General features: G+C 54.8%; 1 protein-coding gene and 1 long non-coding RNA gene across 8 annotated transcripts; both read right to left on the reverse strand.

Annotated features, from left to right (window-relative positions):
• Positions 1–32,303: 32,303 nt before the first annotated feature.
• LOC114109086 (uncharacterized) lies at positions 32,304–37,821 on the reverse strand. The gene is made up of 3 exons (XR_003585798.3): positions 35,208–37,821; positions 34,530–34,742; positions 32,304–34,193 (listed from the first exon to the last, which is right to left on the reverse strand). It is a non-coding gene; the product is annotated as an uncharacterized LOC114109086 (long non-coding RNA).
• Positions 37,822–41,831: 4,010 nt separating this feature from the next.
• Positions 41,832–53,798, reverse strand: LOC121817141 (endogenous retrovirus group K member 9 Env polyprotein). 7 transcript variants are annotated; one of them, XR_009597156.1, is made up of 5 exons: positions 53,664–53,798; positions 52,570–52,634; positions 50,683–51,027; positions 44,786–47,264; positions 41,832–44,163 (listed from the first exon to the last, which is right to left on the reverse strand). XR_009597156.1 is itself a non-coding variant. In XM_060401501.1 (4 exons), the coding sequence occupies exon 4, from the start codon at positions 44,004–44,006 to the stop codon at positions 42,171–42,173; it is 1,836 nt and encodes a 611-aa protein (XP_060257484.1). In that variant the 5' UTR covers position 44,007; positions 50,683–51,027; positions 52,570–52,634; positions 53,664–53,798; the 3' UTR covers positions 41,832–42,170. The 7 variants fall into 7 exon arrangements, 3 of the variants coding, with proteins under 3 accessions (XP_060257484.1, XP_060257482.1, XP_060257483.1); XR_009597157.1 differs by lacking the exon at positions 44,786–47,264; XM_060401501.1 differs by lacking the exon at positions 44,786–47,264 and having other exon boundaries at positions 41,832–44,007.
• Positions 53,799–60,948: the final 7,150 nt, after the last annotated feature.

The raw sequence follows: 60,948 nt of genomic DNA on the forward strand, positions 1-60,948 counted from the left end.
GCCCCAGACAGCCCCTGTTCTTGAGTAAAATGAGTCAGCAAAAAGATTTTGGTACAACCCGCAAGGCCTGTTTAGACTGCCGCAGTTACACACGTGTGGTGTGTGTGTGTGAGAGAGAGAGCTCTGTGCCCCTCCTAACACGTTCCATGCACTTCCGAATGCACCCCAGGCCCTCGTCCACCCACCGCCACAGTCACAGTGCAGAGGCCTCCAGAGGGCTGCCTCGCGCTGCCTTTCTACAGCCCCGCAGCCTCCCCGCCCCAAACCCGAACTCCTGACAGCCACTCCTCTGCCTCCACCGCTGACGGCATCACCCTGCGAGGGGCTCGTCAGTGGAGCCACACTGCAGGCAGCCTTCAGAGGCCGGCTGCTTTCGCAGAGCCCACGCACAGTGCTTCGACGGTCGGTCCCTTTCTCTTGCCAGTGTGCCCACTGAAGGACACTGGAGTTGTTCCTCATTTGGGGACATTATCGATAGAGTTGCTGTGAATATTCACAGACAGGTTTTTGCATGAGCTTAAGTGTATATTCAGAGAAGGAAATGGCAGCCCACTCCAGTGCTCTTGCCTGGAGAATCCCAGGGACGGAGGAACGTGGTGCGCTGCAGTCCATGAGGTCGCTGAGAGTTGGACACAACTCAGCGACTTCACTTTGACTTTTCACCTTCATGCATTGGAGAAGGAAATGGCAGCCCACTCCAGTGCTCTTGCCTGGAGAACCCCAGGGACGGGGGAGCCTGGTGGGCGGCCGTCTGCGGGGTCGCAGAGTCGGACACGACTGGAGCGGCGCCGCCGCCGCCGCAGGTGTGCGTCTGTCTGGTGTAGACGCCGAAGAGCAGCAATTGCTGCACCGTGAGCACACTCCTAGTTTGAAAAGAAACTGTCCCCAAAGCGGATAGAATGGACCTCATTTCATCTACTTTCTCGACCGCATCAAAATTTAAGTCTTTATCTCTGCAAAACCCTGTTAAGAGAATAAGAAAAGCTACAGACTGGAAGTGAATATTGGCAGCCCACACATTTGAGTAAAGGCTTGTGTCTAGAATAGATGCAGAACTCTCCAGCTAAACAGGAAGAAAACGATAATCCAATCAGAAAGCAGGCAGGGCAGCCCTCGTGGTCCAGTGGACAGGAAGCTGACTTCCAGCGCAGGGGACAGGGCTCCATCCCCGGCCCACCTGCCGCAGATTCCACGTGCCTGGGGCCACCTAAGCCCCCGGCCACAGCCGCTGAGCCCCAGCACCCAGAGCCTGCGCTCCCCAACGAGAGAAGCCGCCACAGCGAGAAGCCCGCACACCGCGGCCGAGAGGGCGGCGCCTGCTCGCCGCAGCTAGAGAGAGCCTGCACGCAGCAACCAAGACCCAGTGCGGCCAAATAAGTAAGTCCGAGAAAAAAGAAAACGAGAAAAAGATGCAAGTGGACGTCTCGCCGAAGAAGATACACAGATGGCAAATAAGCACACGAAAAGATGTTCAATATAATGAATAATTAGGAAAATAAGAATTAAAACCACACACATCAAATTGGCTGAAAATAAATGCCGAACACCAAATGCTGCTGACGCTGCAGCGAAACTGGGCCACTCACCCAGACGTTGCCGACGGGGATGCAAAACCGCACAGCCGCGCTGGAAGCTTAGCGGCTTCTTCTAAAAGACGCACTTTTTACAAATGGTGCTGGGACAATTCAGAAGCCATTTGGAAAAAGATGAGTTAGATCATGCCTCGTACCATACCCAACAGTAAACTCCAACCAGACCAGTGCCGAAGGAACTAGGAGCGAGTGCCATCAACTTCGACTCAGGGAAAGAATTTCTACCTGTGACTCAATATCCAGAGGCAATAAGAGAAAAGGGTTATAAACCCAACTAAACAGAAGCTGAAATTTTGCATAGAAAAAGACACTGTGAGCAAAGTCAGAAGAAAACAAACTGACAAGCTAAGGAAAAGTAGGCATAGCACACATCGCCCCGTGGACTGTACAGTCCGTGTGTCTCTCCAGGCCAGAGCCCCAGGGGGGGTCGCCTTTCCCCTCTCCAGGGGTCTCTCCCAACCCAGGGATCGAACCCAGGTCTCCTGCATTGCAGGCGGATTCTTTACCAGCTGAGCTATCAGGGAAGCCCCAGAATACTGGAGTGGGTAGCCGACCCCTTCTCCAGGGGATCTTCCCGACCCAGGAATCGAGCCAGGGTCTCCCGCACTGCAGGCGGATTCTTTACCAGCTGACCCGCCGAGGAAGTCCAGATAAAAGGGTGATATTCCTAATCCGGGCTCCCTGGTGGCTCAGAGAACCCACCTGCCAGGGCAGGAGACGTGGGCTTGGTCCCTGGGTTGGGAAGGTCCCCTGGAGGAGGGACGGCAACCCACTCCAGCGTCCTGGCCTGCAGCATCCCATGGAGGGAGGAGGTCGGTGGGCTGCGGTCCACAGGGTCGCAAAAGAGTCAGACACGACTTAGTGACTAAACAGGAACAACGCTGAAAGCTCTTAAATATTGAAGATGCAGAAACCCACTGGAAACAAACGGAGAAAAACAGGAACAGAAAATCCCCCCAGAAGATGTAAAGTGGCCCTTAGACACACGAAATAGCGCTCAACCTCACACGTGACTAGAGAATGCACGTTAAAACCGCAGCAAGGCATTCAGCCTCAAACGCGAGTAAGCTGGCACAGGCTTCGGCTTGCACAGACCCTGAGGGTATCATACGCACTGAACTAAGCCAGTCACCAGAGGAGAGACCTGCGTGATTCCACTCCCAGGGGGGCCCTGGAGCGTCAGATTCATGGGCCCAAAGTAGATGGAGGGGCAGGGGCTGGGGAGGAGGGGTGAGAGGTCAGTGTTCGGTGGGGACAGGGCTTCTGTTCAGGGAGACGGAGAGTCCCGGAGGAGACGGCGGGGCTGGGTGCACAGCGGTGCCAGCGCGCCCAGCGCCACAGAGCTGCTCGCTTAAAAGTGGGCAAGGGCTTCCCTGGTGGCCCAGTGGTGAAGAGTCCGCCTGCCAACGCAGGGGACGCAGGTTTGATCCCTGGTCCGGGAAGATCCCACATGCTGAGGGGCAACTAAGCCCGTGTGCCCCAACTCCTGGACCAGCACGCCCTAGAGCCTGGCCCCGAGACGAGAAGCCGCTGCGATTAGAAGCCCGCAGGACCTAGGGAAGAGCCCGCGCAGCAACCCAGATCCAGCGCAGCCGAAACACTGAGACAAAACCCACGCGGTTTTTTTAATCGTTACGATTGCAGGTGTTTATTCCTCCACACACACACACCGAAAAAAAACCTGTGCACTCAGACACAATCTCATATTGATGAGACCAGAAGGAGTGACAACTCATTCTGCCAGTGAGGCCGTGGGGGAAGAGGCGCCCTGACACACGCTGGGAGACTGCAGACGAGCAAACACTTGGGACAGGAGCCGGGCAGCGTCTTACGAAACTACTCACATTCTTCCCGTATGACCCAGACGGTCTAGGACGCACCCGGAAAATACCACGGCACAGGGCTGTTCGCTGCAGCCTCTTCGTAGTTGCAAAATGTCAGAAGCAACCCAAATACCCACATCTTTTCCTCCCTCCCCCGCCCTCAGAATTCTCGCTTAGTATTTGCAGACTTGATTAAATCCATTCTGCGCTCTGTTGTGGGAGAATGTGGATGATCCAAGGATTGAGGGCAGGGGCGCAGAGCGTGTGTGGAACGCAGAGACTGTGTGTCTGCGTAGGTTCACCTAGCGCAGAATCATAGTAGTGAGTTTCAGCATTTTAAAATCAGACCCAATATTCTGGAGTGTTAAAATGACGTTCTGCCTCAAAGTATGGTTCCTATTTAGTTGTTAGTGGGGAGGAAACTAGACCAGAAGAAGCAGAGAGCAGAAGCAGCCTTTTCAGCTGCAGTGTTTCAGCACACAGACCCCAGGGCCCGGGGTTTTTATCAGGAGCTGCTCATGCCAGCAGCCTCTATCTATCAGAGGTTCAGTAAAACACACTGTTTGCACAAACACTTTAGCCACAGCAAGTTCTAGAGGTGGCGGGAACTCTCCAGAAACCCACATCCCCAGAGGTCAGCCACAGGTCACCCTTGCAAGGACAGCAGTCTCAGCCCCTCTCTGCAAGCTCTCTTCTGCACAGACAGGGGCTGAGAAGTTTCCAGAATTGATGAAAGGTCTATTCTCAGATCCATGACTCATAAGTTCCAGGCAGAATTTTAAAATCAATTACATACCTAATTATACCACAGTGTAACTGCAGAACTTCATGATAAAGAAAATATATTAAAAGCAAAGAGAGAAAAGCATATGTCTTAGTTTGCTAGGGCTGCCATAAAGAAATATATCAAAGTAGGAGGCTTAAGAAATTATTTTTAAGAAATTTATTTTCTCATATCCTGGAGGCTGGAAGTCCCAGACCTAAGCGTCTCAGGTACGGGGGCTTCCCTGGCGTCTGTGGCTAAGACTCTGTGCTTCCACTGCAGGGGGGTGTGCGTTCTGTCCTCGGTCAGGAAACTAAGATCCCAAAATACCGATTTACACAAAAATGCATAAAACAGATGGGCTCTTCCCCGCTTCGTCCACAAGTTTTGGTAAGCAGTTACTGTTCAGATCTATTTTCTCATTTCCCTATGAACGCCTCTTTGAAGCTGGATTATTTAGAAGCGTTTTTTTTTTTCATTCTGAAACTGTGGGGTTTGCTAATACCATTCACTACTGATTTCTAAGTTGACTACTCTTTCAGCAGAGAGTGCATCTTGCAGGCCCCACGGGTTGGTGTTTCTGAAACGCGGCCAGTGTTTGTAAATCTTCCACCCTTCAGAAGGATGACCTCTAATCAGGGCTGATGTCCACCTGCGTTCATGCAATTACGGAATCGTGTTTCCACACCTTTCCTACCTTTATTCATTTTTATAATTATCAGCTTGTGTGACTACTGAGCATTTGAAATACCACCAATGGGGTCTGAGAAACCGAGTTTTAAATTTTATTTCATGTCAATTTGCTTACATGTAAATGGCACGCGTGGCTCTGGGCTGCCACACTGTACAGCGTAGGCGTGAAAGCAACTTGTCTCACAAGTGGTGCAAGGACACCGCCTTTCCACGGGAGGAGGGTTCGGTTCAGTGCCGGCCTCCCGCCACAGGCACGCGGAGCCGCAGGGGGATGAAAATCGCCTTAAAGACTCTTAAGTTTTTTGAAACGTGAAAAACCAAACCACTGGATGGGCGCAAAAGTTCATTCAGGTTTTCCTGTGAGCCTTTTACAGGGAACAGCAGGCTGCGATACTGGTGGAGCAAAGGGCTTCTTACATGAGGCACAGAACAGACAGAAAATAAGGAGCGGGAACGTGACGTTCCGAGCGCCAGAAGCGTCCCACAAACAGAGTGAAAAGCAAACAGAGACTCGGATAAAAGCGTTGCCGTGCGCGTGCCTAGTGAATTCTTAGAATCCAGAAGATAAAAACAACTCCGACAAAAGACGGTCTGGAAGGGAAAAGGACACGTAATTGAAGAGCAGGCCGAGGGTGCTGCCCGGAGGTGGCACATGGCAGGAAAGCGGGACAGGGCACACCCTGCCGAGTGAGGGGCAGCTCGCAGCCCCGGGCCCCCCCCCCCGAGATCAGCCAGGAGGGCAGGAGGACCAGCACGGGGTGGGGGGTGCCGCGCAGGGGGCACAGGCGCCGGAACAGCGGGCCCCAGGTCCACGTGGGCTGGGGCGAGGACAGCTGCGGCCACACGCGAGTTTCATGCCCTAGCTGGGGCCCACCCGCCCAGCCCTGAGCCCGGCCCACGCCCTCCCCACCCCAAGCTATGGACACAGACATTTCACTTGGTGCTTTGAACTGAATGGTACTCTGAACCTGGGGGACACAGACAGTGTGTGTCCCTGAGCACCAGGCTGAGGCATCACCCACTGCCTCCCCGTGAGAGGCGGCTCCACACGGCAGACACAGGTCCCGTTGCCCCTGCAGAGACGCCCCCTCCGGAAAGGACAAGGGGGAGGCGCAGGCTCTGCTGAAGCCCCTCAGGCCTCCCACCACACCCCGTGCTGCATCCCTGGGTGCCCAGCCTCGTGGGCGCAGCCAACCTGCACCCCCACCTCCCACTTGACTTCTCCGCCCTGCACGGAGAAGTGTGAACCCGCAGGCAGGCTGGTGGGGCAACCCGGCCAAGGGGCAGGAAGCACTAACCAGGGCAGCGTCCTGCAGGGCAGCCTTCCCTGGGGGCCCTGGGCGGCGCTCCCTTCCCCCAGAGCACCTCATCCTCACAGCTGACCCAGGATCACGCCCCCAGTACCCAGTACCCCCGGAGACCGGGCTCTCCACACTCCCTGTGAGAGGCTGGGACAAGCTTGTCCGCAATCGAAGAACAGGAAGGACCACCGTTCACTCACGTGCCTCTGGACAGAATGGGGATGACGAATAGAAGTCTTCGGGGTCCAGCGCCTCCCGCATCTTCCCTGCCATCCTCCCTCCGCCCAAGCTGCAGGGTGTCACATGCCTCCCTGGGGCCAGGCTAGGGGGACGGGGAATCAGAGAGCTCCTTCCTGGAGCCCTGGGGCGGGAGGGGGCGTCTGTACTCCCCAGACCCCAGACCCAGGGCCGCACCTGAGCTCATGTTGATGAGTGGCTTTGGCGGGGGGCTTGACACCAGACAGATCAGGCGTGAGGGGAGGGAGGGGACTGGAGCCTAACTCAGCTGCGAGGCCCGGATCTGGCTGTCACGCCACGTGATAATCACTCTGGTGGGCTTCCGGGCGGGATGCAGGGCTGGGCCAGGAGGGGGCTGTCCTGAGCCTCGAGGAGCCAGGCTAGCAGCTCAGGGCTCACCCAGGGGTCTCCTCGTTCAGCTGGTCCTGGTCTGCGTCCTTTATGATAAAATCAGCAGTGAGCAGAAAGCCTTCTGGGGTCTCTGAGTCGGGCGAGTGACTCAGGGACTCTGAGGAACCCCAGGAACTTGGGTGTGGCCGGGGTGTCAGAGGCCGCTCACAGGGTGGTGTTGGTGGGGACACCCTTCATCACAAGGCTGTGCCACCTGCAGGGGTCCACGCAGAACCACGTCAGTGTGTGCGCAGGGAAGGGGGGTGGGGCGAGACACGGGACAGCTGGGGTCACCAGGGAGCTTCCCATCCCATCAGGGAGGCAGTGTGGCGAAGCCTGGCCATCGGGGCCAAAGCTCAGGACGGCCATCTGAGGAAGGAGCTCGAGTTCCAGCCACCATCTGACCGCTGTCCCGGACGGGTTCTGGAAAGCGTCTGCCACCTTTCCAGAAGCACCAGCATCAAAACCTCCAGCTGCTGAAGCTGGGCACAGCGGGGGTGAATCTTCTCCAGAGCACGGCGTTGCCCACCTTCCCGGGGACCCGGGACCATCTGTGCAGAAAACAGGGGCCTGAAGGCTCAGGGTGGGAAGTGGTCAGGAGCGCCCTTCCTGGCCCAAGCACCCCAGGGCCTCCGAGCCCGTCCGTCTCCGTCGCCTCTCTTCTTACACTTGCACGAGCACGCGCTGTGCAGACCTGCGTCGGAGAGGCCCAGACGTGAATGCGAGCTCGGGCTGTGTGCCGCAGGCACCGGCTCCTGGGCTCACAGGCAGCGCTCTTTCTTCCCAAGAGGTTCATAAAGTAACGGTGCTCCTCGCGATCCATGCCAGTCCACAAGACCTGCTTCAAAATAACACCAACTCCCCGGTCCAGAGGGTCCGGACAGCTCGCCCTCAGATGAGCGGAGTCTCCTGCTATGAGCAAAGGAGGAAAAAAGCCACGTGAGTGACCTCGGCAGACACAGCAAAGGTCAGCACAAAGCTCAGCACCTACTACTCTCTAAAAACTCCTGGAAGGCTTCGAATGCAAGAGAACATTTTTACTGGATAAACTCAATCTTCAAAAACCCCAGGAGACAGCAGACTTAAAGGACAAATCTAAGACTCGTCAAGATCAGAGGTAAGTCAAGAACATCTCCACCACAGCTCTGTTGAACATAATTTTGAAAGACCCAGGAAACATGTGGGACAGAAAAATTGAAGTCAGAGAAGGGAGGGTTGGAGAAGCCCCTCGTGATGCATGGATAATGCGACCGTCTTCGTAGAAAATGTAAGCAGTTCAACACGAGACCCTCGGGCACTAACGGGCCACAAGATAAAGCTCCAGAAATCGTGGTAAGACGCCACACTGCTGCTAACACGCAGGAGGTGAGCCACGGCTCACGGTCCAAACAGCAGCCAAGCCGGGAATTGAGCCCGGCCGAGCATACTGTGCGTGCACATCTTAGGACTCAAAGGAAGGATGCTGACATTGACCGAAGCCAGAAAGAGATGCAGTCAGCACGGCTGGGCTGACTGTCCCCAGGTGAGTGTCCAGACCAGCGTCCTGCAAATCTGAGCCCCAGCAGGCTTTTTTAGGAAACTCCTCCTAAATCTGCCCGCAGAGACTGAGGCCTAGGAATGGGGACACAGACCAGAAAAGAGCAGGAAGACAGCGCTGGCTCCCTGAAAACACAGATGACCCCATGGGGGAACCCCTGGGCACACATGGGCTTCAGAGGGCGCCAGTGACCCACACCTGGCCAGAGAGACCCGGTGCTGGGAACGCAGCTCATCACTGGGGAGAGAAGGCTGGTCTTTATAAAAAGCTGGCTCCAGATGGACCTCAGGCGGGACCGCAAGGGCGAGTGTGAGAGAAGTGTGGGCACGGGCCGCCTGGGGGATGACCGCCCACGGGCACCGCAGGGGAGCCCCAGGGCGTGCCGGGCGACTGAGCCACACGCGTGGAGACCGCAGGGCCGTGGCTCCCGCCCACCGGGCTGGCACACGGAAAGCTGGCGCTGCCCAGGGTGGGCCAGGAAGCGGGAGGCGGTCGCATGCATCACAACTGCAGAAAGCCTGCCGCTCAGGGCAGACAGGAGGGTCCTGGCCCCGAGATTCATCAAAGGCAGGGCACTGCAGGACGCCACCCTGGCAAGTGGAGTCTGGGGTCGGAGCCCAGCAGAGGGCCGCAGAGAGGCCCCCGACCGCCCCGGCCTAGTGCAAGGGTCCCGACCTAGTCAGAGCCCACCCTGCTCTGCCACACACACACGCTCGGAGCGGGAGCTCTGGGCAGGGGCTGAGGACCACCGGTTATCAGCCCTCCACGTCAACACCCGAGGCCCACGGGGCAGGAGACCCCGCCACTGAGGCCTGGAGTCTGCGGGGGCCTCCGGGGCCTCGCCAGCCTGTCTGAGGGGCAGCCCGTCCCCCTTCTGCCAGACCCTCACCCACGGCCCTGCCTCCTAAACCTCACTGCCCTGTGCAGTTGACCTCACTGGTAACTCACCAGCTGGGCAGCCACACAGGAGCCCAGACCTCTGCAGTGTCCTGACTGGTCAGGAGCGGCCCCTCTGCGAGACTCAGCACGCGGGGTGGTGGGGGAGGCGCTGGTCAGGGCCCAGGCACGCAGGGGATCGCCCCACTGCCAGCCCCAGGCCCTGCTCCCCTCCCTGGAGACCCCACGTCCCCTACAGCCACCAGCAGCCCCAGCTTCAAACAGGTTCTTTGAGGGGGAGGAGAAACAATCTCCTTCATATAAATGTTTAATTGGGAATTAATATTTATGAGGCTCTTGAATGGCGGGCCGCGGGTTTAATAAATATTAATAAGGATGCGTCTCCTCCGCCCCAGGAGCCGCGTTAATACCTGTTTGTGCAGCGCCCATTATTCACCCAGAAGCTCAGTTCCAGCCCCAGCAAGCGGGGGGGATCTGCCCCCCAGCTCCGGGGGCTCGTGGGGAGGGGAACATCCTGGTGGAGGGGGAAGGGCCGTGGCGCGACCTCCCGGGCTGCTGAGTCCATGAGACGGACACCTCTCCCCGGGCGGCGTGCGCTCCGACCCAGGAGCCCCTCTCGGCCCCACCCGGGCTGCGGCCAAACGTGCCGCCTCCCCCAGGAAGCCCCCCGCCCCTGGGGCAGAGTCCGCCTCCTCCCTCCTCCTCGCCCCTTCCGCGGGCTGGTGGGGCCAAGCCCAGCGATCGCCGATTCCCTGCTGCTCGGCACCAGAGAGGGCCGCGTTTTCCTATTGGAAGCCGGGTGGTCCCGGAGGCCGCGCCCACCGCCCCCCTGTCTCGGGAGCCAGGGCCGTGGGTGGAGCTCGGGCCCCCTCGCGTGGCCAGTGCCTGCAAGACTCCAGCAGGGACGCGACGGGAACCGGGCCCTGGGCTGGGGGGCAGCCGGACACCCACGAGCGCCAACCCCACCAGCGGCCGGCCGTCCACTCCCGCGACCCAGCGCTGACCGTGTGACCTGCAGCGGCCGCCCGGGCTGCCTCCCACGGCCCTGGTCCTGCAGCCCAGGGAATGTCCGCAGGGAGCGGGGGAGGAGCCCAGAACCTCTGCCCCCTACCCTGCCCCACCTTGGGGGCCTGGCCTTCTGGCCTTCCTCCCCCCCCCCCAGAAACACTCTGGGGTCACCTCTGTGCTGGGGGACCCACTTCCATCCTTGGGGTGCCAGCCTCGCCTAAGTGGCTCTCCCCGAGCCTGGGTCCCTGTGGCCTGGTCCTTGTGCCCCGCCCCCTCCGCACCCCCAGGGCAGGTGGCTGGAGGATTTCAGCGGAAGGCATGGGGAGCCCCAGCGCCCCCTTCGTCCATCCGCCCCTCCTGTGAGGAAGAGGAGGAGGAGGAGGAGGGAAACGTCCTTCCTGAGGTTTGGGAGGTGGGGGCGGCAGACCCCGCAAGCCCCCTCTCACTGCTCTCCCCAGGGTCAGCACCATCCCTGGGCCCCACTCACCCTCCCCCAGCCTGGAATCCACCATCCTCTCTCCCCTGGATGCCTACCCCACACCTGCCCCTCCTGCTCTCCTTAGATAGCAGTGGGTCCCAGCACCACCCTGCTTAGAGACCATCTCTGGCTCTGTGGAGAGAGACCAGGGCCCACCACGCCGCGCCCCGCCAGGCCCTGCCCACCCCCACAGCTCCTCCAGGCAAGCGCTTCTCTCGCCTCGGAGCACCCTGAATTTCTGTTCCCCGTCTGGAACAGCTTCCCGCCCCTCACTTGTGTCTCAGCTGCTTGGGTTTCGGTCTGACTTGCTTCCTTCCCTGCTGTCCCGGATGGGACTGGAGCCTGGAGACTTGGCTGAAGGAGGCCTCTGGGAGGCGGGAGCCATGCCCAGCTGAACAAGGTCATACCCCAGGCCCACAGGCACCCAGGCTGTACAGACGGGGATCCGGCGGCCAACACGCAGGTGTCCACCAAAGTCACGGCTCTGGGGAGGCAGAGAGTTCAGTTCAGTTCAGTCGCTCAGTCGTGTCCGACTCTTTGCAACCTCATGAACCACAGCACGCCAGGCCTCCCTGTCCATACCAACTCCCAGAATTCACTCAGATTCACATCCATCGAATCGGTGATGCCATCCAGCCATCTCATCCTCTGTCGTCCACTTCTCCTCCTGCCCCCAATCCCTCCCAGCATCAGAGTCTTTTCCAATGAGTCAACTCTTCGCATGAGGTGGCCAAAGTACTGGAGCTTCAGCTTTAGCATCATTCCTTCCAAAGAACACCCAGAGCTGATCTCCTTCAGAATGGACTGGTTGGATCTCCTCGCAGTCCAAGGGATTCTCAAGAGTCTTCTCCAACACCACAGTTCAAAAGCATCAATTCTTCAGCGCTCAGCTTTCTTCACAGTCCAACTCTCACATCCATACATGACCACTGGAAAACCATAGCCTTGACTAGACGGACCTTAGTCGGCAAAGTAATGTCTCTGCTTTTTAATATGCTATCTAGGTTGGTCATAACTTTATTTCCAAGGAGTAAGCATCTTTTAATTTCATGGCTGCAGTCACCATCTGCAGTGATTTTGGAGCCCCAAAAAATAAAGTCTGACACTGTTTCCACTGTTTCCCCATCTATTTCCCATGAAGTGATGGGACCGGATGCCATGATCTTCGTTTTCTGAATGTTGAGCTTTAAGCCAACCTTTTCACTCTCCTCTTTCACTTTCATCAAGAGGCTTTATAGTTCCTCTTCACTTTCTGCCATAAGGGTGGTGTCATCTGAGACAGAGAAGACCGCCTTAAAAACAGCCAGATTCGTGACATGTCAGCTGTGCCACTCACGACACGTTGTAATCAGCCTGGTCTTTCATTTACAAATGCAAACACAGAACTAGGAAAGCCCAGAGAACTGAGGGAAAGCAACAGAGGGCAGGCCTCCCTGGTGACTCAATGGTGAAGGACCTGCCGGCCAGCGCGGGAGAGGCAGGAGGCACGGGTCCAGTCCCTGGGTGGAGAAGATCCCCCGGAATAGGAGATGGCAACCCACTCCAGGATTCTCGCCTGAAGAATCCCATGGACAGAGGAGCCTGGCGGGCTCCGTGGGGTCGCAATGGGTCAGACACGACTGAGCGACCGAGGACAAAGTGCAAGGGAAGCGCTAAAATCATAAACAGATCAACTCGTGAGGCGGTGGAGCTGTCACAGGAAACGGGAAAGCTCAGAGAGATCCCGAGATTCCAGAGGGCAAAACGGCCGCCAGGGAAGAGCATCAGAGCTCCTGGCATGAAGTCCATGGGTGAAGATCACGGAAAGGCCAGCAGCTCAGACTGGGCTGAGCACTGGGGGAGGAACCCAGGAAGTGTGGTCACGAAAGTCTGTCTGGACGTGAGACAGAAGCAGAAAGGGGCATTTGCTGTTTGTTCCAGGCACCAGCTTCCCCCCCCCCCCCCTTACCCAGCTCCTAGCCTGCAGTCTGGAAGGAGTCAGCATTTCATGTTCCCAGTCTCCCTTGGAGCGAGTGTTGTCATGCGACGCGCAGCTGGGAGTCTGCTGACGGGTTTCTGGGCAAGAACTTTCTCTCATACAAAAGAAGAAAGGCTCGCATGGAAAGGCATGCCAGCCTGGCCTCCCCTGCTTCCTGCCTTTAAACACTTGTGAAGCTGATGGCTGGAGCGCTGGCAGCCGAACTGTCAGAAAGAGGCAACAAATCTACAGGGGAAGATGACAGAACAGGAGGAGGATGCAGAGCCTCCGGCCTCGCAGACATCCTGGAGCCGCCGGCCCCTCCCTGGACCTCCGTCCTTCAGCTTCCTGACGAGCAAGTGGTAACTGTCCACGGGGCACTGTGGTATACCACCACGTGGTTTAAACCACTTACACCTGGGGCTTGTCACTTGCAGCTGAGTAAACCTTTCTAGGAAAGGATGAGAGAAGGAAGAGAGGGCCCAGAAGCTGTATAGTAGAGGCCCTAGGGGAGGACGGAAAGAAGAAGAAACAGGGAGAGATATTTTTGAAGAAAATATTCCCGGTAGGGTGACTCTAGCATACACAGCACGGTGACTCCAGCTGACTGTGCTGAGCCCTGGCTCCGTGAGATTTCGCGCGCTGTCGTCATGACTAAGTGAGGCGATGAGGTCAGTTAGCTTGACCGCAGGGATCATTTCACTGTGTGTATGTATATCGAACCATCGTGCCTTACACCTTAGATGTTGAATATATGAAATTTCTATTTCAAAAATAAAATAAATTTTTAAATAAAACATTTTTTAAACTTTTTTAAGTAAAGACAATTTTCCTGATCTTGACAAAGACTTGGTCCATTGACTGTCTGGTAGCAATGGTCAGCTAACTATCAGGCAGGAGTAACTTTTTTTCATTTAAAACGTTTTTATTTTATGTTGGAGTACAGTTGTTTAACAATGTTATGTTTGCCGTTTGACGTGTTCAGCAAAGCGATTCAGTTACATACACACATATATTCACTCTTTTTCAAACCCATTTCCTGTTTAGGTTATTACAGAGTGTTGAGCAGAGTAGGTCCTCGCTGGTTTTCGATTTTAAACGCAGCAGTGTGTACAGTCCCAGCCTGCCAGTCTGTCCTCCCCTTCCCACTCTTCCTCCCGGTGACCGTGAATTCATTCTCTAAGTCTGTGACTGTTTCTGCTTTGTAGATAAGCTCATTTGCATCTTATTTTTTTTAGATTCCACATATAAGCAATATCATATGATAATTCTCTTTGTCTGACTTCCGGAATAGTTTTTTTCTTTAAAGGACACACACCCAGTACACGCAGATGAAAATTCTGAACTCCAGGGATGAAAAAGAAAAGCTGCCGTGGTAAATAAACAGATTGCCTGGTGAGCAGTGCACATCGGAAGGGCAGACGGCTCCTTCGCAACCCAAAAGACCAGGAGACGATGAAGAACCGTCCTCCGAAGGAAAACATTTGTTTCCTCAGTGCCCAGGCCAATTGCGATTCAAGTGTAAGGGGAAATCACATTGTCAGATACGGAAAGACTAGTAAACTGCCCAGAGCCTCGATGAAGAACAAGAGCACTTATATACCACCAGCGGCAAAATGAGAAGTGAGTTCAAGAAACGGGGAAGAATTGGCACGAAGGAATGATGAGGAACAGAGAAACCATGGAACACAGAATTATTCTTGATAATTATCAGCAATGCAGCCATAACGTTTAACGTGATTATTAAGAAAAGATTCCTAAAATAGTGGATAATTAAAGTAAAAGGCATTAATGACAGCTGGAAACTAAAATTCTGGAAGACAGTCAGCCAAACGAGAGAGATGAGGGTGGAAAGAGAGGACTACGTGGGCGCCAAACGCCACACCCTGCTCAAGGGAGGAAACAGACGTGATCAAAACGCAGTGTGAGTGGAAAACACACTTTGATGTTTTTATTTTAAAATTTAAAGGACGTCTCAGACCCAATGGCTATGACTGCGCGTCCACTGCCGAGGGCCCAGGTTCAATCACTGGTGGAGGAACTAAGACTCCACAGGCCACGCAGGGTGGTCAAAAAAAAAAATTTAAGGTTGACCACTAATAAAATGCAAATGAAATGTAAGACTTCTAAGAGGTCTGGTGTCTATTCCAACTTCTAAGAGGTCTGGTGTCTGTGACCTTGCGGGGTGACCTCAGTCCTCTGAGCCTGGGAGTAACAAACTCCACCTAAAAGACAGCATCGCTACAAACAGGCTAGTGGAGGGGACGGAACTCCAGTTGAGCTGTTTAAAACCCTAAAAGATGATGCTGCGGAAGTGCTGCCCTCAACACGCTAGCGTATTTGGAAAACTCAGCAGTGGCCACAGGACTGGAAAAGATCAGTTTTCATTCCAATCCCAAAGAAGGGCAATGCCAAAGAATGCTCAAACTACCGCATAACTGCGCTCATCTCACGTGCTAGTAAGGTTATGCTCAAAATCCTCCAAGCTAAGCTTCCACAGTACATGAACCGAGAACTTTCAGATATGCAAACTACGTTTGGAAAAGGCAGAGGAACCACAGACCAAATTGCCAGCATTCGTTGGATCATAGAGAAAAGCAGGAAATTTCAGAAAAACGTCTCCTTATGCTTCATTGACTAAAGCCTTTGACTGTGTGGGTCACAGCTAACTGGAAAGTTCTTAAAGAGATGAGAATACCAGACCTCCTGAGCTGTCTCCTGAGAAACACATCTGGAGATGAAGAAGCAACAGTTAGAGCCAGACATGGAAAAACCAACTGGTTCAAAATTTGGGAAGGAGTAAGGCAAGGCTGTGTTTGTCAACCTGCTTATTTACCTTATATGCAGAGTACGTCATGTGAAATGCCAAGCTGGATGAACCATAAGCTGGCATCAACATTGCCGAGAGAAATGTCAACAACCTCAGATATGCAGACGGTGACTGCAGCCATGAAATTAAAAGACGTTTGCTCCTTGGAAGAAAAGCTATGACAAACCTAGTCAGCTTATTAAAAAGCAGAGACATTAATTTGCTGACAAAGGTCCATATAGTCAAAGCTGTGGTTTTTCCGGTAGTCTGGCATGGATGCGAGAATTGGACCATAAAGAAGGCTAAGTACCAAAGAAGTGATGCTTTCGAACGGTTGCAAGGAGATCAAACCAGTCAGTCCTAAAGGAAAGCAAGCCTGAATGTTCATTGGAAGGAACAATGCTGAAGCTGAAGCTCCAATACTTCTGGCCACCTGACGTGAAAAGCCAGCTCATTGGAATAGATCCTGGTGTTGGGAAATACTGAAGGCGGGAGAAGGGGGCGACAGAGGACGAGATGGTTGGACGGCATCACCGACTCAATGGACATGAGTTTGAGCAAACTCCAGGAGATGGTGAAGGACACGGAGGGCTGGCCTGCTGCAGTCCATGGGGTCGCAGAGAGTCAGACACGACTGAGCAACTGAACAACAACCAGTCTAATGTCAGAAAGCAAAGAGGAACTAAAGAGCCTCTTGACGAAGGTGAGAGGAGAGTGAAAAGCTGACTTGAAACTCAGCATTCAGAAAACTAAGATCATGGCATCCAGCCCCATCATTTCATGGCAAATAGAAGGGGGAAAAGTGGAAGCAGTGGCAGATTTTATTTTCTTGGGCTCCAACATCACTGCAGATGGTGACTGCAGCCATGAAATTAAAAGACACTTGATCCTTGGAAGATAAGCCATGGCAAACCCAGACAGTATACTGAAAAGCAGGGCCATCGCTTTGCCAGCAAAAGTCCATCTAGTCAAAGAGATAGTTTTTCCAGTAGTCACGTATGGACGTGAGAGCTGGACCATAAAGAAGGCTGAGCGTTGAAGAACTGATGCTTTTGAACTGTGGTGTTGGAGAAGACTCTTGAGAGTCCCTTGGACTGCAAGGAGATCCAACTAGTCCATCCTAAAGGAAATCAGCCCTGAATGTTCATTGGAAGGACTGATGCTGAAGCTGAAGCTCCAATACTTTGGATACAAAGAGCCAGCTCCTTGGAAAAGACCCTGATGCTGGGAAAGACTGAGGGCAGGAGGAGAAGGGGGTGACAGGCTGAGATGGTTGGACAGAATCACTGACTCAATGGACATGAATGTGAGCAAATTCTGGGAGATAGTGGAGGACAGAGGAGTCTGGCGTGCTGAAGTCCATGGGCCGCAAAGAGTCGGACACAACTAAGCAACTGAAAAACAGCAACAACCACGTGTGTCTGTGTGTCTATATGGAGAGAGGGAGAGAGAGGTTTATTATGAGGAACTGGCTTGTGCAATTGTGAAGCCTGACAGGGCCCCCGCTCTGCTGCGGGCAATCTGGAGACTCAGGGAAGCCAGTGGTACATGTTTCAGCCTGAGTCAAAAGGCAGGAGACCAGTGTCCCAGCTGGGAGACAGTCAGGCTGGAGAAGTTCCCTCTTACTTGACCATTCTCACTAATCAGGCTTCAACCGACTGGGTGAGGCCCACCCCCACTGGGGAGTTCAATCTGCTTTACTCCGTTCAGTGATTCAAATGTTAATCCCCTCCAGAAATGCCCTCAGAGACACACTCAAAGTGCTGTTAGACCCAATGGCTGTGCCCTTTGTGGCCCAGTCAAGCTGACACAAAAATCAGCCATCACAGGTAGCCAGCCCTCCATCCATCCCCAGACACAGCTGGGGTCAGCACTTCACTTCTGAGTTCCTGGCATCTCGAGCCTGTGCTCATGGCCCCTGAATGATGGGGAGATGAGGCTGTCCACTACGGCCACAGCTGATTTCTTTCCCCGGCGTGATGTCAGAGCCGCCAGTGGCAGACACGGCCGCGTCCGTGAGGCTCCCGAGCCCAGCCCACAGCAGGCCCTCCCAGGGACTCCCCCACAGCCGCGCTGCGGGGCCACACACCGCCTGAGCTTGGCAGCAGCGAGCACCAAAGTCGTCAGATCAGAAGCCCCAGCTCCCGTGAGCTTGGGAGCTGACCCAAGAGGAGTCCCAGCCAATTCTTCATAAGCCCTCTCTCCACCAGCCGAGTAGCTCCCCGGAGGGCCAGAGCACAGCAGGTCTGGGAGCAAGAGAACCTCCCCCCAAACCCAGGCAGCGCTCAGCACCTCCCTGCCTCCTTGTCCTCAGAGCTATTTTTACTGGGAATAGACGTGGGGATGCTTGTGTTGTTTTCTAAAATCCTTGAGGAGCAAGAATCGCACACAGTCTTGTAGGAAATTAAATTTAGAAATGAGATGCTCGGCTTGGCAGAGACCACAGCAGAGCCTCCAACTGGGCCAGACCGACACATTCACGAGATCACATCACAGTTATTAACCTTTTGCTCCAAAACGTATGGAGAAAAGCTGCTAGAAACCCAGGGAGAATTTGCCTAAATGACAGTCACAGTGGGAGACCAGCACACCTCGAGCAGCAACTGCGAGATCAAAAAAATGAGTAAAGGAAAAGGGACCGTCAATAGAGCGGTTAACCACCATAAATTAACAGATATACAGGACTTTACACTCCACAGTGAAAGAAAGTGCATTCCTCTCAAATGCCAAACAAACAAAGAGCAGGTATGAGAACTCCCGGAAACTCTCATAGGTTCCTAAGGTCAGAAATCACAGATAGTGCCCCCTGAACATGTGCAATAAACACAGAATTAATGGCAGGTGATGCTGTTAAAGTTCTGACTTCTTGTGAGGCTGACAGAGCAGAGTCCCCTCCACCTGTCCTGCCACTTGCAGGCTGGGCGAGCCCACGTCCTCCCCTGCAGGACGGCCATGCCGCCGGCTGTGCACCTCTGTGTCCTGAAGACGGAGTGCAGTGGCGCGCTGAGCATACGCGCCCAGAGAGCACTCAGGCGACGTCAGCCAGCGTCGCTGGTGTCAGGCGGGATGCACACAGCCCTCTGAGTTAAAGAGGAAATGAAACGTCCCATTACAGACTCCTGATGCGTTTGATAACGAGGGCATTACCTACCAGACAACAGAACGCAGCGGAAGCAGCTCCCTGAGGACGACGGGTGAGCCTAGTCTGCATCGCTCAGGCGCGTCCGACTCTGCAACCCCGTGCACTGTAGCCCACCAGGCTCCTCCCTCCGTGGGGTTCTGCAGCAAGAGTGCTGGAGTGCATCGCCATTTTCAGCGGAGAGCCCTCAGGAACCCTGACAGGAGACGGGAAAGAATGGCCGTGCGCTTTCTTCTAGGAAGCTCTCACGGGGGGAGCTTCCTTTATCCAGCTTTTGAGATTCGCTCGTGACGCCGCACACATCAGAGCGCCGACAGTTCAGAAACGCTCTGGCTCGGTCTTTTCATCACATTCCGCAGAGTCGAGGGGCTCTTCATCATATTCCACAGAATCGAGGGACTCTTCATCATATTCCACAAAGTCGAGTGACTCTTATTTATATTCCACAAAATCGAGTGACTTGAAACCCTCCATAATCCATGATGAGACGAATCTTTAATAGGCACAATTTCCTTCTAATTTACCTGTCTTTTCATTCCTCTTTGCTCCTAGAATTTTATCTCAATGTGCTGTATTTTGTGCACATCTTTGTGAAAGATAAGGAAGGGGAGGACCTGACCCCGGCCAGTCCCACAGGGTCCACCCACTAAAATACAGACATAAACTGAAATGTCATTTTCTATACTTCATAAGACTCTTAATTATCTTTATGTTTGAATTAGGCTATTTTTACAGTCATTAGCTCACAACCAAAAGCACAAATTTGGGTGTAAATAATTTACATTATACTTTTCGATAGAAAGCTGACAGAGAAAGTAAGTTTTTGTTGGAAATGCATCTCTTGATGCGATGGATGGGTCTTTTTCCCGCTTAATTCTTGCTTCCACGACTGGTTATTACTTATTGTTAAAAAGGTACAGTGCACAGCATCAAATTTACTCCCACTTTTCAGGGTTTTAGCACTTTTTACGTTAGTACTAAGCAACTTTCTTCCCCATATGTAGATATAAAGAATCCGCCTGCAATGCGGGAGACCTGGGTTTGATCCCTGGGTTGGGAAGATCCCCTGGAGAAGGGAAAGGCTACCCACTCTAGTATTCTGGCCTGGAATATTCCATGGACTGTATAATCCATGGGGTCGCAGAGTTGGACAAGCCTGAGTGACTTTCACTTTTAGATATATGTATGTAACAAAAGGACTTTTGTTACAGCAATTCCAAAAATCACATAAGATACAATATCAAAAATTACTGGAAATTCCCTGGTGGTCCAGCGGTTAGGACTCTGAGGTCTCACTGCAGGGTGTATGGGTTTGTTTAATCCTTGGTCAGGGAACTAAGATCCTACAAGCGTCATGGCACGGCCAAAAAGAAGAAAATTACTGTTGTGGTCAGCTGATTCCCAGAGCCATGTGCCACCCGGGGCTGGTGTCCCTCATATAGACAAACTCAGATTCGGGGACCCCTGTTCCCCAGTTCAGAACCACCTGCCAGACAGGGAAGGTGACGCCCCATCTCGCCACCAGAGGGCGTGCTGGGCTGCAAATGGACAAGAGGGCAGCCGCCCCCCTGCGTGGGGAGGGGCTTGCACCCGCCCGGGGTCGGGGGAGGGCAGGGGCCAGCATCAGAGAACTCAATGTCCCTGCCTTCCGTGTATCTGCTCGGGGCTGCGGTGCTCCTGCCTCAGCCCCTGGTCGCCCCACCTCCTGGCTGGAGGCCTGGCCAACACCCTGCTCTCACTGGCCCCACTTCTGAAGCTCTGGCTGGGTGTGGGGGGTCCCCAGAGCTGAGTGAACCGCACCCCCACAAAGGCCCCGGGATCCCCTGCTGGAGCAGGGACTATATAAGGTCCTGAACTGGGTCTTCTCTCTGCAGAGCTCCTGCCCCCAGGCTCCAGGGAGGGGGTCCCGTGCCCCTTCAGGGAATAGCAGGCTTCCCAGAGTGACGGACAGGGGTCACCTGGACAGACCCTGGCATGGCCAGTAGGAGCCCTGAGTGATCCTGCTGTGGTCCTGCCTCACCTCTGACCTACGGTCTCAGGTCTGCCTGTGGTAACAGCAGCTCAGTGTGGGGCTGAGCATGGTTCCCAGGCCCACCAGCCAGCATCATGCCACCCCAGTCTCCCCGAGGGCATGTTCTGAGTCCCTTCTGCCCACCCCCCAGCCCTAGGCTGGCAGATGAACCTCAGCCACGATGCCCAGGAAGAGAAGGCCCAGCTGGGGTCTGGAGCCCCATGGACCCTCAGTTCTTGGACACGGTGCTCCCAACCCAGAGGACTCAAGGACCGGCCTCCCCAGGGTGCAGCCAGTCGGGCCCAGAGCCCTGGCCTGTCACCACCTCCATCACAGCCCAGCCCCGCCTGGGCCCTTGTCGCCTCGTGGGCCGCAGTTTCCCCTCTGCAGAGCGGGCTGTTTATGGCTTGTGCTCGGGAAGCTCACAGCTCGGGGGCTGAAGTGGCCTCTGCTGCCTGCACGTGGCAGGAGCTCAGGACGCGGTGTTTCTCCTGCCCTCCGCTCCCCCAGCCTGGACCCCAGCCAGGAAGGCGGCCAGAGCGCGGGGCACCTCCCTCATCAACCCCACCCCTGGGCAAAGGGGCCCCACACCCAGCCTCTGCCGAAGCTCCCTGCAACACAAGCCCCGGCCCTGGGAACAAGGGGCTGGGGGCTCATCCTAGGACCCCCGCGGCCCTGAGCTGGCTCCACGCACAGTGGGCCTGCGCCACGCTGCCCTGCGCCACGCTGTGCTGCCGGCCCTGTGCTGAGCTGCCCTGAGCTGCCCTGAGCTGCCCTGAGCTGTGCTGAGCTGTGCTGAGCTGTCTTGCCCTGTGCTGAGTTGCCCTGTGTCGTGCAGGGCACACGGCCGCCTGCACCGCATCTGATCTGCCTGCGCAGCACAGCAGCCTCGGGGGCGCCATCTGCCCACACAGCCCACAGCTCCATCGCCGGGATGGGCCTCTTCCAGGATCTCCTCACACATTTTAAGGCCTTGGAGCCCCAGATCCTCTACATGGAAAGTTCCGCGAGGGCGGTTTGCAGACGCCTGGATCCTACAGACGGGAAACACTAACAGCTTAGGGGTGGGGGGCCTGTGACCTCAGACGGGGGCGACCCTGGCAGGATATTCCAGCCTTTGCCCGGGCAAGGGTGACCTGGAGGTGGACGGACAGATAGTTGGACGGCTCAGTGCCCGGCCAGCTGAGACCACAGAGCTGTCAGGAACAGCAGCTTGTGGACCAGAGAGCGGGGGGGGCCCAGGACAGAGGATGCACCCCCGGAGGCTCACGGTGCCCCCACCGCGGGCCCTGCTGACTGAGCCCAGTTACCCTGGAAATAACTAAAAGCCACAGGGAAGCAGTGAACTGGGCACAGGGGCCCCTCCCGCTCAGTGGGCAGAAGCAAGGCGGTGACCACATGGCTCCTTGCAGCCTCTGATTCCCACATTTTCAGAGCTGGAGTCCACCCCTCCTCCTGCCTAGAGGCCCTGGCTGCTCCAGAGGGAGGCCGTTTAAGGACCACAGGCTGGGCACAGGGGATGCCGACGGCCACAGGTCCGCACCCCTCACCTGCGGACGATCCACTCCCCCCCACGAGCAGGGGAGTCCCGTCCTGGGGGCAGCCCGGCCACCTCCTTGTCCCCGACCCGCTCACAGGCACTTCTGTTCTGGGTCAGCCTCCTCCGGCGGCTCCTTCACTAGCGGATGCCGGGTTGTTTGTGTCTAAAGCTTATGAAAGCGCCCTCAACACCTGCACACGTGTGATGGAAACGACTGGTGAGTTTGGAATGTTTCTCCATCTCTGGGAAATATCCCTGAACATACTTAACACAGTCCCTACTCCAGGCTCCATCCCCCCGGGAAACGTCCGTGTCTCTTGGCTGTTCCATCGTCTGACATGTCCCTTCGTGGGTTCTAACGAGGAGGCCTGGGGACAATCTCTCTAAACGCTTGCATGTTGAAGGCAGTCTGTCAACAGCCGCTGTGTGTGCAAGTTACTTGGACAAACGTGAAAACCCAGCTGTCACCCTTTACTGTCCTAAACAGATCACTGCATTTTCTTCCTCCGCATACCATTGCTTTTGAAAAGTCTCAAACAATCTGATTTTTCCTCCGCTGATAGACCTCAGGCATTTTGCCTGACTGCAGGATTTTTTTCTTGACACAATAATGTTACAAAAATACATCTCATGCTGGGTCACTCTCCCTGCGGATGGAAATCGTTTCAATACTTAAGTTTCAGACCTTTTCATGCTAGGTGAGTCGTCTTGGATTTTAATTTTTAACACCTGCTCTCTTCCGATGCTTCTGATTTTTTGTTTTTCCAGGAATTCCTTGATATGTATGTTAGCTCCTGTTCTTTCTTTCCTAAATACTTTGATTGAGATATAATTTACATGTCATAAAATTCAGTCAATCAAAATGTGCAGTTCAGGGGGGTTAGTGCACTTGCCAAGCTGTGCAACCAAATCATCACCGTAATCTGACCTTAGGACATTTTCATCAGCCCGGAAGAAAGTGCATGCCTGTCCCCAGGTCCAGCCTCTGGACATACGCCTTCTGTCTCTACTGATCTGCCTGTCCTGACATTCCGCACAGAGCCCTTGGGCTGAGGGAAGGAGTGAACCACCTCCTTCACTCAGGGTGGTTTGCAAGGTTCCTCATGTCCTGGCAGGTGTCAGGAGGTCGTCCTTTTCTATAGCTCAGTAATATTTCTGTTACTCGGTTCCATCAATACAGCATATTTTGTTTATCAGGGTAAGATCAGGCAGACTCCTGTGATCAGAAACGTGGGGGGCCGTGAAGTGTTGACTCTGGGTCACAAGTCACAGAGGGACTGCGGCAGGCTGGGCTGGGCGTCTGCTCATCTGCCAATAAAACCCCTTGGTTTCTCGGTGCGCTTACCCCGGGGAGGCCAGCCACCCTGCTGTCGGGACAGCTGATCGAGCCGTGGCGAGGTCCCCACCGTGGACCCGACTTGCTTCCGAGGGAGTCGGTTACCTGGGAGGAGTTCCTGAGCCCCAGTCCAGCCTTTGAAAGTCAGTGACCCAAACAAGCATGGACCACGCGGGGGACCCGGAGCCCAAGCTTCCCGGATGAGAGCCAAGCGCCTGTCGCGTCCACCGTCTGGGGGGCGGCAGGCTGCCTGTCCGTGTCCGCGGGGCTGCGACGCTCCAGCTGGCCCGCTCTTGCGCGGGGTCAGGATCTGAGCACAGGCCCTTCCTGGAGCTCGCTTCGGCATAAAGCGGGCGCCGGGCGCTCAGAACCCGCAGCGGCGCAGACGCACGGCTCACGACCCCGAGCCGCCCGGGCGCGGATGCCGGGGCGGCTCCCCGGACGGACGGCCCTTCCTGCCCCGCTCCGCGGGACCTAACTTCCGCCGCCGTCTCCCGCTTCCGAGCCTGGGGCGGTCCCAGCCCTCGCTCCGCGGAGAGCTCGCGCGCCGGCGGACGCCCCGCCCGAACGCCCCGCGCTGCCGGCTCCGGGCCTCTGGGCGGCGATCGCGGCCGGGCGTTCGCTGAGCGCGCTGCTCCCGGGCGTCTGCAGAGGTCCTCCCGGCCTCGATGTCCTCAGGCCCGCCGGACACGCCCTGCCGCTCCGAGGGCGCCGGCCCCCGAGCTGCCGGCGCGGCCTCCCCGCCGCCCGCAGAGGGCCGCCCTGGCGCCTGGCTCCCCGCGGACGACGTCCCCGCGCTCTGGTTCCGCCGCCCTGGAGGACGCGGGGCTTTACGGCGTTTGGGGAGAGCCGAGTCCTGTGCCGCTTCTAACACGTCCTTCCCCCAGACAGGGGAGAGTTTCAGGACCTGAGAACAAGGAGCATGGCATTGTACCCAGGACCTGGGAGCCAGGAGCCCAGGCTGCGGCGGTGATGGACTGTTATTTGCGGAGAGGGGAATATTAAGGAGATAAAATGCTTACAAACCATGTTGACCTCTTATACTATGTGTATGTATAAAATTGGTGGAAGCTAATACCTAAAAAAAAACAGCGGTGTAGACCCCCACTGATTTTTAGGTCTGTGTGTGTGTGGTGTGTTAAGTCGCTTCAGTCTCATGTCCGACTATTTGCAGCCCGTGGACTCAGGCCGCCAGGCTCCTCTGTCCCTCGGATTCTCCAGGCAAGAATGCTGGAGTGGGCTGCTGTTTCTTCTCCAGGGGAGCTTCCTGACCAGGGATCGCGCCTCCGAGTGAGTCTTCTGCCTCCTGCTTTGGCAGGCGAGTTCTTTACCACGAGCGCCGCCGGGGATGTATATAAATTTTATAAAAATCAAATCTTAAAAAACGAAAGGGAACTGCAAATATGAGCGAGGTACATGCTGCTGCTGCTGAGTCGCTTCAGTCGTGTCTGACCCTGTGCGACCCCACAGACGGCCGCCCAACAGGCTCCCCCGTCCCTGGGATTCTCCAGGCAAGAACACTGGAGTGGGTTGCCATTGCCTTCTCCTCAACGTACATGAGACTACCAAAAATTTTCAGACAGATTTTTAAAGACTTCTAAATATATAGATATATACACATATCTCCATTGAAATCTGAAACTTGGTTAATGGGCTTCACAACAAATCTAATGCAAATGAAGAGGGAACAGTGACCCGGATGCTGATCTGAGAAGATCCCCCAGGCTCCAGCAGACAGGCCAGGCGGTTCAGTTCAGTTCAGTTCAGTCGCTCAGCTGTGTCCGACTCTTTGCGACCCCATGAATCACAGCACGCCAGGCCTCCCTGTCCATCACCAACTCCCGGAGTTCACTCAGACTCAAGACCATCGAGTCGGTAATGCCATCCAGCCATCTCATCCTCTGTCATCCCCTTCTCCTCCTGCCCCCAATCCCTCCCAGCATCAGAGTCTTTTCCAACGAGTCCCCTCTTCTCATGAGGTGGCCAAAGTACTGGAGCTTCAGCTTTAGCATCATTCCTTCCAAAAGAAATCCCAGGGCTGATCTCCTTCAGAATGGACTGGTTGGATCTCCTTGCAGTCCAAGGGACTCTCAAGAGTCTTCTCCAACACCACAGTTCAAAAGTATCAATTCTTTGGCTCTCAGCCTTCTTCACAGTCCAACTCTCACATCCATACATGATCACAGGAAAACCATAGCCTTGACTAGACGGACCTTAGTCGGCAAAGTAATGTCTGCTTTTGAATATACTATCTAGGTTGGTCATAACTTTTCTTCCAAAGAGTAAGCATCTTTTAATTTCATGGCTGCAATCACCATCTGCAGTGATTTTGGAGCCCAAAAAAATAAAGTCTGACACTGTTTCCACTGTTTCCCCATCTGTTTCCCATGAAGTGATGGGACCAGATGCCATGATCTTTGTTTTCTGAATGTTGAGCTTTAAGCCAACTTTTTCACTCTCCTCTTTCACTTTCATCAAGAGGCTTTTAGTTCCTCTTCACTTCCTGCCATAAGGGTGGTGTCATCTGCATATCTGAGGTTATTGATATTTCTCCCGGCAATCTTGATTCCAGCTTGTGTTTCTTCCAGTCCAGCATTTATCATGATGTACTCTGCATAGACGTTAAATAAGCAGGGTGACAATGTACAGCCTTGACGTACTCCTTTTCGTATTTGGAACCAGTCTGTTGTTTCATGTCCAGTTCTGACTGTTGCTTCCTGACCTGCATACAGATTTCTCAAGAGGCAGGTCAGGTGGTCTGGTATTCCCATCTCTTTCAGAATTTTCCACAGTTTCTTATGATCCACACAGTCAAAGGCTTTGGCATAGTCAATAAAGCAGAAATAGATTTTTTCTGGAACTCTCTTGCTTTTTCTATGATCCAACGGATGTTGGCAATTTGATCTCTGGTTCCTCTGCCTTTTCTAAAACCAGCTTGAACATCAGGAAGTTCACGGTTCACGTATTGCTGAAGCCTGGCTTGGAGAATTTTGAGCATTACTTTACTAGCGTGTGAGATGAGTGCAATTGTGCGGCAATTTGAGCATTCTTTGGCATTGTCTTTCTTTGGAATTGGAATGAAAACTGACCTTTTCCAGTCCTGTGGCCACTGCTGAGTTTTCCAAATTTGCTGGCATATTGAGTGCAGCACTTTCACAGCATCATCTTTCAGGATTTGAAACAGCTCAACTGGAATTCCATCACCTCCACTAGCTTTGTTCGTAGTGATGCTTTCTAAGGCCCATTTGACTTCACTTTCCAAGATGTCTGGCTCTAGATTAGTGATCACATCATCATGATTATCTGGGTCGTGAAGATCTTTTTTGTACAGTTCTTCTGTGTATTCTTGCCACCTCTTCTTAATATCTTCTGCTTCTATTAGGTCCAGGCCATTTCTGTCCTCTATCAAGCCCATCTTTGCATGAAATGTTCCCTTGGTATCTCTCTAATTTTCTTGAAGAGTTCTCTAGTCTTTCCCATTCTGTTGTTTTCCTCTATTTCTTTGCATTGATTGCTAAAGAAGGCTTTCTTATCTCTTCTTGCTATTCTTTGGAACTCTGCATTCAGATGCTGATATCTTTCCTTTTCTCCTTTGCTTTTCACCTCTCTTCTTTTCACAGCCATTTGTAAGGCCTCCTCAGACAGCCATTTTGCTTTTTTGCATTTCTTTTCCATGGGGATGGTCTTGATCCCTGTCTCCTGCACAATGTCACAAACCTCTGTCCATAGTTCATCAGGCACTCCATCTATCAGATCTAGGCCCTTAAATCTATTTCTCACTTCCACTGTATAATCATAAGGGATTTGATTTAGGTCATACCTGAATGGTCTAGCGGTTTTCCGTACTTTCTTCAATTTGAGTCTGAATTTGGTAATAAGGAGTTCATGATCTGAGCCACAGTCAACTCCTGGTCTTGTTTTTGTTGACTGTATAGAGCTTCTCCATCTTTGGCTGCAAAGAATATAATCAGTCTGATTTCAGTGTTGACCATCTGGTGATGTCCATGTGTAGAGTCTTCTCTTGTGTTGTAGGAAGAGGGTGTTTGCTATGACCAGTGCATTTTCTTGGCAAAACTCTATTAGTCTTTGCCCTGCTTCATTGAGCATTCCAAGGCCAAATTTGCCTGTTACTCCAGGTGTTTCTTGACTTCGTACTTTTGCATTCCAGTCCCCTATAATGAAAAGAACATCTTTTTGGGGTGTTAATTATAAAAGGTCTTGTAGGTCTTCATAAAACCATTCAACTTCAGTTTCTTCAGCATTCCTGGTTGGGGCATAGACTTGGATAACTGTGATATTGAATGGTTTGCCTTGGAGACAAACAGAGATCATTCTGTTGTTTTTGAGATTGTGTCCAAGTACTGCATTTCAGACTCTTTTGTTGACCATGATGGCTACTCCATTTCTTCTGAGGGATTCCTGCCTGCAGCAGTAGATATAATGGTCATCTGAGTTAAATTCACCTATTCCAGTCCATTTTAGTTCGCTGATTCCTAGAATGTCGACGTTCACCCTTGCCATCTCTTGTTTGACCACTTCCAATTTGCCTTGATTCATGGACCTGACATTCCAGGTTCCTATGCAATATTGCTCTTTACAGCATGGGACCTTGCTTCTATCACCAGTCACATCCACAACTGGGTGTTGTTTTTGCTTTGGCTCCATCCCTTCATTCTTTCTGGAGTTATTTCTCCACTGACCTCCAGTAGCATATTGGGCACCTACTGACCTGGGGAGTTCCTCTTTTGGTATCCTATCATTTTGCCGTTTCCTACTGTTCATGCGGTTCTCAAGGCAAGAATACTGAAGTGGCTTGCCATTCCCTTCTCCAGTGGACCACATTCTGTCAGACCTCTCCACCATGACCCGCCCGTCTTGGGTTACCCTGCGGGCATGGCTTGGTTTCACTGAGTTAGACAAGGCTGTGGTCCTAGTGTGGTTAGATTGACTAGTTTTCTGTGAGTATGGTTGCAGTGTGTCTGCCCTCGGATGCCCTCTTGCAACACCTACCATCTTACTTGGGTTTCTCTTCCCTTGGGCGTGGGGTGTCTCTTCACGGCTGCTCCAGCAAAGCACAGGCGAGGCTCCTTACCTTGGATGAGGGGCATCTCCTTTCCGCCGCTGTTCCTGACCTTCAACGTGGGATGGCTCCTCTAGGCCCTCCTATGCCTGCGCAGCCACCGCTCCTCGGGTTGCTCCTCCTGGCCACCGGCCCTGGCCTCGGGCGCGAGGTGGCTTCTCCTGGCCGCCCCTGACCCCAGACGCGGGGTGTCTCCTCCCGGCCGCCCCTGCCCTCGGTCATGGGGCAGCTCCTCAGGGTCACCACCAGGCAGCGTGTATGATTTCTGCCCCCGAAGGCACACACACCCACGCTGGGGAGGGGTAACAGGCTGGGGGTTTTCCAGAGCTGATAGACTGCTGAGACCTCGGTTTCGGCAAAAATCTCGAGTAAGAGAAAGAAACCCTGACGGTGAACCTGCAGGAGCCCAGCTAGAGGGAGCAGCTGGACCACGGTGTGGGGTGGGGGGTGGGGACGGCAGGAAGGAGTCCGGATGTAAGAGAGATTCAGGGAGCGGACAGGCCCCTCTGAGTGTGGGGACAACGGGGGGCAGAGTCCGGAGTGCGGCCGAGGCTGGGGCTGCAGCAGAGTGCTGGGGTGATTCACTGGGATGTGAAAGCCGGCAGGGGTGGGGGACCGGTGGAGAGGGGGGTGGGGGGCTCTCTTCTGGCCTCTGACTTGCATGGGGAGAGCAGACGGGAGGCTGGAGGCCTGGCCGAGCTCAGGAGAGGGACCCAGGACCGGGTGGGGGGGCGGGTCAGCAGCAGGCAGTCTTCACGGATGGCCGGGATGGAGCCACCCAGGGAGGGTGTGTAGATGGACAGAGAAAAGAGAAGCCGCCAGGGACCACGCCCCGGGCCCTCGGAAGCTTCGAGTCGGGAGAGGAGGAGCTGGCAGACGGGCTAAGGTGAGGGAAGAAGTGGGCGTCCTGGATGGAACGGTGTCCCCAGAATCCATATGTGGGAGCCCTCACCCCTTGGGGACTGGACCTGGAGACGGGGTCTTCAGGAGGTCATCGAGGTTAAATGCGGTCATGGGGTTGGGCCCTAACCCAGCAGGACAGGGACCTCACAGGAAGGGGAGGACACCAGGGGTGCACGCTCGGAGGTAAGGCCACGTACGGACGCAGAGGGAAGGGTGGAGGAGAAACCCCCCTTGCCGGCACTTTGACCTTGGGCTTCCAGCCTCCGGGACTGTGAGAAGATCGCTTCTGCTGTTTACACCCCGGTCTCAGGTATCTGCGGCGGGCCCGGGCAGGCACCCAAAGCGGGGAGAGGGCCCCAGTGGACAGCCCGCAGAAAGCCCCGAATGGCTCCTCAAGGAACGGCCTCACAGGAGGCAGCCTCAAGCCCATCTTTAGGAAGGAAGCGTCTTCCCAGCTCTTGTGGACACAGCGGAGAGGCAGCCGCCCCGCAGGGACCCAGTGACTTCTGTGAGGTGCTGGGCCAGCCCCCGCCATCCTGGGTAACTGCATCCTCCAGAAGTGGCTGCACAGGGCACCCCGCTCCCGGCCCCGTCCTCCCAGCACCTTGTCCCGAGGGAGAGTAGCTGTGCCCTCCCCTGACCTGGGCAGGCCTGGTGATGGCAGAAGTGATGCTCCAGGACTGGAGGCCCCTCCCTGCGTCCCCCAGGCTCACCCACTCCTGGACCAGCCACCCTGCTGCCTGGAAGCCCACCTGGAAGGCAGAGGAGGGGCCCTGGCTCACCAGCGAGCGAACCACCGGAAGCGGATCCTGTAGCCACTGGCCGAGCGGCCCAGGCCGAAGCCGCATGGACCGACGTGGAGTGAGCCTCCCTGCCCAGCGCTGCCGGCGCGGCAGACCTTGAGCCAGACAGGCGCTCACTGCCATGGAAGCTTCGGGGCACTCTGCCCATGGCCGGTCAGCCCAGAGCTGTGCTAAGTCGCTTCAGCTGTGTCCGACTCTTCGCAACCCCATGGACAGTAGCCTGCCAGGCACCCCTGTCCCTGGGATTCTCCAGGCAAGAACACTGCAGTGAATTACCATCTCCTCCTCCGGGGGATGTTCCCAACCCAGGAATCGAACCCCAGTCACCGGCATCTCCTGCGTCGGCAGGCGGGTTCTTTACCACTAGCCCAGAGCAGAACCCGGTTACTCTGCAGAGGGCGACCAGAGATCCCAGGTCATCCCTGTGTCCTGGGTCATCACTGGGGTGCCCCATTTCTCTTTCAAAAGTGTCCTGGCTTGGAGGGTGAGTTGCGAGGTCATCATGTCTGTGCAAAACCAGAGAGCCCACCGACGTGGCTCCTTCCTGGGAGGGGATCAGGACCCTGCGATCGGGCAGGGCTGGGCAAGCTCCCTTCCTGTTCTTTGAAGGGGGTATGAAGAACCAAACGTGAAAAATGTCCCATTACATCATAATTTGGTTTCTGGAATCTTCTTTTCTGGTTTGTGCTCAATCGAAAGTCCTTCAGGGAGGGGTGAGCTGAGTCCAGGAAAGGAAGGGCTTCCTGGAGGGCTGGATGGGGGCTCCACCCTCCCAGCATGTGGGACCGTGTTGGGGCTCCCCGAGAGGGTCTCAGCAATGTGGCAAGGCAGCCCAACACCTCCGGCACCCAGCACAGGTGGGTCCTGGATTCTGGTGGGAGCCCTGGGTGGTCCAGTCCGGGGTTGGACCCATGTCTCAACCAGATCACAGGCTGCAAAGTGAGACAGGGTGTCCAGGCCTGTGCAGGCACGGTCCTTCCCCTGCCCTGAGCCCCACCCCCTACCCCGAGCCCCACCCCGCCTCCTGAAGCTCCCGACTGGGGCCCTGCCCCACCCACAGGGCCGTCCAGGGCACCCAGGGGCCCACAGCTGCAGGGCACCCAGACCATCAGGACTCCTCCTGGAGGCGAGGGCTTCCTCCCCAGGTATCCCACAGTAAGTCAGAAACCTGGGACCTCATGAGCCACCCTGAGGTCATAGGTCCCCCTTCGAAGAACCTCACCAAGCCTGCTGACACGCACCCACCCCACCGCGGCCACCCCAGGGAACTCTGCAGCCCCGCCTGCCTCCCCACCCCAGACGACACTTGAGGGGGCTCCAGGCTCCTCTCCAGGTGTCCCCCTCTCGACGACACTTCCCTCTCGGGTTCCAGAATCCTCTCTCCCCACCACCTGGCCACCCTGCAGGAGCACTAGTCCTTGGGGGCCCCCACTCTGCCACTCCCTTACAGACTGCCCCTCAACTACGCCCTCCTGCAGTGTACTTAATCTGAATGCAAACCTCTTTCTTCTGGGACCCTGAGAGATCTAAGGTCTCTGGGGATTTTGAGGAAGGTCCAATATCAGAAACAGATCAATGCAAATCCCGTAAGATTAGATTACAGGACAAAAAACATAGAATTCTCTCAGGTTATGCAGAGAGAGCACTGACTTAACACCTGTTTATGACACTTAAGATTTAAATAAAGATTTAACACTTAGTTGTGACTTTTTTCAAAAATCTCTCAGCAAATTAGGAATAGAGCCAAAGAAAATATTCCTGACTTGATAAATTCACTGAAAGCCCACCACAAAGGTATGTTTAGGTAAACAGAGTGGTGGCTTAGCAAGAGGGAGGTTGAGCATGTTTCAGCGCCTATTCTGAGGGTGGGTACAGACAAAAGATAAAGATCGAAACTTTAAATTCACTGTGGACAGTGACTGCAGCCATGAAATTAAAAGACGCTTGCTCCTTGGTAGAAAAGCTATGACAAACCTAGATAGTATATTAAATAATAGAGACATTACTTTGTCAACAAAGGTCCATATAATCAAAGCTAAGGTTTTTCCAGGAGTCATGCATGGATGTGAGAGTTGGAACATAAAGCAGGCAAGAATTGATGCTTTCAAACTGTGGTGTCAGAGAAGACTCTTGAGAGTTCCTTGGACTGCAAGGAGATAAAACCAATTCTAAAAGCCAGAATTGGAAGGACTGATGCTGAATCTGAAGCGCCAATACTTTGGCCACCTGATGTGAAGAGCTGACTCATTGGAAAAAGCCCTGATGCTGGGAAAGATTGAAAGCAGGAGGAAAAGGGGACGACAGAGGATGAGATGGCTGGATGGAATCACCGACTTAATGGACATGAGTTGAGCAAGCTCCGGGAGTTGGTGATGGACAGGGAGTCCTGGCGGGCTGCAGTCCATGGGGTCGCGAAAGAGTTGGACACGACTGAGTGACTGAACGACAAGAACAGAAACTAAGACAAAGGAAAGATAGGACAGCGCCCGAGCACAGCTGCTTCCCACATGGTTCAGTCCTGGAGCCACTCTCCGTGCGCTGGAGTGTGAGGAGGAGGTGAGCCTCCGTGCGCTGGAGTGTGAGGAGGAGGTGAGCCTCTGTGCCCTGGACTGTGAGGAGGAAGTGAGTGGGAGGTGGGTGGGGGCCAGTGTCCTCTGCTGAGTGGGGATTTTCAGATGAGCAGGAGGAGTTCAGAACAATTGCGTGTTGATGGATCCGCTGTGGAGACGCCGGCAGGAACAGGACCTTGAGTGCAGCCAACAGAGACGCAGGTGGGCACGTGCAGGTGGGCACGCGTGGACACATGCGCATATGTGTGCATGCTCACCAGTTAGCACACGCGTGTTTTCCCTGGCCGTGTCCGCCGAGAGGGCTGAGAAGCAGCAACATCCCAGCAGCAACCAGCCCCTCACCAGGGCCCAGATCCCAATTTCTAATGGGATTCTCCAGCAGGAGGAACCAGGGCTCCCTAGAGAAATGGCTGATTCTAGGGCTGGGGCAGAGAACATTCCAGAGAACCTGCAGCTTCCTGTCATGCCAGAGAGTAGGAAAGCGTCAGCAAGCTACAGGCATGTCCCAGACACAAGAGACCCCTGAAGGGCTCCCAGCGACCAAGACTGGAACAATTTGAGGAATAAAATAAATAGTGCAGGGTTCTGATCCGAAGCGTAAAATAAACATCCAAAGTGCATAGCCATATGAACCCATGACGAAATAAACAATAGAAGAGAAGATACAAATCTCGCTGTGCAAGCAAGCTGCCTTCCCAGGGCAGAAACTGCATCCCCCCTCCCCGCTGTGTCCTCTGCGTGCTTCCTGTTGCCTCCTAGGCCTTCCCCGAATTCCAAAGGCTAAATTTAATCAGAGACATGAGAAAATACAAGAAAGGAAAACAAACAAGACAAAATAATAGAGACAGTTTAGTCGTTAAACCAAGCCTAGGGCCTTCAGTTCTTCTTCAAGGACGATTCGTGACAGCCTTAGGCATGTCTTCTGAGCTGTTTGGCAGATGCTGAAACCTCCACCAGGCAGGAGAAGTTAATGGCATGCCGCCCACAAGCACGTGGACCTCAGGCCTGTGGGAACCAGAAGGACCAGCTGGCCGGAGATGAAAGGCTCAGCCAGCGTCCCAGTCACAAGGAACAAGTGCCGGCGGTGTACAGCTGGGTGAGAGAGACGAGTGTCTCCAAAACTAGCAGACTGGCCCCTGCCTCTTATCCCCGGGTGATCTCCGAGCAAAGCCTGGGAAAGGGGTCGCTGGTTCACCGGGCCATGAGTCCGCCTTCTCCCTGGGTCGGCCAGTTTCCCCAGCACAGCTGTCTTTCCTCTTCCCCAGCCCTTGTCTCTCAGTTTGGAGTTCTTGAGTGACGAGCAGCTGAACCTGAGTTGGGTCACACCTGCAGAAGAATTCCACATGGTTTATGGAGAAGCTCAGGGAGGCAGAAGGCGACCCCCCAGCCCTTGGGTGGCTGCAGCGTGGCCTCCTCCCAGAGGACAGTGTGCAAAGTGGGGAGAAAGGCACTCAACCTTGGAGGCCTCTGAGAAACACACCTCGGCCTGGAGATTGGGACCAACGTCCCCAGTCACACGTCAAGGTGACACTGAGTCCCCATGAAGAGAAGAGGTGGAAACGGCTCGTTCCCTCTATACGCTTCCTGCCAAGCCGGTGGCCATAGTGTAACCACGAGGAAGACATCAGACTAACCCCACTTGCGGGCCATTCTGCAAAATACCTGCCAAGTCTTCCTCGAGGGCGTCCGGGTCAGGGCAAGTGTGAGAACTGTCTCCCCAGCGAGAACCCCAAGGCCACAGCGTGACCGGGGCGATGTGGGGTCCGCATGGACGGCAGAGGACATTCGCATAAACCAAGGAAACCTGAACAAAGCAGGGGCTTCAGCTGGTGGCGAGGCATCGATCCCGGTTCACTGGTCACGACAAGCATCTCTCTAAGGCGAGATGTTAACCTTGGGGGAGCATTCGGCACAGGGTAGACAGGGATTCTGTGCTATTTTTGCACCTTTTCTGTAACTCTTAACCTATTCTAAAACAAACAGGCTATTTTTTTTTTTTAAGCGTGTTTACTACGGCATCATTGAGACCCATTCCCAGCAAGATCCGGAACAAGAAAGGAGGGGGCAGGTGGGGAGCCAGCCCCCTCCCCCCTGTTCCCCACCCCCAGCTCCAACCAGGACCCCCCACCCCGGCTCAGCTCGTGAGAAGTTGCAGAGCCTGAAGTCCACCGAGGGGCTTTCCGGCCAGGCTCCCAGGCCAAGACCAAGGCCAGAGGCTGCAGCGCGCAGGAAGAGGCAGCCAGGAGCCCAGCCCTACCCAGTGAGTTACTAGCGAGTTACCCGGGGCTTTCAGCCTACGCTCACAGGGGAGATGCGCGGGGCATCGTTTCATACGTTTACCTGGCGTTAGAGTGAAGGTTCATTCTAGCCTCATGATGGGAGCTGGGCAACCTTGCTTGTGGTTCTTTCATCTTTCTCTTTTCTGAAACAATTTATCCAGAAAAGGAATCAACTGATCCTTTAAAGTTTGGTCCCCTGTAGAGCCAGCTGGGCCTGGGCCGGTCTTTGGCAGGCTGGCAGTCTGACCGCCACTTCCGTTTCCTTAGCGCTGGCTTGCATTCAAGCCGCCTCTTTCCTCTGGGCCAATTTAGCCTGTCACAGGTTTCTAGTGTGCCCGCCCCCGCGCCCCAGGGTCTAAGATTCATCCTCTGCAAAGGCGGCGCTGCACACAGGCCTCCTCTAATCTGGAGCCTACTCTGTCTCATCAGCTTCTTTCTAAGGCCCCCACAGCTGGATCCTGCGGATCTTGGCGTGTGCTGTGAACACCATTTAATCCTAAGAGCGTCTGATTTCCTTTCCACCCGGCGGTCCCGAAGCGGCCAGGAGTGCTGACGCGTGCGGAACTTGAGAAGTGCCGACTCACCTGCCCTCCATTCCCCTTGTTTTACAGATGGGGAAACTGAGGCACAGAGCCGTGCCACGACTTGCAGAGGCCCTGCAGGGCAGTCAACCAACCCCTGGGGTGTGGGGGGTGGGTGAGCCTTTTGCTGCGCCCCTTTGGGGAAGCCTGCGGATTCCCTTCCCAGCACACGATTTGTAAATGCATAAAATAAAAGGCATCGTGCTGCAGAGCAAACCATTTCCACTGAAATACAGCTACCAAAACAACAGCAAGCGTAGCTGCTTATGCAGCAATGAATGAGGCTTCTCACTGGTGTGCTAATGGAGATCCAAAGATGGGTCTCATGACCACCAGTATGGAAACACCAACCAGTGCTTCTGAGACCCTGGACCTGGATTCCAGGTGGGGAAGGGGTTCTTCCTGCCAGCACAGGTGAGCACTCAGTTTAGGCAAGGGAGGGGCTTCCCAGGTGGCGCTGCTGGTGAAGAACCCGCCTGCCAGTGTGGGAGACATAAGAGATTTGATCCCTGGGTCGGGAAGATCCCCTGGAGAAGGAAATGGCAACCCACCCCAGTGTTCTTGCCTGAAGAATCCCGTGGACAGAGGAGCCTGGAGGGCTAAAGTCCACGGGGACGCAAAGAGTCAGACGTGGCTGAGCGACTCAGCGCACACTGCGAAAATAGAAGCTGGGACATTTCCCGTCCAGGTGCACAGACGCCCGGAATTCGGTCCTCAATGCAGTCCAGCTCCGGAAGCTGGAAACTGTTTGCACCTGAGGGCTGTGACCAGCCAGCTCCTCTTCCTTCAGCCAGAAGTGTTCTCAGATGACAGTCATCTGAGCCCGGGGTGTGGTCCCTCCTTCCCAATGCCTTGAGGGGTGGGGTGGACATCCTCCCTGATTCCTCTCCCTCCCCACTGACCGCTCCCTGCAGACAGATTTCCCAGGGCAGGGGGGTGGGGAGTGGGGGGAGTCGTGGAGCCAGCTTCCTTCCTGTCGTGGCTGAGTTCACCGTCCCCCCTCGAGGGCGCTCCCGGGTCCAGGGACGCTTTTCTTCTGCGGACTCGGCCCCACTCCGCAGTCACAGCTGCTGTCGGGACGCCAGATATCAACCTGACTTGTGCTCTTTGGTGAGAAGTCATCTTCTCTTTTGGGGAAACTGCTAGAATTTTCTTTTTGTCTCCAGTATTTGGAAACAGAAGCGTGCCTGGACGCCCTTACCTCCCCCATCAGCATCTGAGCCCTCGAATCCTTCCAGCTCAGATCTGGAAAACGTCTCCTGCGTTTTCAGATGGTCCCCACCCCCAGAGACACTCTGTGTGTTTCCTGATCTCGGCTCGCCACAGTTTCTGGCTCTCTGCTGCTTTCCCAGTCCTGCAACCTGCCCGTGGGCTCGGCCGCATCCGTCCTGCTCCCTGTCCTCTCTGTGGTCCGATTCACGTTGACAGTCACAGGCATCACACCGAGCATCTCTGCTGCGGTCCTCTCACGATTCTGAGCTCGCTTCTCATTGACTCTCTCCTCCTTTATCCGCTTCAGGGGATCTACCCCACGAGCTCCACTTTAATCCCAGCTGCATTTCACACTCGGAGAAGGCAATGGCACTCCACTCCAGTGCTCTTGCCTGGAGAGTCCCATGGGCGGAGGAGCCTGGTAGGCTGCAGTCCATGGGGTCGCTAGGAGTCAGACATGAGTGAGCGACTTCACTTTCTCTTTTCACCTTCATGCATTGGAGAAGGAAATGACAACCCACTCGTGTTCTTGCCTGGAGAATCCCAGGGACGGGGGAGGCTGGTGGGCTGCCGTCTATGGGGTCGCACAGAGTTGGACACAACTGAAGCGACTTAGCAGCAGCAGCAGCATTTCACACTCTTGGCCCACCTGTTCCAACCATAGTGCCTGACTTCGGGGGTGTGGTGGGAAGCTGGCACCGCTTCCTGAGGTCGCGTTCGGGCTCCACAGGGCTGCCCCCGCTGCTCGCCGGCCCCAGAGCCCAGGGAGGGCAGGGACGCGCCCACCTGCGATGTTGTGACTTCTGATAGAAACACATCCACGTTCAGGCTTCGTCCTGTTTCTGGCACAGAGCTTCCAAAACCCTCATTTCCCAAGAGACTGATCAAGTTGTCGTCTGCCTTCTGAATGAGCTGACTTCGGAAGCGTGACGTCAGGAGGACCAACCACGTGATAACAGTTCCCACCCCCGCAGCCTGGCCACTCGTCCCCCTGAAGGGCGTGCCCACAAAGGCCTTGCTCCCGCCACCCGCTGCCCCCACCCCCACGAAGCTAGTCTCCTTCTCAGGGGCTTCCCTGGGGTCTTGCTTGGTGTTTACCTTCCGCTAAGTGCATTCTTCCTGCTCTCTGTGGTTTCCTGGGGCTGACTGGGGAGGAGCCCGCCTAAACCATGAGTCCAGACAGGATGGGGAAGACAGGCTCTGCGGGTACCTGCATGGGCAAGGCTGTGGCCCCCCACAGCTCTGCTACCCCTCTTGTGCCATCTGAAGCTTCGCCGGGTCTGTGCCTCTGCACAGCAGGCCCGTGCGGCTAGTCCCAGGGGCAGCATTTCACACTCTACCTGGGGGCATGAAGTGCCCCCATCCTGCAGCAGGGCCTGGGCATAGGTAAGGGGGTCTGCCGAGGGGGCCTGATGCACTGGGAGTGTGGCCGAGACCACCCCCTCCCAACACACACACCTGCACTCACACACAAACTCCACGCCCTCCTCCCACGCCTGCTGTGGGGCATTTTCCACAACTGGATTAACTGGGAGATCGGGAAGGGAGTCCAGGGCAGGGAGGGGCCTCGATAAACAGATCAGAGCCTGAGCTTAGCAGGCAGCCCCTCTCACTGCGAATGCAGTCCTGAGCTGCAGTCCTGCTGCCGGCGGGCACGCGCGCTCAGGGTCTCCAGCGGCAGGTGGAAACCCCACTGCCTATCCCCACTTCCTCCCCAAGGACCAGGCACCCCCTCCAAGGCCAGCGCTGCTGCAACTGGGGGGCTGGGCTGGGCAGAGAGCAGCCCCCGGGTGTGGGAGGAGTGGGCTGGCAGACCTGGGGGGTGGCACCTGGGGAAGGAAGGGAGAAGGAGCCCAGGACCCCTCACCAGGACTCCCTCCAGGACAGAGGAGCATGGCTGCGCGCCCCGCAGGCCCCGGCCCAGTGCCCGGGTATCGTGGGCTGAACCATGTCCCCCAGCTGCATCGGTGGAGTTCCAGCCCCCGTGAGGCTGCTGGCGTCGGGCGGGCGGCCCGCCCCGACTCTGCAGGGCTGGTGCCCGTACAAGAGGAACAGACACCAAGCTCACAGCCCCTCCCCTGTGTGCACACTGAGAAGACGGGGCCGCCCCCCAGGGGAGAGGTCTTCCCAGAGCAAAGCAGCTGGGATTTAAGCCACAAGGCTGTGGGATCTTGGCCAAAACAACGCCCCTGAGGCCACTGCAACCCCTGGGGCGGCTCCACACTTTGTCCCCAGACCGAACTCCTCTCCTGAGTCAGCCCGCCCTCGCCTGCCCTGAGGCTCCTGCCGCCCCAGCTGGGTTCCAGCAGGGCTGACTCTGGGCTGGCAGCTCACAGGACGTGCCTCCCCACCCCAGGAACGCGGCCTCCCGCCCCCTCTACAGGGCAGAGGACGTCCCTGGTACAATAGGCCTTCTGTCCCTCGGCCAGGTGACCCCATGCTGACATGGGAGCTGGAGGGAGGGCAGCCTCAGCCAGGCGGGGCAGGGGGTGCAGGGCGGGTTCCTCCTGCTGCAGGGCCCGGGCTGCCAGGTCCCGGAGACAAGGATAACGTGGACACGCCTCCCTGAGCTGCAAACACGGCTTCTCCAATCACTGTTCACCCACAGTCACACGAGGCCGGAAGGAGGCACAGGGGACTCTGGGGGTGGAAACTCGCCTTGATCTGGGTGAGGGTCACACAGAGCTATTTATTTGTCAAAAGTCATCAAACTGCACACATTGGGTCAACACATTTTACTGTATGTAAAGCAAACTTCAAAAGCACAGAATCAAAAAAGAGTTGTTTAAAAAATCAGAAAATACAGGCAACCAGAAGATAGTGAATCTCTGTACCCTGTGGTGAGAGTGAATGCCTGAGCCCACGGCTAGGAGAGCAGGCACACTGGCCCAGCCAGACTCCTCTCTCCAGCGGGGACGTGTACACGACGGCCTCAGACCACACGTGGGCCGTGAAGCCTGCAAACTTCTATCAACAGTAAAGCCTGAGTGTGTTTCTACTATGTTTGCCACCACTTTTTTTTAACAACTACACCCTTCACACTGTGCATAAACCAAAATCTTTTCCAACAAGTTACTTATTATTCAGGGGCTTTTCTCTCAGCATCCTCAGGTGCTGCTGTTCAGTGTCTAAGTCCTGTCTAACTCTTTGCAGTTCCCTGGACTGCAGCACACCAGGCTTCCCTTCCTGCACCATCTCCCCGAGTTTGCTCAAATACATGTCCATTGAGTCAGCAATGCCATCCAACCATCTCATCCCTGTTGCCTCCTTCTCCTGCCTTCAATCTTTCCCAGCATCAGAGTCTTTTCCAATGAGTCAGCTCTTCACAGCAGGTGGCCAAAGAACTGTAGCTTCGGCTTTACCATCAGTCCTTCCAATGAATAGTCACGACTGATCTCCTTTAGGATTGACTGGTTCGATCTCCTTGCAGTCCAAGGGACTCTCAAGAGTCTTCTCAAGCACCACAGCTCAAAAGCATCAATTCTTTGGTGTTCAGCCTTCTTTATGGCCCAACTCTCACATCCATACATGACCACTGGAAAAACCATAGCTTTGACTAGATGGACCTTTGTTGGCAAAGTGATCCTGTCTAGGTTTATCATAGCATTTCTTTCAAGGAGCAAGTGTCTTTTAAATTCATGGCTGCAGTCACGGTCCACAGTGATCTTGGAGCCCAAGAAAATAAAACCTGTCACTGCTTCCACTTTTCCTCCTTCTATTTGACATGAAGTGATGGGATCAGATGCCATGAGCTTAATTTTTTCAATGTTGAGTCTCAAGTCAGCTTTTTCACTCTCCTCTTTCACCTTCATCAAGAGGCTCTTTAGGTCCTCTTCACTTTCTGCCATAAGGGTGGTGTCATCTGCATATCTGAGGTTATTGATATTTCTCCCGGCAATCTTGACTCCAGCTTGTGCTTCATCCAGCCTGGCATTTCGCATGATGTGCTCTGCATAGAAGTTAAATAAGCAGGGTGACAATATACAGCCTTGATGTACTCCTTTCCCAATTTTGAACCAGTCAGTTGTCCCATGTAAACTTCTAACTGATGCTTCTTGACCTCCATATAAGTGCCTCAGGAGACAGGTGAAGTGGTCTGGTATTCCTATCTCTTGAAGAATTTTGTGCAACTTGTTGTGATCCACACAAAGGCTTTAGTGTAGTCAATGAAGCAGAAGTAAATGGTTTTCTAGTAACTCCACTGCTTTCTCCATGATTCAGTGAATGTTGGCAACTTGATCTCTGGTTCCCCTGACTTTTCTAAATCCAGCTTATACACCTGGAAGTTCTAAGTTCACATACTGCTGAAGCCTAGCTTGAAGGATTTTGAGCATAACCCTACTAGCGTGTGAGATGAGTGCAACTGTGCAGTAGTGTGAGCGTTCTTTGGCATTGCCCTTCTTTGGATTTGGAATGAAAACTGACCTTTTCCAGTCCTGTGGCGACTGCTGAGTTTTCCAAATTTGCTGGCATATTGAGTGCAGCACTTTAATAGCATCACCTTTTAGGATTTGGACTAGCTCAGCTGCAACTCCATCACGTGCAGCAGCTTTATCTGTAGTGATGCTTCCTAAGGCCCACTTGCCTTCACACTCCAGGATGTCTGGCCGTAGGTGAGTGATCACACCATTGTGATTCCCTGGGTCATCAAGACCTTTTTTTGTATAGTTCTTCTGTGTATTTTTGCCACCTCTTCTTAATCTCTTCGGCCTCTATTAGGTCCTTACGTACTCTGTTCTTTCCTGTGCCCACCTTTGCATGAAATGCCCCCGTGGTATCTCTAATTTTCTTGAGGAGGTCTCTGGTTGCCGCGGCCAGCACAAGCAAGAGACGCACCTGCACAGGGAGAGAACGGAGCGTCCCCGCTAAGAAAATAAGAGAGAGACAAAAGATGGGGTTGAGAGGATCAGCCCAAAATGGCAGATACCTTGCTTTATTGTGCTGCGGTATATATAGGGTAAAGTACGTGACTTAAGGCACTCACAAGGTTGTTTTTTAATCTCAGGATACAATCACCAGACCCTTACCATTGTATACAGAACACAATCAGAATATCTATCTTCTATGAAGTATACACAATAAGATAATCTATCTTCTATGAAATGTTGCCGAAACCAAACATCTTGGAGCCTTAAGGGTTACAAAAGTTCTTGAGGGTGGCGGGACAGGGAGCTTAGGCACGTGTCCTAGGGCCCGGCATACCTGCCAGGGAGCTCCCAAGACTTAACCCTTCACGGGTCGTCCCCCGCAGCTCCCCTCTCTTTATTTTCTAAAAGCTCCATAAGATGTTGGTGTTGCAACACGTTTTTATGTATTAAAACTCTCATATGTAGAAATTCTTGAACAATGCTAAGAATAAGGCAAGGAGCTAAACAAATTATGATAAGCACAACTGTCAGAACCGCGCCCATAGCAATTATACTTCGCCACAGTGAATGAAGGCTAGGAAAGTTAGAAAATAAATTTTGTAAAAAATTATCGACAGTATCAGCTATATTCAAAGTAGCTTTTGGAGAATTTTCGATGTCAAGAATTTCATTGTGCAATTGTAAAAGATCTAAAGAAACATTAGTATTAAACCAAATTCCTTGCAGATGTTTTTTCACCTTATCCCACGGAAAGTCAGAAGTATTGTAAGGCTTTTTTGTAACACAAATCCATTTATAATTAGCATGGCATTGAATTTTCATGCGAAAATTAATGCTCTGAACTTGTTCTCCTAGAACTCTAACTACATCATATAAAGCTGATAATCTATCTTCTATTTTTTTATCTATATCTTCTTGAGTTCCCATTACTTTAGTAACATTATATGACAAGGAATCTACAGTATGAGCAGCTTGAATGGATTGTGCTAAAGATACAGAAGCAGTAACAGCAGTTGCTATAAGGGTGATTAAAGATACTATACCCAGAATAATCAGGCTCAGACCTCTTTTAGGACGGCTAAGAGCCGTATTAATGCGTTGTAACAATTCTAAAGCAGTCTCATCATACCATTCTTCAGTTATTTCAACAGGTAGCATTACAAAAGCAGGTTGTTTTACTATAATAACTTGTTCTCCTTTGGCTACACCTCTAATGCAATTAGTAAGTATGCAATTAGAACAATTTAAATGATAAATATTCAATGACAGTGTTATTTCCATATGGCCTTGTATCAACATGAATGGGTAAGGAACACAAGCTCGGGGATATAAAAATCCTGTAACTCCCACATCACCATATTTACTTCCACTAATATTGGGCTGTAAATATAGGCTATTGCCATGACCAAAAGCAGCCAAAAGTTTCCACAGTTCAGTCTGATATATAGGAGCAGTGTTTACAGAAAGAATGGGTGGATGCTGTCCTCGATATTCGGGGAAATCAGGTGTTCCTCCAGGTGCCCAGTCCCATAAAAGGGTGGTATTGGCATTGTTGATGTTATACACCGATGCAATTCGTGCTCGACATAAAGTCCAAGGAGTGTCTATTCCTATGCCGATGCTTAAATGTTTGTCACAAAACGGAATGTCGAGAGGTCCGGTTCCGTCACGGTACGATCTCTTTCCGGTTTTTTCATCAATGCCTGAAATAGTCACTCGAGGATAGGATATATCAGCTGACACCTGTATACAATGAGGATGCTGTGATTGATAAGAAAAGCACATAGGGTATTGAGTAGTAAGACCATAAAAGGAGATATTGGCTTGCTGAGGAGAAATGTGAATATCTGATTTTCCTCCTAAAAGACTTGTATCATTAACATATACAGGTACTGTTTCTTTATCCCATCCTAAGGATTGAATCATAGGCGGATCAGGAATGTATGCCCAAAAAGCCGCAGCTGCCCCGTTTTGTATCCGCTGTAACAATAATAATAACATGATCAGTATTTTTGCAGGCGTCACTGGAGGTTGTACATGAGCCTCATTCCAAGCATATCGCGTCAGCGCCTCAGTTTGCCTCTGAGTAGGCAGCTCACTCGTGGGCTCGCTCAGTGTCATGCGTTGCATTTGATGTGTCAGGGAGTTCCTCTGCCGCGCGTACCAGCCTTTCCGGAATCCAGCGCGGCGCTTCGGCATCCTGTGGAAAAACACAAACATGCCCTCGTCCCCATATTAGTACAGGGTCTGGCCCATACCACAGATTGGTAAGTGGATCCTTCCATCCGTACAAGTGGTTTTTTGCATGAGGATCGTTCTCCCCAAAAACGCTGGGCTGCTGAATTGCCTTCTGCGTCTAAAGTTAAAAAATTTTAAACATAAAGAGCATGGTTTAAGGCGTTATGCAGTGAGGGGCTATACAGTTCATTCCCCTTTTTTTGTCTTTCCCGTTCTGTTGTTTTCCTCTGCTTCTTTTACAGTGTTCATTTAAGAAGGCTTTCTTATCTCTCCTCGCTGTTCAGTTGGATATATCTTGCCCTTTTTCCCTTGAAACTTCTTTTCTCAGCTATTTGTAAGGCCTCCTCAGACACCACTTTGCCTTCTTGCATTTCTTTTTCTTTGGGGTGGTTTTGGTCACACCTTTCTGTACAATGTTATGAACCTCCATCCATAGTTCTTCAGGCACTTCAACTACCAAGTCTAATCCCTTGGACCTGTTTGTCACTTCTACTGTTCCCTGGTGGTGCAGATGGTAAAGCATCTGCCTGCAGTTCAGGAGACCTGATTCGACCCCTGGGTTGGGAAGATCCCCTTGAGAAGGAGATGGTGACCCACTCCAGTATTCTTGCCCGGAAAATCCCATGATCAGAGGGTCCTGATAGGTTATAGTCCACGGGGTCACAAAGAGCTGGACGTGACTAAGCAACTTCACTTTCACCTTCACTGTATAATCATAAGGGATTTGATTTTGGTCGTACCTGAATGGCCTGGTGGTTTTGTCTACTTTCTTCAATTTAAGCCTGAATTTTGCAGTAAGGAGTTCATGGTCTGAGCCACAGTAGCTCTCAGTCTTGTTTTTGCTGACTGTATAGTTTCTTCATCTTCAGCTGCAAAGAATATAATCAATCTGACTTTGGTGATCATTCGGTGATGTCCGTGTGTAGAGCTGTCTTTTGTGTTGTTGGAAGTGGGTGTTTGCTACGATCAGTGTGTTCCTTTAGCAAAACTCTGTTAGCCTTTGCCCTGCTCCATTTTGTACTCCCAGGCCAAAGTTGCCTGTTACTCCAGGTATCTCTTGACTTCGTATTTCTGCATTCCAGTCTCTTATGATGAAAAGGACATCTTTTTTGGTGCTAGTTCTAGAATGTCTTGCAGGTCTTCATAGACCTGGTCAACTTGACCGTCTTCAGCCTCAGTGGTTGGGGCACAGACTTGGATTACTGTGATACTGAATGGTTTGCTTAGAAATGAATTGAGATCATTCTGTCATTTTTGAGATTGCACCCAAATAATGCATTTCAGGCCCTTATGTTGACTATGAGGGCTACTCCATTTCTTCTAAGGAAGAGATTCTTGCCCACAGTAGTGGATATAATGGTCATCTGAATTAAATTCACCCATTCCCATCCATTTTAGCTCACTGATTCCTAGGATGTCAATGTTCGTGCTGCCATCTCCTTCTTGAGCTTGTCCAGTTTACCTTGATTCATGGATCTAACGTTCCAGGTTCCTGGACAATATTATTTCTCACAGCACTGGCCTTTACTTCCACCACCAAACACATCCACAACTGAGTGCGGTTTCCACTTTGGCCCCGCTGCTCCATTCTTACTGGAGCTATTAGTGATCGCCCGCCTCCCCTCCCTGGTGGCTCAGACGGTAACAAATCCCACCTGCAACGCAACAGACCCAAGTTCGACCCCTGGGTGGGGAAGATCCCCTGGAGAAGGAAATGGCAACCCACTCCAGTATTCTGGCCTGGAGAATTCCATGGACAGAGGAGCCTGGTGAGCTACAGGTCACAAAGAGTCAGACACAAGCGAGCAGCTAACACGCACACACACTTTCCCATCGGCACACTGGGCCGCTTTTGACCCTGGGGCTCAGCTCCCAGCGTCACCCTCTCACCTTTCACACTATTCGTGGGGACCTCACGGCAAGAGTACTAGAGGGGTTTGCCACTCGGTCTCGCGGAAGATGGCATTTTGTCAGAGCTCTTCACTATGTCCCGTCTGCCTTGGGTGGCCCTGCATGGACCACATGGTTCACAGTTTCTCTTATGCGAGCCCTTTGCCAGGACAGGGCGTGACCCGTGCAAGGGAACATTCTAAGCAGTACTGCCATAAACACCAGAGCAGCTTGATCTCCGGGCACATTCTGAACTCCTGTCTTGAGATATAGTCCCAGGATTGGGATTGCTAGGGCAAAAGTCACTAGCATTTTAAAATTTTCTTGTGCTTGTTTAAAGACCAGCTGGGAAGCAGAGATTTTGACAGGTTTTCCTTTATTTTTTCATCTAATCTCTCATTTTATCTTTACAACTCAAAGGAGGCCAAGCCTAGAGGCAGCATCAGGAACATCATCCCACTTTGGATTTGAAGCTAAACGATCAGCTGCAGACCAGAAAGCAAATAACGAAAAGTAAAGATAATTACTGGATGTCTGCTTCTGAGGGGGCAAGGGTGGGTCCCGTACAGAAGGCCATCAGTCCTGAAGCCAGCCGCTGAGAGAGGCACGCTCATTACAGAAATCCTACAGCAGAGCCAGGGAGCTGTGGGCAGCCTGAGGACTAAATGGGCTGCAATTCTGAAGACGGGAGAATGGTCCATGTGGGCAGATAGCTCACAACTGTCTCGTTCCCCGGGGGACACCTGTCAGTCTGGGCACCAGGCCGAGGCCTGGGCTTGCCCCAGCGGCTGAGGAGAAGAGGAATCAGCCACACTCTGCACAGTCCTGGGAGCATAAGGGCCAAACAAAAGACTTCAGGGGCCTCAAACCCATCACTGGCCGCCCACCAGGCCCACTCCAAAGCATTTGCAGAATCGTGTCGCTGTATTTGGGAGGAGGCTGATCAGCAAGCTCTCAGGCGAATCTCTGAAGAGGCCAGTCCCCAACCAGGGAGGCCCCTCCTGCCCCAGGTCACGGCCACTCCAGCCGCAGGATCCGCCTTCCTCCAGCCCTATAACTGCCGGACGGTCTGCTCCTAGGTGGCCCTAGTCGGACCAGCTCTCACACAGGTAACAGCTGCAACTTCTGGGCACAGAGACGGCTGTCGGACAGCCCCGGAGAGCAGCCAGGGCCAGGCAGACGCCGCAGGGGACCGACCCGGGGCAGAGGGGGCAGCTGGGGGTCCGGGTTCAGAGGGCAGCCCCGTCCGGGTCCAGCAGGGTGGCTGGAGGCGCGTTGCACACGAGGGCTTGCTGCCGGAAGAGCCCGAGGACAGAGTGCCCGCAGCAGCTAGAAAGAGAGGACACGCCCCAGAAAGGAGAGAGCCACAGACAGGGGGCCTGGGCCACCCCCTGATAAACTCGTCTCAAGCCTCCAGCTGGGCTGTGAGCTGAGCTCACACAGGACCTGCTCCAAGGAGCTCAGCCACACGACGGCGCTTCCCGCCAACCCCCACAGAGGAGGCAGCGGGCGGTCTGAGTGCTCAACCCCAGGAGAAAACAAACCAAAAGTTAACAATCTTAAAGAGAACACAACAGAATCCAGAGTCCCTGCACCGCGTCATTCACACCCTTCGGGGTGGGGAGGCGGACGTAAGACCAATACTTGGACACAAGCACCACAGTGCCGCTGAGACTCCAGAAGAAGCGTTGACAGAAGCCGGGTGACGAGGGAACGGATCACTCAGGTGCTGAAAACCACGGAGACAGCCAATCTCGATCCCGCTCCTGGGACTTCCCTGGCAGTCACCAGGTGAGCCTCCACGCTCCCAGGGCAGGGGCATGGGTTCAGTTGATCCCTGGTCGGGGAACGAAGACCCCATATGCCTCCCAGCCACAAAATAAATAAAGTAAAATTCTGTGCCCTTCAAAAATATCCTTCCGAGATGAAGATGAAATCAGGACTTCGGAGAAACACAGACTAAAACAACCCTTCTTTGTCAGATCTGCACTGAAATGAATATTAAAGGAAATTTATTTAGGCAGAAGGAAAACGGTCTCAGATGTCAACACAAAAATGTAGAAAGAAAGAATGATACCAAAAAGGATGACCTGTGTAGGCAGACTGAAATGAATATAGACTGCGGAACAACACTCATTTACAGAGTTGAAAATAAGTCAAGGACCTCCCCGGTGGCCCAGTGCTTAAGGCTCCATGCTTCCACTACGGGGGGTGTGGGTTTGATCCCTGGTCAGGGAACTAGGTCTCATGTGCTGCACAGCATGGCCAGAAAAAAATAAGATAAAAATATAAATAAAGCTATATGCATAATGACCGTAACTATAACGGTGGGGGATATTTGCAGTACATGAGCAGCAAATCGCCAAAGACTTTTGTCCAGAATATATAAATATATAAAGAACAGCTACAAATCAACAAGTGAAGAACAGAGGACTCCGTAGAAAAATGAGCAAAAAGACCAGAACAGACACTTCACGGAAGAGAACAGTCAAGAGATCAGTAAACACATCAGAAGTGACCCAATCGCATCAATCATCATGGAAATGCAGTTTAAAATCACAGCGGAAAAGCCCAAGCCCAAAGAACGGTCAACATGATAAAGATGAAAACGTCCAATTACGAGCAAGGATGTATAGTAAGGGGCTTCCCAGGTGGCTCAGTGGTAGAGAATCCGCCTGGCAATGCAGGAAGAGATGCGAGAGATGCAGGTTTGATCCCGGGATCGGTAAGATCCCCTGCAGGAGGAAATGGCAACCCACGCCCGTATTCTTGCCTGGAGAATTCCATGGACAGAGGAGCCCGACGGGTTACAGTCCACGGGGTCTCGAAAGAGTCAGACGCGACCGAGCACCTAAGGGCAGACTCTGCAGTAAGCGGGTCCCGCGGTCCCCGGCTGAGGTACGAGCTGGGGAGGCCCCTTAGGGAGCGTGCACCTGCACAGACGCACGGCTGAGCTTCGGCCGACAGGAGGGCGCGGGCAGAAACCGCGCACGTGACTGTGGAGGGCAGGAGGCATCCGAGGCAAAGGCCGGAGCCCCTGGAGTGCCGATCAGCAGGGAAACGGTGCGGGCCGGTGGGTGCAGGGTCCGGTGCAGCGTAAACAACCCAGGCCAGGAACGCCTGTTTCCTGGGCGGGGAGCTGACGGGAGAAGAGCGCGGGCGCCGCGAGGGCAACTGGGATGGTCCCCTGCTGTGCACGCGGTTATAGGGTGAGTCCGGCGTGCACGGAAAGGCGCGGAGCTCCGCGGACCTCGGGGCACTTTCCTGTGTGCGCGTCAGGCATCGCCGAGAGCGCAGGGGAAGGGGGCGGAGCCTTGGGGCGCCGCCCATCGTGTTCCCAGGGGCTCCATACGCCCGAATCGCTGTCAGTCACGCGCGTGCCTGAACACACGGACGCCCGGGCAGGCCTTTTTGCCGGTTTTCCTGTGGATCGTCTATCCTTTTCTTGCTGACTTCCAGACGTTCTTGGTTCATTTATATATTCTGGACATAAGTATTCTGCGGTTTGCCGCACACGTACTGCAAATATCCGCTACCTTTGATGTTACGCATGGAGTTATCTCTTTAAATAATGACCCCCGTTTTAAAAAATGACGATGGAAAACGCAGCCCTTCTAGGAACCAGTCTCTTTTGTTAAAATATTTATCTGAAAGTCAGCAAGTCCTTCCACTTAAATCCAGATGAAGCTCAGCGTTTTATTTTAAAGCACTAAAGCTTTAGCCCAAGTTGGTTTTCAGTTATCTCCAACCTTCATTCCACAAATTTGTGAGGCAAGGTGTCTGGGATAGGACTGAGCAATGGAATGATGGTTACCTCTGACTGACACGGTTTCAAGTGACTTCCACAAACTTTCTTTTCTTCGGTTTTTGCATAAATTTATATTTTAATAACAAGCATTTTTCAAAATGATGAACTTGTGCTTTTGTGCTCCTGGTCTGGAAGTCCCCAGCTGAGTACCCTGAGGAAGCTTCTTACCCTTCCTGAGCCTTGGTATTTACAACTTTAAAATGTAGATCATGATATTCCCACATTCATAGATTTGTTTTAAGGATTTCATTAGATCAGTTTTCAAAGGAGGAGGGCTTCCCCAGTGACTCACTGGTAAAGAACCCACAAGCCAATGCAGGACGTGGGTTCCACCCCTGGATGGAGAAGATTCCCAGAAGGAAATGGCAACCCACTCCAGTATTCTTGCCTGGGAAATCCCACGGACAGAGCAGCCTGGCAGGCAACAGTCCATGGGGTCGCAAAGAGTCAGACTTGACTGAGTGTAACAATTTTCAGAGAGGAGAAGCCTGTCCTGCACAGTAGCTGTAGCTGTTGGCTGCCTGGCATGAACTGGTATTAAAGTAACAAAAAGACTGGGCCCCTCCCAAAAGGAGATTATAATCCAGCAGCAAGAAGTGAGGGCAAACACCCAAGCCCGGCCCAGTAAACCACCTGCTGCCCAGGCTGCCAGCAGCACGAAGGGCAGAGAAAGCAGGGCCAGGAAGGAATGCGGGGCGCAGGCAGGGGCCAGCACAGCCTCCTGAAGCACGGAGCACTCGGTGCAGGAAGTCAGGGATTCCTGGACCCAAACTCTCCCAGCCTGAGAGGTGGGGGGATCAGGCCGCAGAACCTGGGGAGGGCCCACTGGAGGGCCCATCCGAGAAAGTCACCAACACCCCCAGAGACTCCTGTGTGGAAATGGGTGCCCTGGACCCGTGCTCTGGCACACGGGTGGCTTAATGAGAGACCCGAGCTTACCTCAGAGCTGCCGGCAGAGACGCTGCTGGGAGGAGGGCACCAAGGTGCAGCCAAGGGGTGGTGGGACTGATGGCTTACGGCTTCTGTGCAGAGGGAAGCGTTCGTCCCCTCAAGGAGCTTTGCCCAACTCTCAGGGGCAGGAGGAGTCGCCCTCCCAGCTGGGACGCTGATGCGTCGGTCATCCTGCGTCATCCCACCAGCTGAGGGACGCTGATGCATCGGTCATCCTGCGTCATCCCACCAGCTGAGGGACGCTGATGCATCGGTCATCCTGCGTCATCCCACCAGCTCAGAGAGCTCCTCAGGCTGGGGTTGCTAGATCACACGCAGACCACCTGGTTAAGTCTGAATTTCAGATAGGCGACAAATAAGTATCAGTATAAGTATATCCCACGCAGTATTTGGGACATACTTATATCAGATATTGCGTGTTTACATCAAATATGCATGTATGCGTATAAACACTGCATACGTACTTACAGTAAAGTATTCGTTGTTTATCTGAAATTCAAATTGAACTGAGGGTCCTGTGTTTCCCATTACTTCAGCTGGCAACCCTACCCGAGGGTGATGCTATGCCTTTGTTCACCTCGTATAACCAATGTTAACCTCATGCCCAGCACATGGCGAGCTTTCAGTAAATGTCAGGCAGATGGATGGATCCATAAGTAGATGATGAGTGGATAGGCGGATGAATGGACGGACTGACAGACAGGTGATGGATGGGTGGACAGAAGAAAAGATGAATGGATCGATACACGCATGGGTGATGAATGGACGGATAGATGATGATATACACACGGACAGATGGACAGATGGATGGGTGTTGGATTCTAGAAGGGCTTTACCAGTAATCCATCCTAAGCACCTCATGGCAGCGCCAGAGAGCAAAGGAAGCTCTAACGCACCCCCCTGTCACTGAGGCCTCCTAGTCAGATTCTGTTTGTATAAATGGGAAGCCTCTGTCACGCCCCAGAACCCTGGTGTGCCAGGGCACAGACTGGATGTTCCTGACATGGGGAGGGGCAACAGGACTTGCCAGCAGGCTGCTGGGGTCCCTGACTTCCCAACCTCGACCATCACACAAATGGCCTCTCAACTCCCAAGACCACCAAGCTGCTCCCAGACTGCCAACCACCCTCATGGCCAAGCCCAAGCCCACCAGGGTCACCCAGCAGCCCTTCTGAGGCCTCCTCAGTCCTGAGGTCCAGAGGGATACACCTCTCCCACCCAGGGGTCAGGAGCCAGGGGCGCAGCACCTTCCCAGAGAGAGCCACCTCCGCTGGCAGGAGGGGCCCCGTGGCAGGCACACCTTGCCATCTCGCTCTCCCTCCGCTCCTCTGCAGAGCAGGCCCTGCTGAACCCCGGCCTCAAAGAAAAGGCCTCCCATTCGCAGCACCCCATCTCCCACCCCCTTGGTGCCTCAACACAGACTGCCAAGGGCGGGTGTGGGGCCCAGGCTGTCCGGAGAGTCCAACCCCAGGATTCTTCCTCTGAGGAATCCAGGCAAGGAGCTGCAGGAAAGAGCGCTGGTGGGGTGGGGCTGAGCCTGGGGATGGAGAGGCCCTCCTGACCCCGGCCACCCCCACCATGACTCCTGTCCATCAATTCCCATCAATTCCACCTTCTCTCCTCCACCAGGTTGGGGTTCTGACCCAGGCACCCAAAAGGCTCTTGACTATTTCTGCATCCCTGGACAAGAACCACACATGGTCCCTGGGGCCTTTGAGTCCCCGGGTCCCTCAGCTGCCTTGAGGGTCCAGAGCGCCATTTCTGCCTTCTAGTGGCTTTCCCAAGTCAGGCACAACAAGGATCGCCCTGACCGTCCTCTGCCTGGCCAGTCCCCTGAAACCCAGAGACATGAGTGTATTCAGGAAGGCCCCCTACCTGTGCTTGCTCAAGGAGGCGCATGGCCCAGGGTGGGCTGAAGCTCAGCCCCTAGTTGCCAGCACCTGTACAAGATCCATCGGACAGAAGGGTCACTGCTGAACCTGTGCCTCATTCCCGTGCCTTGGAACCCACTAGCCCAGCCCAGCTCCCAGCTTTGCAGCTGGGAGAGCCCTGCAGAGAGACGGGGGCTCTGGGAGCCCCTTCCCTTCCTGCGCCTCAGTTGCTGCCCCCCCCACTGCCCCATACATAACATGACATAACAGGGAATTTGCCATAATCCCAGAAGGGTGGGAAAGCAGTGCAGCCTAATGGAGGGGACAGAGTGGGGTGGGGGAGTGGGCAGCCATAAAGGGTGTCCCCTCCACCCCCGACCCGGGCCCAGGGAAGGGTCTGATGCAGAAGCCAGAGGAGGGCCTCAGGGTCTCCCCACTCATAGGCTGATGGTCTCAGGGATGAGCTGCATGGGAGGTTGGGGGCTGCTCAGAGGCTCTGAGCTGAGGTTTCCCAGCCTGGGGACAGAGGCTATCGGTCATAGCTGGGGGCAGGGCATGCCTGTGCTGGGCTGGACTCAGGAGAGCCCTGCAGGCTCTGGGGTCCCTGGACCGAGCTGAGGGGGTCCCTGAAAAGTCCCCAGGCTGGAGCCCCTAGTGTGGCCTGGGTTTGCTGGCTGAGTATCAGACGCCCCTCCGTGCTGGCTTGTGGGGCCCCTCTCGGGGCTGAGGCAGAGTGACACTGGAAAGAGCCCGCAGCGTCCCCAGGGCCAGGCAGGGAAGAAGGGCCCGAGGCCCTTCCCCCTTCTCTTCCCGAGGAGACAGCTGGCGGTGGGAGCGGCCTCCCCCGTTTTCCGGAGCATGACTCAGATGCAGCTGCCTTCTCAGCCCCACACAGCGGCCTGCCCTCCCTCACCCTCCCCAAACAGGGGACCAGCGCTCCCAGGGCCCCCCAGCTCCACCTGGGGCACGTAGGGCAGAGGAGCTGGGAAACTCCCGCCAACACCCCCACCCCAGGCCTGGGCAGGGGGAGGGGGAGGCTGCCTGTCCCCAGCCTGCACTGACCCTGCGGAGCCCTCTCCCGCCCCCTGTTGGTACCACCTCTCCAAGCCCAGGTAGCAGGGAGACCGGCGTGTTCTGGCCCCCCAGGTGTCCGCAGTCGGGGAGGGGTGGGGTGGAGATGGGGCAGCGAAGGCATGGGACCAGGCGCCCGGCAAGGCAAGGCGCGGTTCTCCCGGGGCGGGGCTGAGGGGAAGGGGCGGGGCTGCGGGAGGATGGGCGGGGCCGAGGGGTGGGCGGGGCTGCGGGACGGGGCGGGGCTGCGGGAGCCGGGGGTGGAGGACTAGAGAAGTCTCCAGAGGCAGGAGGTGTGACTGGCAGGGGTCCATGGAGAACGGCGCTGCCACCCCCGTGGAAAGCGGACAGGCCGTCCCCCTCCCAGGATAATGTGGGCCAGAGGCGCTCAGGTCACCCGTGACTTCTCCCGCGGACACTGAGTTCAGGATAGCGTCCCCGCCGCCCGCCACGCCCTGCCCCTGGAAGCCTCCAAGAGCACTCTTGAGGGGAGCCTGGAACCTCTGGACCACCAATAGGAGCCCTGCCAGCCCACCCCCCCTCCCCCGCCTGGCCTGGACGCGGGCGCACACATGCACACACCCATGCACACCCTGAAAACAGAATTCTGTCGCTGGAAGGCCGCTTCCTGGAGCTCTGCCTTCACCCCGCCCCTCCAGTTCTAGCTGACAGTGGGCCATGAGGTCAGCTCACCCTGCCCAGAGCAGCAGACCTGGCCCCAGAGGGGAGCACGTGGTTCCCTCCACCGTACGTCCCCACTTGTCCCCCATCTGTGCTTGTGCCCAGGACCCAGGCCCGTCCAGCCAGGTAAGGCCTCCCATGAGAGGGCTCGGCACCTGACCTGAGGGTCACCTCCCAACCAGGAACACCAACGCTCACTTGTCCTGCTGGGTCCCTGGGCCTTCCTGCACCCCAAGGGCCCCCTTAGACCTGTGCCAGAGGCCTGCCTCTGCCCACTGGCTATCTCCAGCACGGTCCTGCGGTCCCTCCCAGACCTCCCTGACTGGGCTGCTTCCGGCTCCAGCCTCAACTTCTGCATCTGTAGGCTGAGGACAACCAGACCTCACCCCTAGGTCCCAACCCAGCCTCTGGGAGAAAGTGGGTGGGGTGAGAATGTGAAGGGGTGCAGGGGGAGGGGACAGGGGTGCACAGAGGGGCCTGGTCCTCCCCAGGGTGGGAGATGCCCACCCAAGGTGGAGCTGGTGCTGGCAGGAGGACCCGGGCTATGGGCTCCAAGCCTGGCCACGGTGCCTGCTCTCCGTGGCCACGAGCGCACCCTTAGCATCAAGGACCCCATCAGCCAACAGGTGGCAGCTGCCGCAGAGCCACACGAAGGTGAAGGAGGCGAGTCTCCGCAGGTGCCTGTGTCCAGCGCTCAGGGCCCTTCCAGCCAGGGCTGGCCTCCTGGCCTCATCTGCCCATTGGATGCCTGCTTCACTTTCTGGGGCCCCGGGCGCTGGCCCACATCCATCAGTGAGGTCAACCACGAAGCCAGGCTACACTGAGCCATCCAGAGACAGCCAGAGAGACACGGAGCTCTTGGGGTCCCAGCCCGGTGTGTCTCCCTCACTCTGATGGTTTTAAGCCCAGGACCCGTGGGAGAGCCAGCCACCCCAAGGGGCCTTTATCTAGGCAGTCAGGGGCTGAACGGGGCCTGAGGCCCCAAAGGAAGGCAGCACTATGATCAAAACAGGTTCTCGAGCGTCCCCAGCCTTTGTAAATTGCCAGCTGTTCCCACAGGCCAAGCTGACTTCATCACCATCGAACGCCAGGGGGCCTGGCCGCCTTCACTGCTGGACACTTGAGTTTGCCCCCTCACCCTTATCCCAGTCTTCCCAACGCCAGGCGGTGCGCCTTCTCCCCCCGTAGAGTGAAAGCTGAGCTCCCAACACTCTCCCACATGTGTACGCCTGTCTAACCCCCACCAGATCCCCTATTACAGCCTCGCCTGGGATCTTTCATGCGGGGAGTCAGGGCCCCCCACCCCATCCCTGCTCAAATGTTGAGAAATGGAATATTTCCTGCCATATCTGCAAACAAAGGGTGACGCAGTCACCAGGGTCTGCAGCCCCCTACTGTGAGCTCATGAGCTCTGGGGAAACTCCGAAAAGAAAACCCAGGAACCTGGCCCCAGACCGCTGAGGTGCAGATCAAAGGAGCGGTTGCAGTGAGCCCAGACTCTTGCATGTTCCCATATACAGTAAAGCACTAAATTCTTTAACCTGGATTATATGGGTTTCTTTAATTAACAATCACCTTTTGACATTCAGACTGTCTACCCTCTGTTGCAAAGGTAACCTGGCTCCTCCCCTCACCCCCTCAGAGCAGTTCACTCAGGGTCACTTGAAATGTTGCCTCTCAGGCTTGCAGTCCTAAAGATTCCCACCAAATAAGACGTAGCTCTCGACTCTCAGGCTGGGAAGAATCTTCCAGCCAACAGCCCCTTCGAACCCCTCCTGCTCCCACGTCTTCTCACCCTGCACGGTCTCCGCCCTGACTCTGATCTCCACCAGGCAGCGTGGGCTGTGGTGTGAAGCGAGATCTTGATTCCCTGTCCAGGAATTGAACCTGGGAACCCTGGATGAACACCAGGGATCACAGCCACCAGACCAGCAAGGGCTAGAGGCTAGAAGCTACTTTTCCCTGGATCTTTGTTGCCAGTTAAAAAAAAAAATGCATTTATCAAAGAGGCAGAAACTGTAAATGCAGGCACAACGTTTATTAGTAGAGGCAAGGCACAACAATACATGGAAGAGCACACAGAGGAAGCGGTTGCGATGGGACGGCAGCAAGGCCGAGGCGCACACCCAGACAGAAAGGGTGTGGGCGCCCGCCGGGAGGAAGGGTGCCGCGAAGAGGCGGTTAGGCCATTTATTTAGGTCAGTTCTTCTGGGTCTTTGCTTACCCTGAGCAAACTCTCTGATTTCTTTTTCCACACCTGACCTACCCCGGGACCCTCCCCTGGGTGGGACCCTCACCTCAACCAAGATGTCTCTTGAAGTCTCGAAGGGAAGGCTTCTGGGAAGAGCAAGACTCACTATGACCTGGCATTATTCCTTGACTTTTGGCCCACAAGGAAGCTTTCTGCACATGTGTGGTGTTTCTCTTGCCCCAAAAAGGGGGGAGCGGAGACCCCTTAACTCTTCACTCAGACAGGGTCTTGCCGCTCTTTGTCCCTGACTTGACAGTCACCTTGACTATTGCTGCGACTATCACCTTAAGGTGTTTACAAGAGACAAAGACCGCCTGTTAACCCAGCTTCTGTTTTGACTTCTATTTTGGAGGCCAAACAAGAGGTTGATTGTAAATTCCTCAACTGGAGCCCACCTATCTCTGGTCTCAGGAAATGCTCACAGCTTTAAGTATCCAGCCTGAAGCCCACTTTTTTGTGTCCATGAAATGCAAACAAGAGCCAGTAGTAAATGTCTAGCCTGGAGCCCACCTACCCCTGCCTCAGGGCTCCCTCTTGCCCGCCTGGCCTGTCTGAAGGCACTGTCCCTGCCCCAGTGAAGCTGCCCAGCACCGTCTCCCCTGGACTTGAGGCGCCCACTCACACCTCAGGACACTGCTAGAGGCACAGATGGGAAGGGGGCCTCTCAGAGGACCACCCCCCGCAGCGGGAATGTCACTGCTCTCCCCCTCAACGGGGTCGGGGGGCCCAGCTCTGAGCAGCCAAGGCCAGGCAGCTTGTCAGCCGCAAAAACCGGATCTGGGCCTGAGCCGTCTGGCCACACGGCTCCTGGACCAGACCACTGGACACCACCGCCCGCCGTCTGCAGCAGTGTGCCTGGCTGCCAGCAGGCCGGGACAGGCCCGGCGCTGTGGAATTCGGCCCGCGGGAGGCACACCCTGGCTGCACAGGGCCCAGCCCGCAGGCCCTGCAGGCCCCCAGCCCACACGGAGCCTGCCCGTCCGCCACTCCCCTCCACCCTCAGCTGCTCTTCCAGATGATGCGGGCCTGAGTCAGCGGCTGCAGGAGGACATGGCCACTTCTCTGCCAACACGAGGTGGGGGGTGCGGGGGGGACCAGAAAGGCCCCGGCTCTGTTAGCTGGGGTCAGCAGGGACCCTGGCCAGGGCTGAACTAACCACACTGCTGCCCGTTCCCAGAGCCCTGCGTCCATCTTCTGGGGAAAGCTCACACACACACACACACACACACACACACACACACACACACACACACAGCCCACCCTGGGGCGAGCTGTGGCTGGAGGGGCTACAGCCCAGCCCTGGAGGAGGAACCAGCGGCAGTGAGGCGGGGTCTTTCTGGGCCAGCCAATCCACAGCCAGCTGCCTGCCCGTCCAGCACCTCCTGCCAGGCCCGGAGCAAACCAGCACACAGAGCTGTGCCTTGCGGGGCGCAGGCCTGGGGAGGGGGGCACCGGGTGGTGGGGACCCACAGATGGGAAGAAACAGCACAAGGGTCAGAGCTCCCCGGAAGCTAAAGCAGGGAGGGGGGCGTCTTGCTGCTGCCCTCCCCCCATATAGCCTGGTGAATCTGGGTCTTAAGCGTTCAGGGTTCAATAAATAAATTGATACAATTTAAAATGCAAAAAGTTAAAAAAAGAACATCCCTTGACCATCAAGGGAAAGACCGTGGCTGTCCCTCGCCTTTGCAGAGCCAGATGTGGTTCCGGCTGCCTCCCACACCTCCTCTCTCCCGGTGTGGTCTAGAGAGGGTTGGGGTAAGACTCGTGTGGTCTAGAGAGGGTTGGGGTAAGACTCGGGGTAGGTAGGACTCACTGTAAGAGTGCCGGGCTTAGGGCCTGGCTTAACACCCAGCACCATGCGCACGGCAAGGTTCCCGCCCCCGCCCACGGATCCTCCCACCCCAGGGCGCTCAAGCAGCAATCGGCTGTCCCTGAGCGCTGCGAGCCGCGGTGCTCGGTCCTGGTTCTGGCGCCGCTCGTCAAATTAGAGCTTGATTTCTAGTTAACCTCAAAAGTATGGCCAAGGAAATCAGAAACTGATGGATGAAAGGAAACGGCGTGCCACCCGGGTGGCCACAGAGAGGAGGGCTGGGTGCAGAGCTCAAGGGGGATGGCGGGCGCGCAGGCACGGAGAGCCTGGCAGGTTCGGAGCTGCACACGCAGTGGGGCCCCACAGAGGCAGAGCGCGCGGGGCTGGGGGTGGGGAGGCGGCTGGAGCTCACTCCTACCTCCCACCCCGACATCCTGGTCACTCGGGGCTGCTGGCACCCTGAGCCACAGCCACTCCCCGACTGGAGCTCACAGTCCAGCCGGGGAGCCCGATGGCTGCCCCACAGGACTGATCACGGAGGGCTGAGGTCCACGGTTCCTGGGAGAGGGGAGCACACTGATCCTTCCAGGGTGGGGAGGATTGGAGTCAGAGAATCCCCGCAGAGGGGTCCTGGCGGGGGAGTTCCCTGGGAGGTGGGGGAGGGCAGGCAGGAGTGGGAAAGCCAGCAGAGTCTTAGACCAGGCACGGAGCGGGTAGGAGAGGTGCCTGCGGAGGCTCATGCTTGGGTTTGGGGTTATTTTTAACCCTTAAACCTCCCCACTGTTCTGGAGGAATAAAAGGAGAGTTCTGCTGGGGTCAGGAAGAGGCTGAGCAAGGGGGTGGGCCAGGAGGGGCAGGAGACCCCAAGGGGGTGAGCCAAGGAGGGGCAGGAGACTCCAAGGGGGTGGGACAGGAGGGGCGGGGGCAGAGATGTGTCCGGGGGCCTTCAGGGAGCAGAGCACCTCCAGGGGGCAGAGGGGCCACAGGAGCCCCTTCCTCCGCCCACTCACCCCCAACCCCCCCGCATGAGATCTATAAACTCTTCCTGCACGGGAAAGCTCAGATGCCAGCGGATTCTTCTCCACGGAGGAGAGGCTCAGAGCCTAATTCAAGGATGGCTGGGAGCCAAATGGAGACAGCTATTCTGGGCTGAGCAGGGGGCTGCAGCGGGGCGGGGCCTGGAGGCTGGAGGCGCGAGGGGTGGCTGCTGCGAGGCAGGCCAGCTGGGATTAGAGACCCGTGAGGCCCAGGCTTGGCCCTGAATCTCTGGAAAAGACAGCCCAGCAGCCAAAGCCAGCAGCAAGGGCTGCGGGTCTGGTCTGCAGTGTCAGCCACTCAGCCGTGCCCGACTCTTTGCGACCCCATGGACTGCAGCCCACCAGGCTCCTCTGTCCCTGGGATTCTCCAGGCAAGAACGCTGGAGCGGGTTGCCATTTCCTTCTGGTCTGTAGAGTCACCACAAACACTGAACTATCGAGAACTGAGCCATCTCCCTGGGGGAGCCCAGAGTCAGGGTCCTCAGACCACGTGGATGAAATAGCAGCCCATCAATACATGACCTTGTTCTGTGTTCCTTACTGTTCAAAGACACCGCATTTGGTACATATTGTATTACTGGTTCAGGAGCCATGAACCCAAGGCTGCTGCCGCCAAGTGGCTTCAGTCATGTCTGACTCTGTGTGACCCCATAGATGGCAGCCCACCAGGCTCCCCCGTCCCTGGAATTCTCCAGGCAAGAACACTGGAGTGGGTTGCCATTTCCTTCTCCAATGCCTGAAAGTGAAACGTGAAAGGGAAGTCGCTCAGTTGTGCCCGACTCTTCGCGACCCCATGGATGGCAGCCCACCAGGCTCCTCTGTCCATGGGATTTGCCAGGCAAGAGTACTGGAGTGGGGTGCCGTTGCCTTCTGCCCTGAAACTCACGTGGACAGGAAACTCCTCAAACACACGTGTTTTCTCTGAGAAGCACACCCAGCCTTCCTGCACTTTTAGGGACACTGGGCGCATTTAGGGCTAGGCCAGGGCCACGTGAAACAGGACCGTCTCCCCCCAGAAGCACAAAACTGCGGAAGACTGAGAGCTAAACTGGCCGTGCTTGCAGCGTGAACAAGAAAGCCCAGAGTGGCTCCTTCTGACCTCAGCTGAGGACTCAGAAATTCTGCTGGTCTACACGTCAGCAAATGATTGCGAGACAAGTATTGATTTTAGGGTTACAAATAGATTGTAGCGAGTAGGCAAGTTCCCAAATGCAGAATCAGCAAATGATGAAAATCTCCTGAGTGTGTGAGTGACCCTCAAAGGAAGAGGCTAGACGTCACTGACCTACCAGAGCCTCTGACTGATCACCCAGCCCACCGTCCCACTGGGGTCCCCCGTCCCCGCCCCAGACCAGGGGTGGGCCCTGGTCCATCCTCCTGTACGAGAGGACGTCCACCTCCTGCCGTGACAGGGTGCTGAGGTTACAGCAGCCGGAGCTGCCAGGCTACAGAAGAAAGTGGCTGAGGCAGAGGTAGGGGCAGGAGCGGACCGAGGGCCAGAGCCCCAGCCACTGCCCCACCAGAGCTGACCTT

Source organism: Ovis aries, chromosome 18, assembly GCF_016772045.2.
Source record: "Ovis aries strain OAR_USU_Benz2616 breed Rambouillet chromosome 18, ARS-UI_Ramb_v3.0, whole genome shotgun sequence".
NCBI classification, from domain to species: Eukaryota; Metazoa; Chordata; class Mammalia; order Artiodactyla; family Bovidae; genus Ovis; species Ovis aries.

Excerpts from the sequence above, each read along its gene's own strand:
- LOC121817141 (XM_060401500.1), bottom strand. The coding sequence starts at position 44,027 with ATGTTTGTGTTTTTCCACAGGATGCCGAAGCGCCGCGCTGGATTCCGG.